The sequence below is a fragment of the Pinus tabuliformis genome, chromosome 5_1 (assembly GCF_031772625.1).
Source record: "Pinus tabuliformis cultivar Carrire ecotype Pingquan chromosome 5_1, CPIR1, whole genome shotgun sequence".
In the NCBI taxonomy this organism is placed as follows: domain Eukaryota; kingdom Viridiplantae; phylum Streptophyta; class Pinopsida; order Pinales; family Pinaceae; genus Pinus; species Pinus tabuliformis.
Genome location: NC_142305.1, coordinates 365,758,933 through 365,831,021, shown reverse-complemented (window position 1 = coordinate 365,831,021; position 72,089 = coordinate 365,758,933).

Sequence of the window (72,089 nt, the reverse complement as noted above, 5' to 3'; positions counted from 1 at the left end):
TTTCTATGAGGCATGTGAACCTCCCTGCCTCCATCTATATTGCTATTTTTCCATTCCATTCCTGTACACCCACATTTCCACTCGTTTTTTTGTGTCCCTGCACAACCACATACATAAATTCTATTTCTTTCATTCTAAAAACCCAAAAAAAATTAATGAAAAATAAAAGCAGTAGAATTTTTACTCATTCCTACCTAATACCTTCTAGCTGTTATTTCTTTTTAGTCGAGACCTTCTTCAGCAGTTTTAGCCCTACTCAAATATTAGCTTGAATTTCAGAAGGAGAAGCAGCTACAGGAAATCCTACAGGATTCTTGTAGCAGCTGATCCCTTTGAAAAACATACTCCAAAGACAGGGTCACCATAGTAGGACATATGAAGCATACAAGAAGTAGAGTTTGAATGAGAGATCATCAGCATAAGCCAAGGCCGAGCATGCAGAGCACCAGCAGCAACAACAACGGGGAAATGAAGCACCAAAAGTCCGAAGCATGCATAACATAACAGTGACTGAGTAGGTAAGTTCCTAAACCTATTCCTCGATTGCATGAATATTATTTCAAAACTGCATGAACTGTGGAAATGGTCATGATTAAATGGAATCGGTGGCCAGCTAACTAGCCACCCTCGTTCAATTACACATCCTCATGGAATTCAAATGAGCCTCGTCAAATTCAAACTGCAATTCAAATATGCAGCTAGCACGTGTGGTGTGTCAACTTAGGAAGAAAATATTCAGGACTGGTAGTGGTGGAGGTGTATAACAGGAGTAAGGGAGGTGATGGTAGTCAGACGACATGCAGAACCATTATGACCATGACGTAGGACCAACAGTCTGGATGGGGATAACGTACCCATCCGACCACCTCACCTCCTCACCACGGATTACGCCAACAGTGAAAGGACAATGCGGTCTAAGCGTCTGCCACCCTTTGTTTCATTCTTCATTCACGACGTTCCCGACTACAGTACTCACCTACCACCTTTACAACAGCAAACCAGTTGTCTTCCGCTAGTTTTTCAAAACCCCCCCACCTATTGGGCTCTACAGGAGCACTGCTGCATTCTACAGGAGCCAGAAGATTTCTATAGGAAGGGAAGAGAGTAGCTCTGCAAAAGGAAAACCCGATATTTTTGTCAAAATTCAAGCTTGAAACGAGGTAGGATCGGGAAGCCTCTCTGCATATGACCTATTTGTATAAGGTGGTGGATTAAAAACATAGCATTGGGTTGAAAGAAAGGAAAGTGAAGCTTAAAAGTATGTCTGCATATTTTCTCTGAGTTCTACACAATTCTCTATTTTCTTCTTTGCATTCAAATTCTGTCTTCTTCTTTCTCACATTCTACTATAAAAGAAAACACAAGCAATCGTAGAGACCAGCCTGTGAAGAAAAAACCGAATTTGCAAGTCTGTGTACTCTCTAAAAAAACCCCTATGTTATTTATCCTCTATTCTCTAAAAAAAAAATTCTTTCCAAAACTCGAGAATAAAATTCAAGACAAAAGTAGTTTGAAATAGGGGAAATATTGCACTTTGATGTTGTAAGGAGAAAGCACACGGGAAATTCCCTATCTGGTTTCAGAAAAAGACAAAATTTAGCTATCCCTCTGTTTTCAATTTTTCCTTCTTTCTCACCTGAGCAATTTTAGAAATCACTCAACACCATGCCAAGAGGTTTCATGAGAAAAAAACATTTTAACTCCAGCAAATTGTATGAGCACCTTGAGGTGGTGTCCCTCTTCACCAGGGCAAGCTGGATGTCCTTCTTTGAAAGAATTCATGGATATGATGAGCAGGTGAGTAAAGAATTTTTGATGTCCCTAAGACCCCATTCAAAAACACATGCTACAATCAGTTTTAGGTGTTTGACCCTAGAGCTTACACCTAATTTTATCAGCAGAATCATAGGTCTTCCACTTAGGCTCCCTTGGAGCAAGGAGGAAAAAACATTGGGACAGGTTGCTAAGAAGACATTTTTTCATCCTGAGGAACATCCTGTAGAGGATAAAAATGGGGTCAAAAGGACAAGCTTACCTCCTCCATGGAGTGAAGTCAGCTATCAGATAATGAAATATATCACTTATGAAGGGAGGTTCAGCAAAATTTATGGTTATCACTTCAGGTTGTTGCATGAATTGAGATATGGGATGGACCTACCTCTAGCTAGGAAACTTAGTCTCCCATATTTCCTCCTCCAGTCTTTGATAGAATGTGGCACCAAGATAAATGTGGGGGTCCTAGACCAGCTGGCCCACCATGGGCTCATCAAACTGTTGGTATAAGATGCCTTACACACATATACCATTCCCATAGCTTGGGAAATTTTTAGGAATATATCCAGAGAATATGACATCAAAACTTTGACTGAGGACATTAGCCCATCTAGTAGTGAAGAGGAGGAGCAAACCAAGGAACTTGAGAAGAACAATAATGAGGAAGCAAAAGACATTCAAAAAGAAGGAAAAACAAAAATAAGAGGAGAAATTTGACAAAACTACTATGGAGCCTAAGGCAGAAAAGAAGACAACCTCAAAAACAGAGAAGAGAAAAAGGACAAATGCTGAGAAGAAAAATCCCAAGAAAGCCAAAAATAATACTGCCATAGGCAAGACAAGGACCCAGCAAGAAAAAGAGAAGACACCACCACAGATAGCAGAGACACAAGAAAAAATAGTAGACATAGGAAAGACTGTAGGAGATGAAGGAAAAGAACAACAGGAAGAAACATCCCCTGAAGCATTGGCAAGGGAAGTAGCAGCTTTGCTTGCTGCATTAACACTCCAGCAAAACAAAAGGGAAAAAGAAAAGGAAAACCTCTATGTATTTTAAAGCCAGAAGGAGCACCAGGATTAAGGTGGGCAAGCCCTAGCCACCATCAAAGGAACCAATTGTCATTGAGGATACACCTGCTGAAAAGAAGGCAGAATCTCCCTCCAAGATCTCTATCACCTATGAGAGAGGAAGTCCCAAAACATCCACCTGGAAGGAATGAATCAAGTTGATGGACTCCAAAGCAGTCCTACAAGAAGCTGAAACATCTCTACAGGAAACACTAGCCAAGCTGAAAGAAACTGAAAAATTAGAAGAGAAGGCAGTAGAACAGTCACAAGGGGAAGGCAAGGCCAAGGAAATACCTTAACCAAGCCCTTAGCCTAATTTAGGCTCCTATTACAATCTGCTAGAAGGTGGGAAGATCATCCCATAAAAATCCGTTGTTCCTCTTTTCTTTGAATTAGAAAAAGAAAGGGTTAGAACCCACACATGGATGAAAATTGCTAAATCTAAAGGAGTTGAAGATATAGGGCACATGGAGGACAAGTTGAAAGAATTGAGAGGGGAGTTGGCCATGGTAAGGCACATAGAGAGCAGTAAAAGAGCCCAACTACAGGAAGAAAATGAACTGATGAAAAAGCAGTTACAGCAACGGGAAAATCAAAAGGGAGACATGTTTCCAATCTTGGGAGGGAAACAATAGCAAGAAGGTCCCCTAATAGACAATGAAGCAACAGAGAAACAACAGCGAGAGGGAGAGCCACAGACTGATGTTGAAATGCTAATGAAATAGCTATAAGAAAAAGAGTCTCAGGCAGCAGCTGAAGTGCAATTTTTGAAACAACAGTTGCAGGAAAAAGAAGCCCAAATGGCCTGCATGGCTAGCTGGGCAATGGAAGCCTTGAAATGAAAACAACCAGCTAGATCCTATGCATTGTATCTTAAAGACCAATGGATCCAATTTCAAATTAAAACAATGGCCCAGAGGGGCACAATCCCATTCCAAAATTACAACTAGTTTATGCATTTATGTGATAGTAGCTCAGCTGAAGATAAAGCCAAGTTAACAGAATTATATTTACACAACTTGGGACTTCCTAACATGAATCTATGGGATTCAAGTGCTGCATTAGGATACCTACAACTCATGGCTATGGCTTCTTGGTTGAGCCATGAGGAAAAGAGAGTAGTAGAAATTCAGAAGATTATGACCAAGGAGCTAAGTGTGCCCCTCATGATAAGGGTAGAACAAGAAGATCCCTCAACTCTCATATATGCCTACCAGCACCTTGCAAACAATCCTCAGGTTTCCCATGACTATGTTGAAAGGAAAGCACAGGCTATTGCTCACTTTGAAGATATGGAGAGACTGTTTGGTTATAAGTGCCTTCATGCTTGCACAAGAAGATGTAATACATTGTCCCATAGCCTAAAGATAAGAGAGTATCACTCCCCAACTAGAATGAGGGAAGCTATGAGGAGAGTACCCCTATACAAACAATCAATGCAAAACTTGAAAGCCAACTAGATTGGTCTTAAGTTCAGTCCTCCACTACTGCTAGGACTGTTGGAAGGGGTTAAGGAGCAGGAAGAATAGAAAAAATGGGAGGAAGTGGACAGGAAAGTAGGTTTTCATGACAGAGAAGAGGACATCACCTCAAAGGCCTAGGATGTTAGGGAAGCTGTTAAGGCTATCAAAGATGAATAACTGGATTAGTTGCTCAGAGGATGAGCAACACATTCAGCAGGGGGTGATGATGAGCCCTAGAAATGGGTAACTATATGGGTTCATTCTGCCTATTATTTTCATTTAATCCACCATTCTCCATAGTTTTGTGCATGTTTTTGAATATATTTATGTCAATAGAGTGAATGGGGATAGTCACATTGCCACATACTCTATTGAGTATTTATTACAGATTTTTGGGCTTTTTGGACAAGGACCAGGGATTTATGAGCAGATTGGCAGTCAAACTTGAAGAAACAAGGCTGAGGACTTATAGTAGGGGTGTCTCCGTCATTAATTACCCCTTCCTCGAGTTCTCCATCAATACCTCGGAGTACAACAACCGACAAATGATGATTCCAAGGGGCAGCCGAGCAGGTCTAGTGAAGTTGTTGTTATCTGCAGTTTTAGGCAACCGAGTTCCTAAAGTTTAGGAGGGTTGTTAGGAGTCCTCACTTGCATAAATAAGAAGGCTTCAAGCCTTAGTAGCTTAGCCATTTGATAGTCTATTTTTGTACTTTAGTGCAGCCTTGTTCTCAACTCATTTTCAAGCTCTTTTTGCAGACAGTTTTGTGATGTAACTATTTTTTTTTTTTTTTATCAATGAAGATGAATCCAGCTTTGAACCAACATTGATCTTTCCTAGGGGGTTGTAGCTATTGGGGTTGGGCCCAACCCAAGTGCCCAGCACCTCCTTTGTGTATTTATATGTTTTTTTCTTGCATTCATGAAATAATTTATGTTGTTTAGGTTAAGACCTGCTTTGTTACTTAGGTTACTTTTGATGATTAGAATAGTTGTTCTTGCTTCAGGATTGATTAGAAAGTTTACTACAATAACATAAAAGGATCCGAAAAAGGCTACCAAGCAGGCCTTGATCTCCTCTCTCCCTCCTTGGGACCATGATCTGAGATCAAGGCACTCTTGCTGCCACCAAAACATTGTTTTTGCTTTCCAATGCAATTGCTAGTGTGAGATTTCGAGTTGCAAGAGTTCATATCAGTTGTATTTACATGATTAGATCTATTCTTGCTCATATGCCATGGCTTTCTTGCATAAATTACTGTCCATAAAGTTCTGTTCAACACTTTTCTAGTTTTTGGGTCAGAATTAGGTTAAAATAGGTAAAACTCTGTTTTTTAGCTCTTGCTTGGGTCATTTTTGAAAAGTAAGTGTGCAGCTCACTTGTAGAACACTCCAGCTTATCATTCTTCGATCACACAACCTGCTCCAGTTCATCTCCCAAGATTCCCCCACTCATTTGCCATACCTTCCCAAACTGCCCTAATTTCTACATTTTTGTGCAAAATTTCTTTCTCGGCCTTTCAACAAATCCAACCATCTCCTTCACTCTTGATCTTCATTTACAAGGTTCTAGACCCCTTAACATCTCCATCCACCCTTAATTTTACTTCTCCCACCATTTTTACACTTCCAAACCTGCAAAACCCACTTTCGGCCTCCTCCTGTAGAACCTCCTGTAGATCCCCTGCAGCCTCCTATAGAAGTTCATGCGAGTGATTTTTTGAAGTCTGATCACAATGGAAGTGTCCAAAAGGGTACTAGGGACTTCTTAGGACCTCTCCACACCTTCCACACCTCTTGTAAATGCCAACTCCATCTCCCTTCACCACCAAACCTCTGCATAGTCACAAATAGTTAAAACACAAGAATAATAATTTTGCATAAAATTGCTCAAAAGTACAAGAATATGATTTCTTCTCATTGCATCCATTTCAGTAGTTTCCATCTATTTTCTTGTAAAAGTAGGGTCAGTGGGTAAAACTGGGTTTGTGTTTCCTTTCAATTTTCATTATCTTTCTGCAAATAGAATAGCCTCTTTTGAGTTAGCTTTCTTCCATCATAGTTAAAAGCTTCTTCTGAGAACTCATAGAAGTTGGCTTAAGCTCCTAGCGAACTTGTGCCAGCTAATCAAGTGACAACCTGTAGTAAGAGCAAGTACTTGTGCATATAGCACCGTTGCTTCCAAGTTTGTTACGAACTACCGGGTTGATAAGAGTAATGTAGGGAGCCCGAGGAGTTGCAACATCATTGCTGCAATACTGGAGCTCACCAGTGCACCACTGCCCAATGGACCATTCTATCGGTGCTCCATTTTGGGGAGCAATGAAATCAAGAGGTAGATTCAGGAGCTGCTGCAGAAAGGTCACATTTTTCCAAGTTCATCGCCCTGTGGGAGCCCGATTGTGTTGGTATAGAAGAAGGACGAGACTTGGAGACTCTCTATTGACTATTAGGTGATGAAAAAGATCACTGTTCATAATAGGTACCCAATCCCATGGATTGATGACCTCCTGGAACAACTGAAGGGGGAAAAATATTTCAGAAAGATTGATTTGAAGTCAAAACATCACCAAGTACCAATCAAACCCTCCGATGTGTGGAAGAAAACCTTCAAAGCTGAGGAGGGACTTTTTGAATGGTTGGTTATGCATTTCGGATTGACGAATGCTCCTGCAACCTTCATGAGGCTAATGGATGACATCTTGTGGCCATTCACCAACTCATTTGTAGTGGTATACTAGGATGACATCCTGATCTTCATATAGAGTTGGGAAGAGTACCTCCACCACCTCCGATACGTTCTCCAAACACTGCGGCAACACAAGTTATGTGCCAATTTGGAGAAATGCACTTTTGGCATGACCCAGGTTCAGTATTTGGGATACATTATTTATGAACAGGGGGTGCATGTGGATCCAGCCAAGATCCAAGTCATTCGGGATTGGTCATCTCCAACCACTCTGACAGAGATTCATAGATTTCTAGGTTTTTCCAACTTCTACCTCAGGTTCGTGTTGGGATTTTGTCATATCACTTGGCCCTTGACTCAATTCACCAAGGGAGGAGTGAAAGAAATATTCTTTTGGTCTCAATCTTAATAGAATGCATTCACAGAGTTGAAAGATCGCCTTTGCTTGGCACCAGTGCTCGCATTGCCAGACTTGCAACAACTATTATAGGTCGAGATAGATGCCTCTAACTATGCTATTGGGGGAGTCCTTACTCAACACAGGCATCCAGTGGCATATCATAGTGAGACACTTTCAGACACGGTCCAGAAGTATCCCACTTATGACAAAGAGATGCATTCCATTATGCAGGCCTACCGACAATGGAAGCATTACATTTCGAGGAAGGAAATGGTCATCCACATAGATCACCGAGCCTTGCAGTTCATAGAGACCTAAGGGAAACTATAGAATGATCACCATCAGAAGTGGTCCACATACCTGAAATAGTTCCATTTGAATATCAAGTATAAGAAGGGCAACACCAATAATGGTGCAGATTTCCTCACTTGACCAACGATCATGGCACTAACCACTGTGCTCAAATCTTGTGGGCACGAGACTTCTGGTTGGCCACTTCTCTACAAAAACGATCTAGAATTTGGCCACACATACCATACACTCTATGAGGGTCAACATGTTCCAGATTTTCACCTCCAGGATGCCTTGTTATGCCACCTCGGTCACCTTTGTGTTCCTTCAAGCGAGTGTGCCAAGATGATTTGGAAAGTACACTATAGTCAGGTTGCTGGGCATTTCAGGGTTGAGAAAATGGTGGCAGTACTACAGAAGTATTTCTATTGGCCGAATCTTCGACAGGATCATGGGAAGTACATCAGATCATGCACTGCCTGCACCATTACCAAACCAACCATCAAGAAGCAAAGCCTCTATACCCTGCTACCTACCCCTAGTCGATCTTGGGAATCCATCTCCATGGATTACATGTCAGGCCTTCGTTCCATTAAGCATGGAAATGACTGTGTTTTTGTGGTCATCGACAGGTTCTCAAAGATGGCCATTATGGTGGCCGGTAAGAAGAATATCAGACTAGAAGCCACTACTAAAATCTTCTTTGAGTAAGTGTGGGAACACCTTGGGATCCCACCGACTATCATCTCAGATCGAGACCATAGGTTCCTCAGTACATTTTGGTCTAGTCTCTGGTCGATGTTGGACACCAAACTCACTAAGTCCACAGCCTTCCATAATCAAACTGATGGTCAGACAGAGGTTGTCAATAGGATGATCATACACATTCTGCGTATGTACAACTCAAAGCATCCATGCACATGGGATGAACGCCTCCCCTATGTTTAGCACAGCTACAACAGGGCTCTCAATAGCTCGACTGGCCACAAACGTTTTCAAGTGGGCTTGGGATTCCAGCCGCTATGTCCCATTGATGTGGCCATGCAATTTTCAGCTACTCACGCAAATTCGGCTCATGTATAGTCCGAAATAGATAAGGAAAATAGCTTCATTAAGCACATCCAACATATTCACTAGCAAGTACATGACATTTTGGAGAAATTGAATGCCAAGTACAAGTATCGACATGATCAACATGGGGTGCCACAAAAGTTTCAAGCGGGCGACGAAGTCTGGTTGCATTTGTAAAAGGAACGCCTTAACGAAGCCTATTGGAAACTCAAACCACTCTGATATGGTCCTTACACCATTACCAAGGTTGTGGGAGACTATGAATTTGAGCTCAGCATTTCCCCATTCCTTGGCCTACACCTAGTGTTCAATGTGGACCACCTTCGGCCATACTTTCCACCATTACTAGACACATCCGACATTGCAGAATGGCTCGCACCCACAGAGTTAAATCCAAATTTCATGGAAAAAGCTACAACTGATCGAATCATAGACACACAGATCAAGTACACTCGTTAGCAGAATATCCAACTGGATCGAGTTTTCAAAGTAGGCCAACTCCTTCACTAAGGCAAGTGGCTCACCAGGGACCAAATTCAGCAGAAGTTTCCTCATCTCATGTAGGAACTCAACGCAATGGGGACCATTGCTTCCTAAGGGGGGAGAAATGGTTCAAGTCAATATTAGTCACCACCCGCCAATTCCACTTGGACCCCCACTATTTCTTCTTTCAATTTTTTAGTTTCCTTAATTGTAGCATAGCTTACTATTTTTAGCAATTTTTCGAGTCCTAAACTTTCGGTGTCGATTTGAGTCCCTAAACGACGTTTTTTTGGAAATCTATTGCCAACAATTTTTTGACTAAAATTGTATTTATCATCATAGTCCTTAGAGATATCTTTCCAACAGGTTATCTGTTGGAAATAATACTGAGAGGGGGGGTGAATCAGTATTATCTAGCAATTTAATAAATCTTCCTTATTTGATCTTTGAATTATTTTTGCATGTCAGTACCATAAAATAATGAGCATGAACAAAGAAAACAGATAGTCACACTAAAGAACACAAGATGTAAGGTGGAAACCCAATGTGGGTGAAAACCACCTGCTGCAATATGTCTCTATCTTCTTTCAAATTAGAAACTCCTTTTACAATGATTTTGTACTGGTGCAGTCCTTTACCAGTACGCAGGCTGCAACCTGCAGAGAGCTACAACTCTCTCTCTCGTTTTCCAGTCTTCTCGTGGAAGGGAGCTACAACCCCCTACTTCTTTTCATAAAGCATAAAATGATCATCAAGTACATAACAGTTACAGTCCACTACAGTTATCAGATCAGTAATAACAGAACTAACCCAGAACACCTTATCAACAGAGAAATTCAATCAACAGAACATCTTAAGACAGAGACGCAGTTTTCCCTTCTGTGGCCTGCGACCAGACGCAGCTAACCTTCTTCTCCCCTGCGTCCACACGCAGAGATCCTTCTGCTGCACTGCGTGCCCGTGCACTGTTCCTTCAACTGCACTGTGTCCTGTTGCTGCAGGGACGCACCCAGAAACACTGTCGCGCCGCGTTCTTTTGCTGCAGGGATGCACCCAGAAATACTATCGCGCCGCGTCTTTTTGCTCAGAGACGCATCTGATCCTTATTATGCTTCGCGTCCCCATGCAGTGCGCCTGTTACTGTACTGCGTCCCGAATGCACCTAAATCTTGCTCTGCCCTGCGTCCCCACGCAGGTCTCTTCTTACTGCACTGCGTCCCGGCGCACTTGCCTTTCACTAAACCTGCGTACCTTCGGGTATGAATGATTTCAAGACTTTAAGAGTAACCCAAACAGTCAGATCTACAGATCTGATCATGCGCCAAAGAGATCTCAGTCTTTCAGAAGATTCGCCTTTTTAGATCTAGACCAGATCTAACCTCATAAGATCGCCTTTTTAGATCTAGACCAGATCTAACCTCATAAGATATTCAACCAAAGACATCCCAAACCAAATGATCTCCTTTGCTTTATATAGGCAAGCTCCTCCTCAAATCATGGAACAATACCACGAGCCGACACCATAATAACACAATATCGTCAGCTAGATACCAAGAGTAAAACACAAGAAACCCCCACGTGACCTTGAAAAGTGTGCACTGGGTGGACGCACCTCCTGAATGGCTGGCCTGCGTCTCTGGACGCGGCTACTGCATGGTGTACCTGCGGGTACGCACCTTCTGAACTGATTTCCTGCGTCCTTCTTAATTTTTCAATAAATTGAGAGCCTTGTCATGGGAGTTGCCATCAAGTACAACATCTGTAACATATAGCCATACCAGAGAACATAATGCCAACAATCTCCCCCTTTGGACTTGATGGCAACCTTACAATCTTCAGCTTCATTCTCCCCCTTTGACATCAAGGGCAAAGGGGTATGCTCCCCCTAAGATCATGCTCTCCCTGAAAAAGAACCAGATCTGTAACAAAGAACCATAATCCACCATGAAAGAGATAGAGACATATTGTAGCTATTTCCAAGATCTCCTTCTGACCATCCTCCATAATGCCAACAATGCATTATATGCTCCCCTGAACCTGTACCATCAATCAGAAAAGATTCAACAATAAGATGATGCATCAACAACCCCCAGCTTTTGCCTGAGGTATTCAAAAGTGTCCCTGGGCAATGGTTTGGTGAGAATATCAGCAACTTGTTCCTTAGAAGGAACATACTCCAATTTGACCTTCTGTTCAAGCACTTGTTCCCGGAGAAAATGATACTTGATTGGTATGTGCTTGGTTTTTGAATGCATAACCGGATTCTTTGAGATGCTGATTGCACTTGTGTTATCACATAAGATGGGGATAGGTGGTGTACAAGTGATTTGAAAATCCTGCAAAGTCTGCATCATCCAAAGAAGTTGAGTGCAACAAGATGCAGCAGCAACATATTCCGCTTCAGCTGTAGACAAGGCAATCGAACTCTGTTTCTTGCTGAACCAAGATACCAGTCTGGAACCCATAAAGAACACACCACCACTTGTGCTTTTCCTGTCATCCACGCTTCCGGCCCAATCTGCATCTGTATAAGCATGAAGTGTAAGATCCGTATCTCTAGGATACCATAAGCCATAATTTTGAGTCCCTTGAAGATATTTGAAAATTCTCTTCACTGCCTGAAGATGAGTCTCCTTCGGATTTGCCTGAAATCTTCCAACTATTCCAACTGCATGCATGATGTCCGGTCGGGTACCTGTCAAATATAATAAACTTCCAATCATAGATCTGTAGGTTGGTTGATGTACTGCTGCAGATTCATCATTTGCACTGAGACTACATCCTGTGACCATGGGTGTACATACTGGTTTTGCATCTTCCATGCCATATTTCTTCAAAATCTGTTTGAGATACTTGGTTTGAGATAAGAAGATTCCTCCTTCTTTTTGTTGGATTTGCAAACCAAGGAAATATGTCAGTTCTCCTAGCAAGGACATTTCAAATTCTTTCTGCATGACCGAGGCAAAGCTTTGACTCATAGCTTCTTCATTGCTGCCAAAAATAATGTCATCTACATACACAACAAGTATTAGCAATTTGTCATTTTCAGCTTTTACATAAAGATTGCTATCTGCTGAACCTTTTGAAAAACCTTGTTGATGAAGATATTTGTCCAAACGGTAGTACCAAGCCCTTGGAGCTTGTTTGAGACCATAGAGAGCCTTTTTCAATCTGCATACAAGATTTGGATCATTTCCAGGAATGAACCCATCTGGCTGTTCAATGTACACTTCTTCTTCCAAGTCTCCATTCAGAAAGGCCGATTTCACGTCCATTTCAAATACTTTGAAGTTTTGAAAACTTGAGAGAGCAAGGAACATTCGGATGGCCTCAAGTCTTGCAACAGGAGCAAAGGTTTCTTCAAAGTCTATTCCTTCTTGCTGCGCATACCCTTTACAAACAAGTTTGGCTTTGTTTCTAATTACTTCTCCATTTTCATTCAATTTATTTTTGAAGACCCATTTTGTTCCGATAACATTCTTATCCTTTGGTCTAGGAACCAGCTCCCAAGTGTTGTTCTTTTCGATTTGCTCAAGTTCTTCATCCATTGCTTTCACCCAACATTCATCTTTGCATGCTTCTTTCACATTTTGTGGTTCAGTAGAGGAGAGTAATGCCAAATAGCTTGAGGCTTCTGCAACTGTTCTTCTTGTTTGTACACCTGCTTCTTTCTGCCCCACAATCTGAGATTCTGGATGATTCTTCTAAACATATCTAGATGGAGTCTTTTCTTCTATTCTTGTTTGCTCCTCTGGCTCTTCTTGAGGTTCTTCTTCTTCATCATTCTGTCTTTGAGGGTAGCCTTCATCTTCTTCGATGTCTTCATGATGGACTTGCCTAGGAATGTATCCCTTCTCATCAACCACTACATCAATGCTGTCAACAATTCTGCCAAGTCTTTTATTGTAGCACTTGTATGCTTTACTATATGGAGAGTAACCAAGAAGAATGCCTTCATCTACCCTAGGTTCAAGTTTGCCAAGCTACTCATCAGTATTCTTGATATAGCATTTGCTCCCAAAGATTTTGAAGTGCTTTACCGAAGGAGTCCTGCCACTCCAAAGCTCATGAGGAGTTTGAGTGCTGTTCACCCGGACATTTGTTTTGTTAAGAATAACAACCGCAACATGTACAACTTCACCCCAGAAAGTTGCAGGAGTTCCTGATTCATCAAGCATAGCACGAGCCATTTGTTGGATTGTTCTGTTCATTCTTTCAACAACTCCATTTTGCTGAGGAGTTCTAGCTGTAGAGAATTCTCTCCTTATCCCATGTTCATCACAGAAATCGAAAAATTCATTTGAAGTAAATTCCCCACCTCTGTCGGATCTGAGGCACTTAATTTTGTGACCTGATTCATTTTCAACCAAGGCTTTGAAGGATTTGAATTTTTCGAATGCTTCATCTTTGTGCTTCATAAGACCTAACCAAACAAACCTGGAGAAATCGTCAATAAATAATATCAAGTATTCCTCTCCTCTAGGTGTTCTTTTCCTGAATGGACCACATGTATCTGTATGTACTAGCTCAAGAGGCATGCTAGCTGATCCTTCTTTCTCTGGAAAGTTAGTTCTGGTTTGTTTTCCAAACTGACATGATTTGCATATGGTGTTGTCAGGAATTTTGATATCTGGAAGATCGCGAACTGCCTGATATTTGCATGCTTTCCTTATTTGTGAGAAGCTTAGATGTCCCAACCTTCGATGCCATAACTAGTGCTCTTCATCCTTGCTCAGATAGCATTGTTGTTGTCCTTCTTCAAATATGTACAGATTATTTGGAGTTCTTTTGCCTTTGAGCACTGTTTTACCTGTATCAAGATCACGAACAAGACATCCATTCGATTTGAATATAACCTCGGTTCTTTGATCACACATCTGGTTGACACTTAGAAGATTATGCTTCAATCCATCAACATACAAAACATTTCCAGCCTTGACCTTTTCTTTTAACTGAGCAATGCCTTTTCCTTTTATAGTTGTAGGAGTATCATTTCCAAAAGAGACTTTCTTTCCCTTTTCTAGAGCAGAATAAGATTCAAGTTTTTCTTTATCACCTGTCATATGCTTCGAACATCCACTGTCAATGTACCATAGATTTTCCTATCCCTCTGCATAAAATGCTATCCCACATCTTTCTGTTTGAGGTTCCTTTATTCTCCATGTTTTGGTGCTTGAGGCTTGTTCCTTTTTCTGCTGGAACCTGCTCCTGCATTCAGAGTCTTCATGACCAAAGTTATTGCAAATAGAACATTCAACTTCATTTTCAAGAACCGAAAAGTTGTTATAGGTCCTTTTTGTAATCCCTGTCATACTTCTTTGTTTTTGAGCTTCCCTAGTCATGATTGTTTTATATGCAACACATTGAGCTGCTTTGTGAGCAAAGTTATGGCAAGAAAAACATTGTCCATTGAAGAAACTTCTTCGGTTATTGAATCTACCATCCAACTGATTGTAATTTCTATTTTCATCTATTCTTGAACCAAATTGAGAAGATTTTACCTGTGGCTGGTTGTAGCTTTTATTCACCCTTAAGATGGATTGCCCTTGATAGTTTCTATTTGTAATTCATTCCTGCTTTACCTGTTGATCTTCATTGTTCTTTTGCTCATTTCTTCTTGCTGCATCAAGATAACTTTTTGAGGTGGATGCTTGAGAAGTTTCTCCATTATAGCCCAGACCTGTCTTGTTTAGAGAAGACCGTTGCACATTGATAATCTCATCCAAAGTTTCAGATCCTTTGACAAACTTGAGATTAATAGCTTTTGTTTTCTCAATCTCTTTTCTAAGACCAACAATTTCACCTTCTAATTTTTCAAGATGTTTTTCCTTTTCATCAATTTGAAATTGTAGAGTATCAATGATCATGTTCTTTTCTTCTATACATCTCTTGAGTCTAGTAATTTCATCATAAAGGTTATCCACATCTACAGCATCCATATAATCATCATCTTCAAATGCCATTAACAACTTATATTCATTACCTTGTTCATCTTCATCACTGTTTGATAGACCATCACTATCTTCATGAGTATAGTAGCTTTTCTTATTTGCGTTCTGTTTCTTGTTCCATCTAGTAGGTTCCTTTCCTTTATCCTTATAAGGACATTTTGCAGCATAATGACCTACTCTTCCACAAGCAAATCATTTAAAAGGTAACTTACCTCTGAACCTTCGAGAACCCCTTTGAAGATTTCTGACAAAATTTGATTCTTCTTCCTCTTCTTCTGGGACGTGGCTTGCTTCATAATAATCTCCTTTGCCTGATGCCTTGAAAGTAGCTTCTCTTCTGTCTGATGGACCTCCCTTTCTCATTTCATAAGCAGTTAGAATTCCATGTAGCTGAGACATAGTAAGAATTCGTAGATTTTCCTTTTCTTCTATTGCAGATACTTTAGATTCAAACTTGGGGGACAATGATCTTAGAACCTTTTCAACCACTATAGCCTCTCTTATTTCTTCACCCAAATTTTTCATACAATTAACAATCTCATCTACCCGAAGAAAATAGTTAGCCACACTTTCATCATTATACATCTTGAGAGTCTCATACTGAATCCTGAGAGTTTGAAGTTTAGCACGCTTTACCTATTCATCTCCTTCATAGCTTGTGACAATTTTGTCCCATATCTCTTTTGCGGATTTGTAGTGCATTACGTTCATGAATTCCGTTTGGGATATACATCCTAACAGAGTACTGACTGCTTTTTCATTTGTTTCATACTTCTTTTTCTCTGCTGGATCTGTAGGAGTAGCTGAAGGAAAAGCGTAGCCTGTTTCTACAATGTCCCAAACTTCTGTACCAAGAGATTGAAGATATGCAGTAACTCTTACCTTCCAATAATTGAAGTTTGTCCCATCAAAAACCGGTGGCCTGATTGATGCTTCTCTCTCGTAGTTGCCCATGATGAACGATCTACCTTCAAGCGATCAAGCTTCTCTGAAGGACCTGCTCTGATACCAATTGTTGGAAATAATACTGAGAGGGGGGGTGAATCAGTATTATCTAGCAATTTAATAAATCTTCCTTATTTGATCTTTGAATTATTTTTGCATGTCAGTACCATAAATTAATGAGCATGAACAAAGAAAACAGATAGTCACACCAAAGAACACAAGATGTAAGGTGGAAACCCAATGTGGGTGAAAACCACCTGCTGCAATATGTCTCTATCTTCTTTCAAATTAGAAACTCCTTTTACAATGATTTTGTACTGGTGCAGTCCTTTACCAGTACGCAGGCTGCAACCTGCAGAGAGCTACAACTCTCTCTCATTTTCCAGTCTTCTCCTGGAAGGGAGCTACAACCCCCTACTTCCTTTCATAAAGCATCAAATGATCATCAAGTACATAACAGTTACAGTCCACTCCAGTTATCAGATCAGTAATAACAGAACTAACCCAGAACACCTTATCAACAGAGAAATTCAATCAACAGAACATCTTAAGACAGAGACACAGTTTTCCCTTCTGCGGCCTGCGACCAGACGCAACTAACCTTCTTCTCCCCTGCGTCCACACGCAGAGATCCTTCTGCTGCACTGTGTGCCTGTGCACTGTTCCTTCAACTGCACTGTGTCCTGTTGCTGCAGGGACGCACCCAGAAACACTGTCGCGCCGCGTTCTTTTGTTGTAGGGACGCACCCAGAAATACTATCGCGTCGTGTCTTTTTGCTCAGAGACACATCTAATCCTTATTATGCTTCGCGTCCCCACGCAGTGCGCCTGTTACTGTACTGCGTCCCGAACGCACCTAAATCCTGCTCTACCCTGCGTCCCCACGCAGGTCTCTTCTTACTGCACTGCGTCCCGGCGCACTTGCCTTTCACTGAACCTGCGTACCTTCGGGTATGAATGATTTCAAGACTTTAAGAGTAACCCAAACAGTCAGATCTACAGATCTGATCATGCGCCAAAGAGATCTCAGTCTTTCAGAAGATTCGCCTTTTTAGATCTAGACCAGATCTAACCTCATAAGATCGACTTTTTAGATCTAGACCAGATCTAACCTCATAAGATATTCAACCAAAGACATCCCAAACCAAATGATCTCCTTTGCTTTATATAGGCAAGCTCCTCCTCAAATCATGGAACAATACCACGAGCCGACACCATAATAACACAATACCGTCGGCTAGATACCAAGAGTAAAACACAAGAAACCCCCACGTGACCTTGAAAAGTGTGCACTGGGTGGACGCACCTGCTGAACGGCTGGCCTGTGTCTCTGGATGCAGCTACTACATGGTGTACCTGCGGGTACGCACCTTCTGAACTGATTTCCTGCGTCCTTCTTAATTTTTCAATAAATTGAGAGCCTTGTCATGGGAGTTGCCATCAAGTACAACATCTGTAACATATAGCCATACCAGAGAACATAATGCCAACATTATCATGCACGTCAAATGGAGATAATATGACCAAGTCATGACCCTGGGAAGTTGGTTGTCCAACTCACCCGAACGAGGCCCATAAACTCTGGGTGTTACATCTCCCCGGGTTAGGGTTTTGGTTGTTTAGGGTTTTCTCTTATTGTTCAATAATAAAAAGGCCCTTGAGCCTCATTGTAAGGTAGTTTAGAGTCATGTAGCTGCGAGATCTCTTCTCAGAGATAAGTTACCATCGCCCTACCTAGTTTATGTCCATTTATCTTTGTAAGCATATTTCAGTCTTTTACATTAATGAAATGAAGTATTATTTCCACTGCATCTCTATTTTTATGGTTATCTCTATAATTTGTTGCATTCCTGTTTAAATTCGGATTAGTGGTATTAGAGCGGTCAGCGTTTTTCTCTATTTTTCTTTGCATGTCCCTAACGAGGTCAAGATATAAGGAGTTAGGGCTTGAACTGGTCGAACCTTTGCAAGACCAACCTCGCAAATCCCGACGACCTCCCATGGCAGATGAAAAGAAAGATGAGGGGGCAGGAGATCCTATCAAAATATTGCTCGAAGAAGCCCTCGAGCAACAAGGAATGCGATGATGGACAACTTTTCCCAAATCCTTCAGCGGCTACCCAGGGGCGATGCATCGAATTCCAACAGCTACTCTGGAAAAGCCACACCATTTAAGGTACAAGTTAATTTTGAAATCCCCATATTCAAGGATCAGATAGACACAGATGTTGTCGATAAATGGTTAAATCTGCCAGAGGGATATTTTTCTGTACATGATTTCTCCAGTTGGGAAAATATTATTTTCGCTCTTCTCAAAGTAGCCTCCCATGTCAAGGACTGGTGGGAAACCTTCTGTGAGTAGAAGGCTGAAAGTACAGGCTCACTATTTTCAGCGACACCCACTTGAAATTCATTCTAGGATGTCGTCAAGGAATAGTACTACCCTGTCAGAAGCTATGAGGATCAATACATAAAGTGGACCACACTACGATAGGGAAGGGACCAAGATGTGCCAAAGTTTACCAATATTTTCCATACCATTTGCATAAAGTTGGGTATTAAGGATTTATAGTAGCATTTGGTACTCAAATACTGTGGCTGCATGCACAAGTACATTCGGGAAGAAATAGAATTCCTGAACATCTCCTTGCTTGGCACGGCATACCGATATGTCGTCAAGGTTGAGAAAAAGTTTAAACCGAATAAGCTAGACTTTGGATCTGTGAATCTGAGAAAAGGGAAAGGTGCCCCCAAACTGTAGAACAAAGGACAAAGCCAAGGCAAGGTAGCCCATGACAACCCACCAAAGATGCAATCGAAGAACAGTGCCGTGAAGTGAAAAAGGACAGGGGAAAGTGGTGTGAGTTCCATAAGAGCTCCACTCACAACAGAAGTGACTATCGGCCAAGCAGTCACTAGTGGCTAAGCTAAAGGTTTCAGAATCATATGCATGTTCCGACTCTGAGTCAGAACCCAATAAAGGGAATGAAAAAGGGAAGCAGATTATCGATGTGAAGCCCAACACCACCATTGCCACCACGAAGATCAAGAAGGAGGAACTTGAAAATCCATAGGAGGAGTGTCTCTTCCACTCCTAAACGTGGGTAAAGGGCTCCCCACTACAGTTTATTGTCAACAATGGGAGCCAAACTAACCTCATTTCAGCAAAGGTTGTGAAGCGGCTGGGCTTACCGACCACAACACATCCACAACCGTACTCCATTGGGTGGCTTCACTAAGGATGGGACCTTCGTGTGAGCCAACAGTGTTGCCTTCCATACAACATCAAGCCATTCAGGGATGAGGTGTTGTGTGACATTGCTCCCCTTGAAGTTTGTGATGTACTATTAGGATAACCATACTTGTTGAAGCGACATGTTGTGTATTAATCAAGGCCCCGTGCTGTTATTGTTACTTTGGGAAATAAGTTTTACAAGATACCAGAGGTAGCACCGCCTACTGCCATCTCTTTGGTTATAGCAAAACAATGTAGTAAGCTCATTTCCAAAACCAGGAAATTTGTTTTCCTGGTGACACGCCCTCAAGGAAAGAAAAAGATGGTGGCCATGACCTCCAGATCGGTCCCCTCCGCACGACAACTGCAAATGCACAAAGTCATGGAGGAGTATGAGGACATCTTTACCTCCCCCACAGGGGTTCCTCTGCACTGTCAGTTCAAGCATTCCATCGATCTAACCCGAGGTGTGCTGCTTCCCAATGGAAAAATCTATTGGTGCTCCATTTAGGAGAATGATGAAATAAAGAGGCAGATTCAGGAGCTGCTGCAGAAAGGTCACTGTTGAGCCTCAAACCTGCACTCATTTACCTATCCTCCCAACAACTTTTCCCTATTCACTTCTCTCTTTTGTCATCATTTCCTCCATCAACTTGTTCAATTCATTGCATTATATGTCTTTTTAACATGATTTGTTGACTGTGCTAATGATTGACTGTTGGTTTAGAATTTTGGTACAAGTGCTGCAATTTCGCAGCTAATACAGCGTTTCCGCAGCCGATCACAGATTCCGCAGCCATTTTCTTGTTTGCTATGTTCCACGTGTCCTCCAAAGGAAAGGGCCACATGGGCAGGTTGGTATGACTGTGTACATGGTTCGTGTGCTATCAGCTAAGCCAACTCGCTCATATATACCCCCGGTCAACGCAGATGTAACCACGGTCAAACAGTAAGGTTCCAAGCGGTGGCACGGCTCTGCGTGAGAAAATGAGACACGGAACCACAGCTGGCACTTCCTCCACGCCACGAAGACAACAAGGGACAGGATCTAACCATAGATTTACTCCCCATGATGACCGTTTCCTCCAAACGTGCACGGAGTTGCCTGCGTGTTGCTGCATAGTTAATTAGTCAAGACTGTAGTTGCTTAGTTTACGCAGAGGACAGTTTGTCCCTATAAATAAAGCATTTGCCAACGCTTAGAGATTAGCTTTTTAATATTGTAATTGCTGTAATTATTTTGGTTACCAAACTCTGTTTTAAAGACTGTTTTTACAGCACTTTTTCACTGTATTTTGACATGCTGATTTAATATAAGAAGACTGTTCCTGTTCATCTCTACGTAGCTGATCTTTAGCTGGTTGAGTGGATGGAGGGCCCCCATCTGCCACAACCTATGTACAGTAGCATTTAACTTTATTTTCCTGCCTTTCTTTGTTTTCATTTTCACATGTACAATAATGTATAGTTTGATTTCTGCAGTTTTTCATTTCTTTGAACATGTATAATAATGTACAGTTCGATTTCATGCCTTTACATTTCCAGCACTTTTCAGAACTGATCAGTTTGTTTATGCAGGTGTGTTAGGAGCCCGGGATAGTGTGTTTTTATTTCTTTTATCACTGATGGTATTTGAAGTTGTCTTGTCTTAGCTACTGATTTTTACCTTGCTTACTTAGTTTTATTGCTAGTTTACTTTATCAAGTTTTTGACAAGTTGCTTACTAACCTTTTGATGGTCTTCTCATCATAATTGACTAACCTTTATTGGACCAAAATATCATTGAGTGGCAGCTTGGTTTGATTAGCTTTTGGACTCATATTACTGATTCCTTCTTAACTATTTTTCACATGAACAATTTCAGCTAGAGGCAGAATGTTAAGGAAGAATGAAGTGTTATGATTTGTCATTTAAGTTTTGCAGTTAAAGTAGTGTTTTTCACTTTCCATTGAGTTAACATAGATGCTATTTTTTTTCTTATCAGCAGCATAGATAGTGGACTAGTGCCATTAGTCACTTTGTTTAATGCTTTGCTTTCATTTGAAGTTTCAATTCCATTGCAAGTCACTTTTCAAGCTTTCTCTTTAAAAAGTTCAAGAAGCATTTAGAAACCACCATATGCACACACACTCACTCATTTGTTTATAACTTCATCACATCACATTAGGAAGATAAGTCAAACACAAACTAAAAACGACAAAAAGAACTAGGAAAGGCTGCTTAAGTATATATTGTACACTTCACTTCATCAGCTTACGAGCCCCGGGTTGACAATTCATGATAGCAATTTAGACAATACTAAATTGACCAAACATTTTGGCGCCATTGTCGGGAAAGTGAAATTAGGTAGCCAATTTCTAAAAAAAATTAAGAAAATTTCAAGAAAGGGAAAATGATAACCTCTCAAAGTATGCTCTCCTCTTGCACCTAGAGTGATCTGGAGGATCAGAAAAGAGAAAGTTATTGGTTTAATAGTTTCTTAAGTATGCTCTCTTCTTGCACCTAGAGTGACCTGGAAGATCAGAAAGAGAATTATTAGCCTGACTTGAAGAAAAATAAAAAAATGACATGCATAGAGCTAGAGATTCTAGGGGAAGGTTTTTAGCTAGAGCCAAGAGTTCGATTTTTACAAGTCCATCTACTTCAAGGAATAGACAAGAGACACCTCCCTCATCTCCAACTGACACTCCTAGCCCTAGGATTCCTGGAATTCAAGAGGCAAGAATTGACTCTCCCACACCTTCTATTGAATTTGAATCAGAAAGAGATCCTTTCCTTTCTTCTACAGAAAGACCAATTGTAATTGAAGAAGTAGAATCATCTGAAGAAGAGGGAGAAATTCCTTCTCATTCACCCTTTGTAGAAGAACCAGAAGATTCTGAAGTCTCTAGGGAAACCATTATGACAGAGGAAGGAGGTGGTAGAGGTAGAGGTAGAGGAGGAGGAGGAGGAAACAATGGAGGAGGTAGAGGTCACATTGGAGGAAATAGAGATGGGGATAACTCATTTGGGTTTCCTATCGTTGATGAGGATTGCCGAGCCACTATGAAAAACATATCACCATCTGTCCTCCCAAACTTCCATGGGTTAAGAACTGAGGACCCTGAAACATTTTTATTCGAGTTTGAAGTCGTATGTCGAACTTATGACTATCTGGATGACACTAAAAAACTCAAATTGTTCCCTTCCACATTGAAAGGACAAGCTTTGAAATGGTTCATGGGGTTACTCACTCAATCCATTAGGTCTTGGAATGATATGAAACAGACATTTTTGGATAGGTACCTGGACTATTGTATGCCTACCAATCACAAGGATGAGGTATTTAAAATGGTACAAAGAGAAGATGAGAACTTAGAGGATTTACTCGAAAGATTTCAATATAACCTGAAAAGAGCAAAAATGAGTAGCTTGGATGAGGAGACCTTGAAAGCCCTCCTACTAAAAGCCATTAGAGATGAATGGATAGACATTCTGAACATGATGGGGAAAGGAGATATATCTCAACTTTCACTCAATGATATAGCAGAGCTATGTATCCATCTCTCAAGGGGCAAATCAAAAACTCAAAAAGGGCCTAGAGATCCTTCTCTCCTCAGAGCAAATAAATCTGCAACTGGATCAATAAGTAGGGCTGAGATCGGCAATATGCTTGATGAATTCAAAACTGACATCTTAGGGAGTCTTAGTGAACAATTAGACACCCTTAAGATCCACAATAAACAGAAAACAGAAGCCGAGGCCTTGGCCATCTTTTGCCCGAAATGTAGGAAGAAACATGCTTTAAGGGAATGTCCCTTGGAAGCACAAGTTGTGGAAACATGTGTAATTTGCTCAGAAAACCATGAGACCAAGGAATGTCCTTCAATCCCTGGGCTCAAAGCAGTCTTTCAGGAAGATCCAAATACACTTGAATCTCTCTGTTTTGTTGCAAGGAGAACTTGGCAGGGGCAACAAAATCAAGGGTTTAACAACTCTATGAATTTTCAACCCCAACCAAATTGGAATCCTTGGCAACAACCTTGGCCTCAACCTCAAAATCCTTTTCAATCATGGATGCAAAGCATGCAAAATCCTTATGGGAGATTTGCTCAATTCTATCAATATCCTCCATCTTTTCAAAACCAGCAAGCTCCACAACTTCCAAATCAAAGTCAATAACTATCATTGCCATTCCCTCAACAACAACAACCTTCTCCACAAAATCAAAATTCTCAACTCTTGCTCCAATCCCAACAGAAGTCAAATCAACTTCCTTCTCAGCCATTGCCAAACCCCAATAATAGGAACCCTCAAAATGCTTACATGATGGAAGGTCAACCATTCCCTACCTATATGATTGTTCCTCTCAATGAAGTACAACTCAGATCAGGTAGAATCCTAGATCAACCTTCTATAAATGTTCAACAGCCAAGCATTTCTGAGGAAGAATCTCTTAAAGCTAATAAGGGTTCTGAAGCATCCCTTCAAAACCCAAACACTCAAAAAGAAAAAGAAAAAGAATCAACCCCCATAACTCCCATAGTTGAACAACCTACATCTTTGGCCACACCTCCTTTTCCTTAAAGGTTACAAATTGACAAAGGAGTGGAAAAGCAAATTTGGTTGCCTGACTATAATTTTCTAGATGAATTAAATAATGTCTGTATCAAGATTCCCTTGTTACAAGCCATTAAAGAGATTCCCATTCTAGCCAAAACAATAAAGGAGTTGAGCCTTAAAAGACCAGGAAGGAAACCAAGAGATACCAGAAGGATCCACCTGGTAGGAAAAATTGCAGATATCATGATGGGAAATATTACCATGCAGAAATATGTAGACCCCGGTAGTCTAATTGTCAAAACACATATCAATGGGGTAGAAATACCAAATACTTTGATTGATTTAGGGGCTGCTATCAACATTATGAGTAGACAGACCATGGACCAGTTAAAACTTCCTAACCTTCTCTTTACACCTACTTTACTGCAACTTGCAGATAGATCAATAATTAAACCTGATGGTGTATTGGAAGACATTCCAGTCTCCCCAGACTCTTGGGAATATCCAGTTGATTTTATGATTTTAACTCCAAAGAACAATCTAGGAGGACATCCTCTTATTTTAGGAAGACCTTGGCTAGCCACAGCTGATGCTTTCATAAGTTGTAGGTCTAGGGATATGTATATTTCTGATGGCAATTCAACAAAGAAGTTCAATCTGTATCCCCCAGCGAAAGCAATTATAGAAATAGGAGATAATGAGTGGGTTGATGATGAAGATACTATACAACCTGTCTTTACCATTTCTGAGATTAGTGAAGATAGTCAAATTCTGAATACATTAGAAAATTTTGAACCATCTTCAGAATATGACTCTACACAATTTCAGTTGGATTCTGACATAGAGTGTCTATCATCTAGACAAATGTCTCCTTTCTCTATGGAAGAATTTGGTAGTTCTGCCATTGATATCTTTCCAGGAAAAACATTAAACATTAACAAAAACTTGGAAAAATCCCAACAGGAAGAGCTAACCAAAGTCTTGCAAAGACATTCTACTGCTTTTGCATGGGAGTATACCGACATGAAAGGTATTGACCCTAAGACTTGCATTCATCACATCTACATTGAGGAAAACAGTAGACCAATCAGAAAACCTCAAAGAAGGATGAATCCAAACCTTAGGGAGATAGTGAAAGAAGAGCTCCAGAAGTTACTCAATGTAAACTTCATTTACCCTATTTCAGATAGCCGATGGGTTTCTCCCTTGGTTATAGTACCTAAAAAGAATGGTAAATGGAGGGTTTGCATTGATTACAGAGAATTGAACAAAGCAACCTTGAAGGATCACTTTCCTTTGCCCTTTATTGATCAAGTATTAGATACTTTAGCAGGTAAAAAGTTTTTCTCATTTTTGGATGGTTTTAGTGGTTACAATCAAATTCAGGTAGCACCTGAAGATCAGGACAAAACCACATTTACTTGTCCTTGGGGAACTTTTGCTTACCGAGTACTTCCTTTTGGACTATGCAATGCACCCGCTACATTTCAAAGGGCTGTACTAGGAATCTTTTCAGATCTAATTCATGATTGTGTAGAGGTCTACATGGATGATTTCACAGTTTATGGTAACACACTTGAAGAAGCATTAGAAAATTTGGAAAAAGTCCTAATTAAATGTAAAGAAACAAATCTTTCATTAAGTCATGAAAAGTGTTTTATGATGTTTACTGAAGGGATTGTTTTAGGACATCATATTTCAGGAGATGGAATTAAATTTGATAGATCCAAAGTTGAAGTTATCTCCAAGTTACCTGTTCCAAATTGCCAGAAAGATGTTAGAAGTTTTCTTGGGTTTACTGGGTATTATAGAAGATTTATTGAAAACTTCACTAAGATAGCATCTCCTCTTTTCAAATTACTTACCAAAGACTGTGAATTCAAATGGGATCCTGAATGTCAGTCTGCATTTGAAACTTTAAAGACTAGAATATCTGAAGCACCCATTTTGAGAGGGCCAAATTGGAAACTCCCTTTCCACATTTCTACTGATGCTTCAGATACAGCTCTAGGAGCTGTCTTGGGACAAAAGGATTTGGTCCCTTATGCCATTTATTACACCAGTAAAAATTTGACTCCCACTGAGTTAAATTACACTGTGACTGAAAAAGAATTCTTAGCCGTTGTTCATGCAATCAACAAGTTTAGACATTACATAACCGGCTATGAAACTTTTGTCCATACTGATCACTCTGCAATTAGATATCTCATGAACAAACCTGTTACTAATGGCAGAGTTACAAGATGGCTTTTACTTTTACAAGAATTCAACATTACTGTGTTAGATAGACCAGGGAAACAAAACACAGTAGCTGATTTCTTGTCTAGAATCCAAAACACTAACGAAGATTCTCCTGTAGAGGATAAGTTTCCAAATGAATACTTGTTTGCAGTAACTACCAAAACTCCTTGGTATGCAGATATTGCTAATTATCTAGTTACAGGGAAGCTACCTCCACACTTATTTCCTAATGAGAAAAGGAAAATCATTCAGGAGAGTTCACATTATTCTTGGATTTCTAATGAATTGTTCAAAACAGGGTCAGATTGTATGATCAGAAGATGTGTTCGGGAAGATGAAATGCCTGACATCCTTAAGGCATGTCATGATGAACCGTGCGGCGGACACTTTGCTGACAAGAGGACGGCCTATAAAATCCTTTCTTTAGGATATTATTGGCCTTCTCTCTTTAAAGATGCAAAGCAATATGTTAGAAGGTGTGACAGCTGCCAAAGAGTTGGGAGACCAACTCCTTCAAATGAAATGCCACTACAGCCACAGGTATGCATCGAACCCTTTGAGAAATGGGCTCTAAATTTCATTGGACCTATTAATCCACCATCTAAGCAAAAGAAGTATATATTGGTTTGCATTGATTATGTTACTAAGTGGGTAGAAGCCAAGGCATTGCCTTCTGCCACTGAAAATTCAGTTGTTCAATTTCTTTTTGAGGATATTTTTACTCGTTTTGGTGTCCCAAGAGAAATTGTGACAGATCAGGGAAGTCAATTTACATCTAAATTGATGGAGAAGCTGATGGAGGAATACAAAATCAAGCACAGAACATCTACTCCATACCATCCGCAAGCAAATGGTCAAGTGGAATCTACAAATAAATTTCTTGAAAGCATCATCACCAAGACTGTTCATCTTCATAGAAGAGATTGGGCAGAAAGGCTTCCTGAAGCCTTATGGGCCTATAGAACTACATGGAGGAACACAACAGGACATTCTCCCTATGAACTTGTTTATGGGAAAGAAGTCCTGCTCCCCATTGAGTTCCAAATCAAGACCTTCAAGATTGTAGTTCAATTGGGGATGAGCCTATCAAAAGCCCAAAAACACAGAATGGACCAGCTAAATGAGCTAGATGAAATAAGACAAGATGCAATTCTAAGGACCGATCTAGTTCAGCACCAAAGAACTAAGTGGCATGATCGACACATCAAAGAAAGAAAGTTTTAGAAGGGAGATTGGGCACTATTGTTTGATTCCAAGTTTAAGGACTTCAAAGGAAAATTTCAAACTCATTGGCTTGGGCCATATGAGATTGATGAAGTCTTTAACAATGGAGCAGTTCGAGTGAAGACCATTGACGAGCTTCAGACTCCTCTCATTATGAATGGCCACCGATTGAAAGTCTACCACAAGCCACTCTCAAGGGAGGAATTTGTTAAAATGTTCCAAGAAGATTCTGCAATGAGGCTAGTGGAGAAGAATTCTTCTCCTCCATCAGCCTAACCTTTGTTTCTTTCAGTTGAAAAAAAAAAAAAAAAAAAAAAAAAGAAGAAAAAAAAAAGAAAGAAAAAAAAGGAAAAAATAAAAATCTCTTGTATAAGCCTGAAAACCAATCTTGGATTGGCGGTCTTATGCAGAAAATATGAAGTGAAAATCAGGGTCACCTAACACTTTATATTTTCCAAAAAAAATCTCTCTCTTTCTCTGTCCATCTCATCCATCTCATCCATCTCATCATTTTCATTCCACTTCATTTTCTTCCAGTCCATTCATTCCATCTCATTTTCACCAAATAAAGTCCCTCTTAGGACTATTCCATTCAGTCAAGTTGTTTTAATCCTCTTTGTGCAGGCAGAAAAGTGTTGCTGCAATTTCCACAGCTAGGAGCCAATTCCGCAGCTGATATCAAGATTCCGCAGCTAATACACTCTATTCCTGCAACAAAAACAAACTCTGTTTCAAAAAGAAAAAAATCTGCAGTCAAAAGCACCAGCATCATTAAAGAGCAAGGACACATAGCATATACAAAGGCAGCAATAAATCAAAGGTTAGCATCATAATTAGCAAAGGGATCGAAATGCAAATACATGAAGGTATGTTCTAAATTTCTAACTAACAGTTATATCATTTATGTATGGTTTTCGGATTATGGTATGAGGCACTTAATGTAATGATTGACAAGATCCTCGTCCACTCCTAATCCATTATTATGCGTAATCCACCTCACCACCTTCCTAACGGTTCCCTAATTGCTGTTGATTCAAACTTAATACGAGCTGCTCTTCCATTAACTACTCGTACCTCAGTGACATGTACTGGTGTACTACGGCTCTCCAAATGATCATTTCCACAGCCAAGTGTACGCAGCCACCCAACGTTCAGGGATTTGGCCGTTGTATCCTCTACTCATAACTCCCCTTCTACGCATGCATAACCCCATTTCTATTGCTGTTCACTCCCTCATTCCACCGTTTCTCACTCTCGGTTTCATTCACTACTCTGTTTCACCATAAACATTCTCTGTTCTATTTTCCTCACCTCTCCACTCAAAACCTTGACCACCAGTCTTGTAATTGCATCACGGCCATTCTGTTGTAGCCGTAATACCCACTGCTGAGCACTGTTTTCCCGTATAGCTCTCTCCTCCAATATTCAAACAGCATTGTCAGAGCAGCAAGAGAGCTGGTAACCGAAATGGGCAAGTTATTAAGAGCAGAGCTGGAAGGTTCTAAGTTTCTAGACAGTTACCCACAAACAAAGGATGCCCTGCAGAAGGCCAAGTGGTTAAAATTTATTCAGAAATTCAAAGGATATCACAAAGAAGTTACCAAAGCGTTTGCCCGATCATTTAATGGAAAAACAAATACTGTGGAGCTAGGAGACCTGCAGTTCACTGTCACAGAGAGCAGCTTGGCTCAAGCAACTTCTTTGCCTCGTACTGGGGAACGTTGGTTCAAAAATCGAACTGTTGAGGACCAAGAGTGGAAGAACATGTTGAAAAATCCAGGTATGGATACCACTATCTTCACCAAAGGAATACCTGTAAGTGTCATTAAAGAGGAATGGACTGCCTTACTTTTGCTATTTCAGAAATTTTTAACATGTGAAGGCAGATTTGGTATAATGTATGTTTATCATGCAAAGATAATGATGCATTTTATGGGTGAACATACCATCAATATCCCTTATTTCTTGCCAGCTAGTCTAAGAAAAATGCGTGCCACTGTTCAGAAACACGTGGGAAACATTGAACCCCACTTATATCACCATGGACTCATTAAAATCTTGATTGAGGAGCAGTTAAAAATTAAAAAGGATACATGGGAGAAGTTCCTTGTTAGAAACCATTTTCAAGAGGCAGTTGAAGCCTCTAGTAGCTCTCCTAGGGTACCAAAGAGAAGTAAAAGAAAAGGGAAAGAAATGGTTACCCAAGAAATTGCTATAGAAGAAACTGCTGCCCAAGACACTGCTGTAGAAGTTGAAGAAACTGCCCAAGAAATTGTTGCAGAAACTCTTCAAGAAATTTCCCAAGAAACTGTCCAAGAAACTATTCAAAAGGAAAAGAAAAAGGGGAGTAGAACAAAAAGACAAAAGAGGGATAAGGGGAAAGCCATTTTGCAAGAGTCATACCCTTCACCTGAGCCCTCAATTGAAGAAGATACCCAAACATTAGCTCATAGGCTTGCTCAGCTCCATGAAACTGCCATCTCCAAAAAGAAACAAAAGCAAAAACAGCAAAAGCCAAAGAGTACTAGCCTACAAGTGAGAAGAAGCAGTAGACTTATAGAGAAGAAGAGTGTGACTAAAGAGAAACAATCCCATTTCATTGATTTGGGCACACCTGAGAAGACTCCAATTCAGCTAGATATTGAGATAAGTCCTCCAAGCGAGGAAAGTCCTTTCCAGCAAGAGAGAGAAAGCAGTTTTCAAGGATTTGAATTTAGGCCAAGACAAATACCTGACATTGACCCTGTCCAGCAGGAGGCATATGATTATTTGGAAACATTAGAGCAATCTGTTGCTGGTCCTAGTACTGTCTTGCCCCTTGAACAGCAGGTTCAATCTCTGAAGCAAGAAATATTTGAGCTAGAAGTCCTCAATCGCCATATCAAACAGGAAAACGAAGCATTGAGACAATAGAGCAAAGTGGACAAAATGGTCCATGACAACACAATGCTTCATTTGGGTCTTTGGCAAAGAAAGAACAAGAAATTGAAGAGGAAATGCAAGAAATTAAGCAGGGCCTTGGTTGACTTGAAATTCAGGTGCTTGGTTAGGAAGCCAAGAGCAAATTTGACAACAAGGAGGAAAAGGAGAAGGTTGGATGTCTTGGCAGAGGCATCTGAACATGTGGACTGAAAGATTATGACAAAGTTTTGGTTGCATGAGGACATGCAACACCCTCACAGTGGGGGTATGTTGAGCCTCAAACCTGCACTCATTTACCTATCCTCCCAACGGCTTTTCCCTATTCACTTCTCTCTTTTGTCATCATTTCCTCCATCAACTTGTTCAATTCATTGCATTATATGTCTTTTTAACATGATTTGTTGACTGTGCTAATGATTGACTGTTGGTTTAGAATTTTGGTACAAGTGCTGCAATTCCGCAGCTAATACAACGTTTCCGCAGCCGATCAGAGATTCCGCAGCCATTTTCTTGTTTGCTATGTTCCACGTGTCCTCCAAAGGAAAGGGCCACATGGGCAGGTTGGTATGACTGTGTACATGGTTCGTGTGCTATCAGTTAAGCCAACTCGCTCATATATACCCCCGGTCAACGCAGATGTAACCACGGTCAAACAGCAAGGTTCCAAGCGGTGGCACGGCTCTGCGTGAGCAAATGAGACATGGAACCACAGCTGGCACTTCCTCCATGCCACGAAGACAGCAAGGGACAGGATCTAACCATAGATTTACTCCCCATGATGACCGTTTCCTCCAAACGTGCACGGAGTTGCCTGCGTGTTGCTGCATAGTTAATTAGTCAAGACTGTAGTTGCTTAGTTTACGCAGAGGACAGTTTGTCCCTGTGCCTATAAATAAAGCGTTTGCCAACGCTTAGAGATTAGCTTTTTAATATTGTAATTGCTGTAATTATTTTGGTTACCAAACTCTGTTTTAAAGACTGTTTTTACAGCACTTTTTCACTGTATTTTGACATGCTGATTTAATATAAGAAGACTGTTCCTGTTCATCTCTACGTAGCTGATCTTTAGCTGGTTGAGTGGATGGAGGGCCCCCATCTGCCACAACTTATGTACAGTAGCATTCAACTTTATTTTCCTGCCTTTCTTTGTTTTCATTTTCACATGTACAATAATGTATAGTTTGATTTCTGCAGTTTTTCATTTCTTTGAACATGTATAATAATGTACAGTTTGATTTCATGCCTTTACATTTCCAGCACTTTTCAGAACTGATCAGTTTGTTTATGCAGGTGTGTTAGGAGCCCGGGATAGTGTGTTTTTATTTCTTTTTATCACTGATGGTATTTGAAGTTGTCTTGTCTTAGCTGCTGATTTTTACCTTGCTTACTTAGTTTTATTGCTAGTTTACTTTATCAAGTTTTTGACAAGTTGCTTACTAACCTTTTGATGGTCTTCTCATCATAATTGACTAACCTTTATTGGACCAAAATATCATTGAGTGGCAGCTTGGTTTGATTAGCTTTTGGACTCATATTACTGATTCCTTCTTAACTATTTTTCACATGAACAATTTCAGCTAGAGGCAGAATGTTAAGGAAGAATGAAGTGTTATGATTTGTCATTTAAGTTTTGCAGTTAAAGTAGTGTTTTTCACTTTCCATTGAGTTGACATAGATGCTATTTTTGTTCTTATCAGCAGCATAGATAGTGGACTAGTGCCATTAGTCACTTTGTTTAATGCTTTGCTTTCATTTGAAGTTTCAATTCCATTGCAAGTCACTTTTCAAGCTTTCTCTTTAAAAAGTTCAAGAAGCATTTAGAAACCACCATATGCACACACATTCACTCACTTGTTTATAACTTCATCACATCACATTAGGAAGATAAGTCGAACACAAACTAAAAATGACAAAAAGAACTAGGAAAGGCTGCTTAAGTATATATTGTACACTTCACTTCATCATCTTACGAGCCCCTGGTTGACAATTCATGATAGCAATTTAGACAACACTAAATTGACGAAACAGTCACATCCGTCAGAGTTCATTGCCTTGTGGGAGCTTGATTGTGTTGGTACAGAAGAAGGATGGGACTTGGAGACTCTGTATTGACTATTCGGCATTGAACAAGATCATTGTTTGTAATAGGTACCTGATCCCACAGATTGATTACCTCCTCGACCAACTGAAGGGGGCAAAATATTTCAGCAAGATTGATTTGAAGTCAGGATATCACCAGGTACCAATCGAACCCTCCGATGTGTGGAAGATTATTTTCAAAGCCAAGGAGGACCTTTTCGAATGGTTGGTTATACCTTTTGGATTGACGAATGCTCTTGCAACCTTCATGAGGCTAATGGATGACATCTTGCAGCCATTCACCAACTCATTTGTAGTGGTATACTTGGATGACATCCTAATCTTCATCCAGAGTTGGGAAGAGCACCTCCACCACATTCGATAGGTTCTCCAATCACTGTGGGAACAGAAGTTATGTGCCAATTTGAAGAAATTCACTTTCGGAATGACCCAGGTTCAGTATTTGGGATACATTATTGATGAATAGGGGGTGTGTGTGGATCTAGCCAAGATCCAAGTCATTCGGGATTGGACATCTCCAACCAATCTGATAGAGCTTTGTAGCTTTCTAGGTCATGCCAACTTCTATCACGGGTTTGTGTTGGGATTTTCTCATATCACTTGGCCCTTGAGTCAAGTCACCAAGGGAGGAGCGAAGAAAAATTCTTTTCATCTCAATCTCAACAGAAGGCATTCACAGAGTTGAAAGATCGCCTCTGCTCGGCATAAGTGCTCGCATTAGTAGACATGCAACAACCATTTGAGGTCGAGACAGATGCCTTTGACTATGCTATTGGGGTAGTCCTTACTCAACACATGCATCTAGTGGCATATCACAGTGAGACACTTTCAAACACAGTCCGGAAGTATCCCACTTATGACAAAGAGATGTATTCCATTATGCAGGCCTGCCAACAATGGAAGCATTACATTTTGGGGAAGAAAACGATCATCCACACAGATCGCAGACCCATGCAGTTCATACAGACCCAAGGTAAATTATAGAATGATCTCCATTAGAAGTGGTCCACATACCTGCAACAATTCCATTTGATTATCAAGTATAAGAAGGGCATCACCAATAATGTTGCAGATTACCTCAATCGACCACCAATAATGGCATTAACCATCGTGCTCAAATCTTGTGGGCACGAGACTTCTGATTGACCACTTCTCTACAAAAGCGAACCAGAATTTGGCCACACATACCAGACACTCTTGGAGGTTCAACATGTTCCATATTTTCACCTCGAGGATGCCCTGTTGTGCCACCTAGGTCACCTTTGTGTTCCTTCAAGTGAGCATGCCAAGATGATTTGGGAATCACACTACAGTTGGGCTGTTGGGAATTTTTGGGTCGAGAAGTGTTTCTATTGGCCCAATCTTCGACAGGATGTTGGGAAGTACATTAGATCATGCATTGCCTACGCCATTTGCAAACTGACCATCAAGAAGCAAGGCCTCTATACCCTGTTGCCTACCCCTAGTCGACCTTGGGAATCCATCTCCATGGATTACATGTCAGGCCCTCCTTTCACTAAGCATGGAAACGACTGTGTTTTTGTGGTCTTCGACAAGTTCTCGAAGATGGCCATTATGGTGACCTGCAAGAAGAATATCACAACAGAAGCCACTGCTAAACTCTTCTTTGAATGAGTGTGGGTACACTTTAGGATCACACAGTCTATCATCTCATATTGGGACATCAAGTTCCTTAGTACATTTTCGTCGAGTCACTGGTCGATGCTGCACACCAAACTCCCTAAGTCCACAACCTTCCATCCTCAAACTGATGGCCAGATAGAGGTTGTCAATAGGATGATTGTACACATTCTACGCATGTACGACTCAAGGCATCCATGCACATGGGACGAGAGTCTCCCCTATGGTTAGCACAGCTACAACCGAGCTCTCCATAGCTCGACTAGCCATAGCCCCTTTCAGGTGAGATTGGGGTTCCAGCCACTATGTCCCATTGAAGTGGCCATGCCATTTGCAGCTACTCAGTAGATTCGCCTCATGTCCAGTCCAAAACAGATAAGGAAAACAACTTCATTGAGCACATCCAACATATTCGTTGCAGGTCCATGACATTCTGGCAAATCAAATGCCAAGTGAAAGCAGCGAAATGATCAACATCAGGTGACACACAAGTTTTAGGTGTGCAACAAAGTCAGGTTGTATTTTCAAAAGGAATGCCTTACCAGAGCCTATAGAAAACTCAAACCACTTCGATATGGTCCTTACACCATTACCAAGGCTGTGGGAGACAATGCATTTGAGCTCAGCATTCGCCCATTCCTTGGCTTGCACCTAGGGTTTAATGTGGACTGCCTTCGACCATACTTTCCACCATTACTAGACACATCCAACATTGCAGAACATCTCACACCCATAGAGTTAAATCCAGATTGCATGGAACAAGCTGCAATTGATCGGATCATGGACACATAGATCAAGCACACTTTCCAGAAGAATATCCAACTGTATCGAGTTGTCAAAGCAGGCCAACTCCTTCACCAGGGCAAGTGGCTCACCAGGGACCAAGTTCAACAGAATTTTCCTCATCTCATGGAGGAACTCAATGCAATGGGGACCATTGCTTCCTAAGGGGACAAGGAATGGTCCAGGTGGATATTGGTGGCCACCTGCCAATTCCACTTGGACCCGCCCCCCCATTGCTTCTTTCAGTTTTTCAGTTTCCCTAACTATAACACAATTTACTATTTTTAGCAGTTTTTCGGGTCCTAAACTTTCGGAGCTGCTTTAAGGCCCTAAACAACTCTTTTTTGGAAATCTATTGCCAGTGATTTTGAAACTAAAATTATCTTTTTTGTCATAATCCTTGGAGAGATCTTTCCAATGGGTTATCATGTCCGTCAAGCGAAGATAATATGACCAAGTCACGGCCCTGGGAAGTTGGTTGTCTAACTCACCCCAACGAGGCCCATAAATTGTTGGTGTTACATCACCTCGGGTTAGGGTTTTGGTTGTTTAGGGTTTGCTCTTATTGTTCAATAACAAAAGGGCCCTTGAGCCTCATTGTAAGGTAGTTCAGAGGCATGTAGCCACCACATCTCTTCTTAGAGATAAGCTACCATTGCCCTAGCTAGTTTATGTCCATTTCTATTTGTAAGCATATTTCAGTCTTTTACATTAATGAAATGAAGTATTATTTCCACTGCATCTCTGTGTTTATGGTTATCTCTATAATTTGTTACATTCCTGTTTAAATTCGGATCATGAGTAATCTTAACTTGGACACCCAAGTATCTCTAACTTTACACATTCCTTTGAAAGGAGAAGACTCTTCTATTTATACAATAACAGAAGAAGCTACCTCATTAATGGAGGTCCATTATTCTCTCCCTAGATCCCTAGAAAATATTATAGAGTTACAACTCAAATAGGTAATGATGAGACACACATTCTCTTTGACCTTTATCCAAATCTTCTTCCATATCTTGAAGGGAATTCGAATTTGAGAATTTGAGGCCACATAAGGGTGCCTTGGAAGCTTCCAAATGACCTACACATGTCATGAAACTCAAGCCACTTTTAAGTATTAGCAAGTATATGTCATTTTTCTAAGTTTTAACCATAAATTCACTTAAAATACTAGAAATCATTAGCTTTTGGAAAACACAAAGGTAACCCCATGTAATCATGAAAATGGAGGCTAATGAAAGATTATATGGCAATGGAGTTGTGACATGTGAGTGAAATGGTGGCGATAAAGGCAAAAGTGGATGATATTTTGAAGACATTTGGAGACTCTACATACCCCCCAACTGATGTTATTTCATGTCCTCATACAATCCATTGCATTGCTTAATCATGATTTTCTTTTGAATGAGCTTGGCTTATATCAATTGTCCTTAAGTTTTGCATTTGACAATTTCATTTCTTTTTGCAAAGTATTCCTTGCCATACATTGAATTGAAACATGTTTGGTTGGTTCTTGTGTGACAACCAAATCTTAATTGGTTCTTGTGTATCAATACCTTGTTTCTTTTTGTTATTGCAAGATTCATTAAACATATTTAAGAATGCATCCTTAAATCAACCATATAATATGCTCATCATTTAGGCATTTATTTGCAAATCACGTAACTTTTGAACCTTTGAACCATAATGAAATCATAATTGATTAGGACAAGTATGTTAGGATGAAATGAAGTGAAATGGAATGAAGTGATATGGATGTGATAATAAATGGATGTCCCATTCCCCCCAAACTAAAGGTGTTTACGGATTTTTATATTTTATTTCTAAATGAGAAAGGAAATATGGTGAAATATTTTCCAAAAATTATAATTTCAGTATTTAAGGAATTCTATAATTAAAAGCTAGAAAAGAACATACCTTTACTTACGTAGGAAGTGGACAAACTGTGCATATGTAGAGAAGTTGTAGCTGTTGTTGGATCATGGAATAGAATGTAGAATTTCATCTACTTCTTTGTTGCATAAATGGTGGATGAGGTGGTGAAAGTGGATTCTTTATTTCTACTGCTAAATCTACTATATCTACTGCAAAATGTTGAAATGATATAGTCTTCACCTGCTACAAAACTCGATGGTACAATTATAGTCACACGAATAAATGTGTTATTGTCGAGCATGAAGAGAAGTCATTGGATTATTGGCCATTGATGAATTTTGTTAACCAATGTGAGGCAAACTCACCATTAATGTCAACAAGTGCCAAGGTACCTAATTACATCTTGCAAAGTGCAAATAGATGAGCTGATGTCGAGCTACTTGCAAGGTCTAATGATCAAGGGAAATTGATGTATTCCCATGATTGTTGGTGAGAGAACTTGTCATTGATGCATAAAAGCCTCAAGGTACTAATAAGGACTCTAGCCCTGAAACTAGATAATGTGCTGATGCCGATAAGCCAAGACTTGTTAGAATGGAGGCATTATGAATCCCCCATCATCTAATGCAAGTATGAAATGATGATTTTGGAAGGACTATAGATGAAAATTTGCATGAAGCAGGATTTATTTAACGGAAAGGAAAATGATAAGGCAGTAAACAAGTGAAAATAAAGAAAAAGGAAAAATCAGCATGTAACTAAGTTGAATGTCTCTATTAATGGGTTAATGAATGGAAATTATGGAAAATGTGAATGGAAAATGTAAGTGGAAAACATGCGACAATTGAAAGGAAAATGATGATGATGATGCTTAGCGAAAATGCTTGAATAGCTTATGAGTTTGGAGAGGAAAAATAATTGCATTTATGGATGATATAAATGGATTCAATTGGTTCATGTTTCTTGAAATTGGTCCTAGAAAGCTAGTTGTGCACAAATTGGCCTCCTTCAATTCTTCAATTTTCCTAGAACCTGAAAACAAACATGGCACTAATATGGCAATAAAAAGTAAATGTGCTCAAAGAGAAGTGATCAATTCCTCTACATACATACGAAAAAATTGCTTATTTATTACGTTCATGACATTTCTTTGTTTCAAATGGTTAGTCCAGTTTCACAATTGAAATAATAAATCCAATTTCTAAAAACATGACGATATGCATTGGTAAATAATTTCCTCCATTTATGTTTGAATCATAGCATTTCATAAAGATAAAGAAGATATTATTTGTGAATACTTAATGATTCTTGCAAAACAATCTTCAATCAAGAATTCATCAATCGATCCTATAGATAAAGCGCCTTTATAGTTCTACTTCTTTCTTGCATCATGCTTGAAAACACAATCATTAGACAAATCCAATGATAAATTTTGATCATGATTTTGACAATGTAAAAATCCATCCTTAACAAAATTTGTTTTGCGATTAAGTTTAGTTAAGGTGAGCTATTGCACTTTTATTCGATTCATTTTGTCTTGTGTTTTCCGATTCTTTTTTTTTTTGTTTCTTGCTTCGATGGGTATGTTTAAGTGAATCACCACAACAACCTTCTCTCAATTTGCTCTAGTCATGCAATGAATTTTGCATCAAATTTTTTTGACAATTTTTCTCATGGCAATTTTCTTGAAAAACAATAAAATATACAATCTAAAAAAAAAGTAAAGAAATATTTACAAAATGAAATATATACAAAAAAAATTATATGTACAATCAATATACAAAAGAACTTTTTCATAAATATAAAAGAAAAGAAAAATAACATAAAACATAACATATATAAATATATAAAACACAAATATAAACGTTACAAAAACATTCTAAAAAAAACATGTAATAAAACATAACAAAATACTCTAAAAAACACAATGTAACATAAAAAAAAAAAAATAACAAAAACAAAAAAAATGAAATTTGTCATGGTTGAAAATTCAAAAGTGTTGAAGCGTGATTTCCTCAAGATCGAATCTGGGAGAAAAGGTTGACCATAATCAATGACTGATCGCTTGTGATTGTGCATTATTAGATGTCAGGTCAATGGTTATATTGGGTATCAAGCATTGGCAAGATGTTTTTTTTTTTTTTTTTTCTCCCTCATGGATTGCATCAACACATTATATCCAGAATCCAAAAACTAATTTGTAAAATGATGGAGGAACTATCTGAGAATATTGTTTTTGGATGACACTGGACTACTAGTATCACGTGCAATCCACTTTATAGGAACTTGCTTGATCTAACATGTTTTAAGTATACTCTAAGCATGAGTGATAAATGGGTTCCTCTTAACAATCCTCTTTGAACCATCTGAAGCAATCCTAACAAATGTTCCACAAAATTGTGTATGATGGGGAAAATCTCTTAGGCGCAAAAGTCTTCTATTTTCTTCTTCCTCTTCCATCATTGATCATAGGGTTCCTAATAATCGATGTGATATAGTATCAATATTAAGAACTTTGTGTTGTACAGTAGCTACTAGCTCAGGGCACTAACATGGAAAAAAATATTATGGAAAATCTCAAGTAAAAGTAAGTTATCTTTCTTAAGGAAACCATGGGAGCAAGAGAAATGTTGAGCCAGTGCTAAAAGAAGGTCCATCACATTTTCATGAAACAAATGCTCCAAGAAACCATCCCTTAAAAATTGAAATTGACAATTATATATGCATGTAATCTGTTGTGGTTAAGGATCTCAAATAGCTAATAGGTTACAAAATAGGGTGAGCACTAATTGGAACACATCGATCTCCCACGAAGTCAGCAATGAAATGTCACAACAGGAGAAATCCAACTTATGAGGAGCTGGAGTAGATAAGAAAGAGATCTGTCGTATCACATGAATATTTGAAAACAAGATCTCTTCCTTAAATTTTGCATAATGGATTTCAATGAGCCCGAATTTCCTGGAGGATTTTAAGGATTTTGTTCTAGCTAATCATAGTAAATGCGTTAAGAATTTCAGGAAGATGTAATAATCACACAGGGATTCACAACACCCAGATTGCACACATGAAAGTTTTTTTGTAGCTGGGATTTTTTCCCATCTTTGCCAGGATTCAACTTTGTGGCCAATAAAATTAGTTTTCAAGCCTCTAAATGTTATCTTGGTGGGTTCACCTCCTGTAGATAAAGAAAAATCAAATCATTTGCGTGGCTGCAACTGAAGCCTGTACATTTAATTGAAAACTATTTTTCTCATGCAATCTAGTAAATAAAGCTCCAGACAACCCCGAAAATATCCTAATTGGTTACGAATTTCGAGGAAAACACCCATGATAAACATAACTCACCCCGTTATGATAAAAACCCATGTTTTACGTTTCTGATATTCGTTTTCATTTGGTCACAAAATGTGTTTTAAAAATGACATTTTAAAGCTCTTACATATTCTGGAAAATGCTCAGGTAACAAAATCACTTTGCTAGATCTTTCATGTCCACCACCAAGCATGCATAAGGAGTGAATTAACTTAGAATCTATATGAGGACTAAAGGAAGTTGATTCATTGATAGAATTGACATTAAATTTTTAATTGGGCACTTATAATCCCAAAATATTTGAATACAAAAATTTGAAGCAAGTAACAAAATTGCATGTGAAATTTTAACTAAAAAGACCTGCTTGACCTTAAGGAATAAATAGAGCTTATAACGGTACACCATTGCTTCTCATTCAAATGTTGAATAAAAGCTCTATTTATTATGCTCTTGGTAAATCTCCAACTAAAGGCTTCAAAAACAATTTTCGATCTTTCTGAACCAAGGTCCAGACCAAATGGCATTCAAGAACCTAATTGTTCCTTAATATTGACTTTTTTTTCATGCTTGCCATGTATGTAAGATACACGGTCCAGATGAATGCAAATGAATTTATTACAAGGGGATGAAGATGCACGACACATATCTATATGTAATTAAATCACACAAAGGCCAGAACATCAGACCACTTCTAATTGTAGGAATCATATCTCATTTTAGCTAGATCTGGAGATTTAGATTTTTATTTTTAAGCTAATGCTTTTGATGTTATTTACAAGTCGTACAAGAACCTTCTTCAGTTTGTCAATTCTTTTGGGAATGAAAAACAGAGGAGAGAATTGATTTCAGAATTTTCATTTTCCTTATTCGAACACATGAATTTTTGTTTTTTATTGAAAATCTTTTTGTGAGTTTAGTGAAAATGTAAGAAAAATAAATAAAATCTAAAAATTTTAAAGTCCAAATATGCAATCAATCTTGATTTTATTTTTCCTAATTTATCTACTTGAAATAATTTATGTTTTTAAATTTTTAAGAATATGAATGTTTCCAATGGAGCCATTTACGGATTAGACTTTCTAAAATGTTCATATCCAAATTTGCAAAATGTACCTGATTGTGTGTGAGGACATTAGAAATCATTTTAAGCTTTTTATTTATCGCAAATATTTCTTTGAGGATGGATGAATGTCGAGGGGTAATTGGAATTCTGATACCATTCCTCAATGTAGCCCTTATGCTCCAAAGAATGTTTAATACGCATTCTAGATATTTCATCCATATATGGTTAGTATCGATTTTTTTTTAGATGTAGCTAAATGATTTATGCATCTACATGCTTTAATCATGCATCTAGGAAAAAACTGAAAAATGAACTCTATACTAAAAGCTAGTTCCAATGCACACTTCCCCAACAACGTCGCCAAAATGTTGAGGAAAATTAATTACCTATCATTTAATTGTAAACCCAGGGGTTTTGTAAAACTTTCAAAGCATGCATGCACTATATATGCTAGAAATTAGCTTTCAATTTAGATCAATCTAACTGCGAAACCAAATAATGACAAACCAAATTCACCTATTATAATTCAACAACCAATTCAAAAGAAATTATAGTACAATTATAGTGCATTGCGTGGAATTGAAATCTTAATCGATCACACTTGCAGGAATTGAAATGTTAATCTACCACACTTGTAGGAATGAAATCTTAATCTACCACACTTGTGGGAATTGAAATATTAATCTACCACACCTGCAGGAATTGAAATTGTATGAAATGAAATCTACTCTAAGGGATCATGTGTGCATTATTAAATTAGGATCCTATGAAATGAGTAATCAAATCCACATTACATGAAATGAAAGAAAAAACAATCATTCTTAACCTCTCACACAAGAAAAGATATGAAATAAAATAAAAACAATCACTCTTAACCTCTCACACAGGAAAAGATATGAAAGCAAGAAATCTTAATCTATGAAAGCAATAAATATTAATCTATGAAAAATAATAAATGTCACACATTGTAGGTGGCCAATCCAAAAGCATGAGAGATGGCAAGTTGAGAGCCTCCCAATGAAAGCATTACGAGAAAGAGGTGAACATCACTCATAAGCATGGTGCTAAATCTATATTCCATTCATGAGTAATCTTAACTTGGACACCTAAGTATCTCCAACTTTACACGTGCCTTTGAAAGGAGAAGGATCTCTTATTTATACAAGAACATAAGATGCTACCTCATTAATGGAGCTCCATTATTCTCTCCCTAGATCCCTAGAAAATCTCATAGAGTTACAACTCAAATAGGTAATGATGAGACATATATCCTCTTTGACCTCTATCCAAATCTTCTTCCATATCTTCAAGGGAATTCGAATTTGAGCATCGGAGGCCACATAAGGGTTCCTTGGAAGCTTCCAAATGGCCTTCACATGTCATGAAATTCAAACCACTTTTAAGTATTAGCAAGTATATGTCATTTTTCTAAGTTTTAACCATAAATCCACTTAAAATACTAGGAATCATTAGCTTTTGGAAAACAAAAAGGTAATCACATTTAATCATGAAAATCATGAAAATGGAGGCGAATGAAATATTATATGGCTATGGAGTTGCAACATGTGAATGGAATGGTGGCGATAAAGGTGAAAGTGGACGATATTTCGAAGACATTTTGAAGACTCTACAACCCTTTTTTGGACTTTGGGTACATAATTCAACATACAGTTGGATCAATGGTTCTATTCATTGTGTCTGGAAGGTCTTTTCATTTAAAGAATTATTTCATAGGAAATCCTTTTACAAATACCTTTAGAAATATTGGGAGTCTAAGTGTTGGACAACGGGGATTCTTCTCCTCGTTGAAGAAATTTATTTTGCGTAAATATCATTGGGTTGTGCTAGAACATGTGTACAGAAACATGGAATCACATTTTTTTATTTGCATGAGTGTAGAAATGGTTTCGAGAAGGATGAAACCCCATTTTTGTGGTGTAACACCCCCAAAGGAGGTTATATTTCACAAAGGGAATTTGTTCTAGTTACATTTAGACAAACATTATGATGATTACCCTTTCTATGGATACACTATATACTAGCTGGATGTTATAAGAAACTAGTGGGTTTTTCATTTGTTCCTTTCCCTGACATCCAGTCTATGGAATTTGGATTGCACGCGAACCAACTGGTTTGTCTTGTAAACAATGGTTCAATGTCTCCTTGGTCGCTTGAAGAGATAATAAAATTTGAGTTTGGGGAAGTTGTGCTTAGATGAAGCTTGGAATATTTGGAAGATGAGTAGGGGTTGAGTTGGAGATTGCTTGATATTATGTCAATGGATATAAATGGAAAATTCCCAAGATACATACCTTTTTTTGTTGTTGATGGAAAAGTACTTAATTTGGGTTTATGGAAGTGCAACTAAAGTTATATGATATGGTGATTGGAATTTCCACATTGACAATTGCGGATGGTCTCTCCCTATCAAAAAGATTCAAGTTCCATGTTGATTCAATTGAAGGTTTCAATGATGTTATTAAAAATGGAAATGTTTTCTCACTTTCTCCAAATACATATTCTATTGGCGATATACCATTGCTGCTTGTGGATAACTTGATTTAGCATTTGAGGGTTCAAGAATTTTTTTGATGGACATTGTTGCAGATCTCATGTTTGTTTAATTATGGAGAGATATTTTGGAGGTCACTAACATATGAATTAGGAGTCCTTACTGAAAAGATGGCCATGTGAAATTTCCATAATTTTTGTTGGAGATTACTTCTATTGATTTGTTATTTTGCAAGTCGCAGAATGTAGTTAAATGTCAATTTTTTTCCATGCATCTGTGGGTTTTCTGGAGTCTTTTGTTAAACAAAATGTATTTTTATTATATATTTTCAGTATTGTTTTTGGGGAGTATATATATTATTTAGAATTCACAAGTGAAATTTATAATTTGAACATATGTTTATAGAATTCTTAAACAATTTGACCAATAAAATATGCCCCAAAAACTAGAAAATGCAAGGAAATAAGTGATTTGGCGGTGTATATGGAAAATCATGTAATGCATAAATAGTATAATTAAGGACTATACGATAATAAAGGAAAAGCGGTAACTCTTAGCTCAATGCCATATATTTTTAAAGCTTAACTTTAATGAAAAACAACACATAACTAAATAGAGAGAAGTAACATGTCAAGTTATGGGACATAGTGAAGGCCACAAAACTGTGGATGAAATGTTAAAAGAAAACAGAGGTCCGAGAGACCCTTTTATTAATGTAAAAGGTAACATGTAGACCACCTATGTGGGAGGGGTTAGGGTGTTCTTATTGACTCATCATGTCTCGCTTCTAACCTATGTTCATGTAGAGATAAAGCAACATCAGTGTTGATGAAGTTATTTCTTCTCTTGGTTGTGATGGTGCCTCAAAGAACTTGAAGGAAGGCTTCGCTAGCCCTGCATTTTAAGAAAAATGGGTATCTACTGCTAGCATCCTTTCCATGGTAGTTTGTGAGAAAAAGGTTCTCGTAGTGCCATGGAGCTGCTTTTAGGCTCTATAAGGGTCCTCGCAGAAACAAACTATGTGAGGATAAGGGTAACTAGTTTAGGAGTCTAAACCAAACTCATGGGGAATAATGGCCACTAGAGCATCGAAGCCACCATGCATGGAAGTCCGCATCTAAGTTCGTGGAAAGTAGGAGGGGCCAAAATACATTGACAAATGTAGGGATGAATCCTAGGAGGGGCAGAACTAGAGAATGCTTCAAATACTGAAAGTTGTTGAGAGGAAACAATAGTATCGATATGGGTGTTTCTGGAACCTCTAATGTAAATCTGTGGTCGAGGAAAGAAAATCGACATGATGAATGAATATTTGGGACCTATTTCAACACAATCCATGAAGGGCTTCCTCAGATGGATTCAACATGGGGAGGAAGGTATCCCTTAGTCGATTCACGGTGAAGCTAGAGAGCCAGTTCGATGTGGCTAACAGAGGAGTGTTGTTGCTCTATATCATGGATTTTCTCGAGCTTGCAGCACCCCCAAGAGTAAATGCTATGCTTGGTGATTTCTGGCTGGTTTGTGTGTTGCCCAAGGGTAGTGGTTAGTTAGCAAAGGATCGCATGTGTGGTGACCCCTAGCTGGTTTTTGGGGTGGAACAACCCAATGGTTTGTAAGAACTGGACCGCTTGTGAAGTCAGGCTATCAAGCTAAGGTTGGAGGTTGGAAGTCCAGGTGGGTGAGGAAGAATAACATCACGGGAGAAGAGATCTGACCCCGACTATGACAACAAGCGGAGAGGAAGATTGTGGCAGGTTAGTTGCTCAAAAAGGCCTAAGTTCAGAAGTTGGGCTATAATTAGGGAGATTTATGGGGAATATTGTAGCAACAACTATGGTGAGGTCGAAGATTGGGGAACGGACCGAGAAAGGTGAGGAGGTGAAGGGGAAGTTAGAGTAGGCCGAGTTGGTCCACAGACTCGACTGACGCATAGCCCTATGGCATAGTACCATGTGGGAAAGTGAAAGAGGATAAAAATTAGTTTGTTCCATGGTATGAAAGATCTCCCAATGCAAAGGCCCTATGGAGGCATGATTTGGAATCACTAAGTTGGTCTCGTGGGGAAAGATGTCATGGCACAGGACAATCTAAGTGTAAGGAAAGTTGTGCAAAACAAAAAGTAAAAAATTAGAGGTCCCGTTTTGATAACTACATGTTGAGAGTGACAGTTCGACAATGGAAACCCCCCCTGGTGTGTGTAAGTGGGCCTGGGAACATCACATTTCGACTGTTAACTGATGAGACATGAATGTAATTTTTTCATTTAATTTTTTGGATGTTATTTGCATTGATCTTCTATTTTGCAGATCAATCAATGCGCTTCAATGTCATTATGTTTTATCTATGTGTGGATTGTGTTGAGTGTTTTTCTATTGCATATATGAGGCTGCAAAAATGTTGGTCTTCTGTGTATTGTAGTAATTGAGATGTTGTTTATGTCTATGTATGTCTTTGTGATAAGGAAGTTTGATTGTAAGTATTTTAATTTTTTTTAGTATTGAAGTTAACTTCATGTGTAAGGTCTTTGAGCATGAACACTTCAACTTGTTTAGCAAGTGGGATGGGAAACAAGATTGAAGAGCCAAATTAAAAAATGAATTGAAATTTGGTGTAGATATGTTAAGTGAAGGAATAAGCAAGCATGGTTCTAAAAGACGTCGGTCACCTAGTTCATGTGAGAGATTGAATGAATATCACCAAAAATGGTATCAGCAGAGCAAGGATGCAATAAATGTGTGCAAAAGAGCCATATACTAGGAAAAGAACAGAGCTTCAACAAATCATCAACAAGATCAAATGGACAATGGTAAGTATGGGAATATCAATAGTATGATGGGAAAAATATTTGCATGAAATTGTTTGTTTACGCAGATTTTGAATTTGTTGCAATTTGTTTGTGGAAGTAAAAATTTCTCACGATTTTGTTCCTTGTGAAAATTGTGCTTGCAAAAGAAGTGTTCTTGCAGGTGACAATGATGGCTCCTCTGCAAAAAATAGAAGAAATGGGTTATTGGAACATGGGCACATTCATGACAATAAGCGATTTGACACATTGAGTTTAATTCGTGGTAGCAATAGGCTTGGTGACACGGCAAGGGATTTCTATCACTCTTGTAGCAATGTGGGGTCGAGAATTCCTTCAAGCAACTATAAAGTGAACATTGTGACTGCACCATATTCTTTTCATGCTCAATCTGTTGGAAGAGAATAGGTGGCTGAAGCATTTTTTCTTTTAATATAATTTTTATATGTGAATGGATTATATTTATTTTTCTATATTTTTTCTTCTTTCATTTCTTTGTGTAGAACAATGTTGGAAGGAATACTGGTGGAGAGACATGGGTGGAAGGAACAAATACTTTGTGCACTCATCGAGTTTTATTTAACGCGTCTGATTTTTTTCTAAGAATAGTATGCTTGCTGAGATGGTTGAAAATTTGCAGAAGCCAGTTGTGAATGTCAGAACAAGTGTTTCTGGAAGCAACTGTGTAGAAAATATGTTATTAGAAGAGAATATATGGAAAGTCCCTCTCGTCACATATGACATGTCAAGCAAGTGGATTTATTTTGTGCGTATTTTTGCATTTGAATATGTATTTGGAAATTTCTACATGTATATTTTTATCCATTTTTTTTTTGCAGAGCAAGTCAAGAAGTAAATTTAGAAACAAGGAAATCTTTTTCGACTGGTCAATTTTAGTTCCATCGATGCGTTCTGTAATAAAATGTATGTGTTTTTTCTGTTTTCATTTTGGAATTATGATTTTTATTTTATGAAATCAGAACAAGCCCAATTGAAACCAATATATAACGCTAGATTTCCATGAATTTATGGAAAGAAATTTTCAATCCAATGCTCAAACCTGAGAGGTTTTGTTATACCATCCTCAATCTGGATTGTTGTTTTACAGAGAAAATGGAAGTTTTCGCCATCATTTTAGCAAAGGGATGATTGAGGTGCATAAAAAGTTCCATTGTAGGATTAATAACTTCTCTATTGTGGAAATGTGTTAAGTTTGTAATGAATGTTATCCTGGTATACAATATTGGAGATGGAATGAAGGGCCCATTTATAAAAGATGGAAGAGTGAGAGATGTGCTCAGTATTTCTCTTTCCTTAATAACATAGATCCTAGTGAGCAACCTGGGGGGCCTAGGATTTTTGACACAGTTTGAAGAAATGATAATAGCACAAGTGAATCCAATATTGGCAGTGACACATTCTCATGGTGGTCAGTATAAATATATTGGGCTTATGATTAGTTTTCCATAAGACATATCTTTGATTGAAAGAAGCTTCCACAACATGTAGAGAAATTTGATTTTCTTATTATTAGGAGGTGTGGTACTCTGTCGAAGTATTATGAATTCTATGTTAAGAGATAAAGTGTGTTGGATGCATTTGTATACACAATTTAGATGGATAGATACTACAGGGATGTCGAAATTGATATGGATTTTTTGGATTCTCTACGAGAATGACTGACTGATGTGTCTTTCAAGCTACAATTTGTTGATACTGATCTGGGTGAAATAGTGAGAGGAAATGAGGAGATTAAAATGTTGGGGATTGGTGGTTTATGTTGCCATACATCGTCATTTATTTCTTCCATGCCTAATGAATGTAGGAAAGTGGAACAAATAAGAAGATCCATTGAAAGTGAAAATTCTAGAAGTGATGAATCAATGGAATGGTGTGATATCAACACATCCCCTGTCAATGAATATAACAATGAAGGATGTCTATACATGACCTTCATAACCTTGTTTCCAACTAGTGATGTTGATTGGTTGCATCAACATATTTGCAATGTTGAAATGCATGAATATGGTTTGCATCTACTTACGTATTGTGATCCAAGATTTGAAATTCATCCTCGGTTTCGGTATTTCCTATTGAAACAAATCTCTAAAGAATCCAAAACAGCAATCAAAAACACCCTGAACGAGTGGCAATGGTAGCCAGCATGGAGCGACGAGGACCTTGGTCAAAGCGCGCTGACCAAGTTCCATGGAGACTGCGCAGGAGGTCAAAGTAGCCCCTGGGAGCCCCGAATTGGGAAAAGGAATAATCACATCGCAAAAGGTTGAAAGAGCGGACTCAAGGCTAGGGTGGAAGGACTCGGATCAACGATCTCTGACTCATCGCATCAGAGGCAAGCATGTATGCGATATTGGGACCCCAGACTTGGCGATTGAGATAATGCGATTATGCGATTGGGATAATTGGCAATTGGAGTGATCGGAAAATCGACAGATCGACAGATCGGCGTCAACTAGATGAGATCACATCACAATGTTCCATGGTATATGGAATGAACCCCCGGGCCATTGTGATTGCACTATGCGACGTGCGATTGGGGCGATAGCAATGCACCAATATAAGGGCCAATGCACATAAAAAATGCGATTGCGATCAGCAATCAAGGCACAAACCCGATAGAGTAAGGGATGCGATTGCATAAATTTTGAAATCTGGATTTCACGCCCCATAGAGTATTTTCGATAAAACGCTGTGTATTTGAATTTTGTTCCATTTTCGGGTTTTTCCTGAAGGAAGGCCCCGATTCCTTTTCAACTACCCCTAATCATTGTGCCACGCTATAAGCGGGCATTTCATAGACAATGATGCATTTGTAATGCAAAGAGAGCCATAGAGCCAGATGGTCAATCGAAGAGACAAGGAGTAGAAGAAATGCAGCTGCAGAAGGTGAATCGATAGAGGCCGAAGAGGAACTGAGCAGGCATGGGTTCGAATGATAAAAAGCCATGAATAGAGACAGAATACATAGTCAAGTCGGAGGAAGTCCGGGAGACGAGGGAGAAAGGACCAGAATCTCGAGAGGAGGATGGAATACAGAGAAAAGGCAGTGAAGCAAGAGAAGAGCAGAAAGAGATAGAGGGCCAAGCTGACCAGTGACAGCATCGAGCACCAAAGCTTGAAGATTCAAGCCATGCCATAGGGGAATCTGTCCGGACTGAGTATCAAATTTGGCTCTGTCCATTGTAGACCCGAAGGTCACAGGGCTGGTAGGAAGAAGAAGAGTTTGTGCACTCCAGTGGCTTGGGAAATCCAAGAACCATCCTGCCAAGCAAAACCTGCTTCAGGAGAACTCACATTGAGTCCCTGCATTGTAATTCTTTGTTAAAGGCACAATAAAACAAGGCCACCATTGAAAGCTGGACTGGAGATGTAACCCTGGAGAATAGGGCAAACTCCTTATTAAAAATTCTTGTGTCTTTGTGTTTTCTTACTATTTTTCTCTGTTGTCTTTCCATTTAAATATTTGTGTATTGGAAATCTGACCAATCCGTTGCTTAAATAACATAGAACACACACTAGCACATGAGTTTGTAATACCTTTTGTTTAATAAATCTTCAACTGAGGTCACTCATAGGGTGATTATCAGATCAATATGATTATGAATCATCGTAGCTAGGGAAAAAATTCTTTCTTCTTGAAAAATAATATCCATGAGACTACACCTACAACTGTTCAAGAGTTGTGTCAATAGTTGGGGGGTCTTCCTGACAATAAATTGGGTTAGAAATTAATGTTTTTTGGTTATTGTATTAGGGGTACAAGAGCATATTGGAAAAAGTGTTGTTCTGAACTGAACAACATGATCACATAATTGGGTTGGATAACTCTATTTTTTATGTTGATTGTAGCTAACACTAAGTGGCCTGACTTGCATTGTCTTATGCCTTCAACGATGCATTGTCATCCACAAAATGAACATGCAAGAAAAACTAAGAATTTTATTCAGTTACGGCATATAGTTGTTATGTGCATGCATCAAATGTTTAATATATTTCGTGAATTGGTTCTTGAGAAATATTTTGGAGCTAAAGACATGTCGTATAGGTTCGTGGTTGTTTCTTTTGATGTAGTTTGTATGGGTTTGGCATGATGCATTTGTTATTTTGGCTAGTTTTTATATGCTAACTAGAAGTTGTTTTGGTAGGTATGAGTGGCAAGACAGGGTCTCAATGCACATCCATGGTGTCTTATGGCTTCCAGGATATTCGAATATGGAAACAGTAGATTGGACCAACTGTTTGGATGTTGATGAAGCCAAGTTGTACTTTGAAAAATATGTAACAACGTAGAATCCACGTGACATACACTATAGTAATGTCATGATTCCTAGAAGTGTTAATGATGACCCATGCCTTTTGAAAACCCCAAATATTTTTTCATGCAATCCTAATGAAGATTATCAACATTTGGTCAATAGAGTGCAAAGACACACAAAATGCAGTTTTGGTTCCTATTTAAGGAAAAATGGATCTATCATTCCATTCTGTTACAATGCTCCATGGGAGGTGTGTGCTGAGTCTTCAATGTACATAGATGATAAAGGGAGAAATAAATATGAATCAACATGGGGAGATGAGAGTTTGAATGTCCATAATGCAGACCTTCTACCTATGTGGTGATACAATGTCAATTTTCAAGCAATTATTTCTCTACATGTAGTATTGAAATATATTGCAAAATATGCTTCAAAGGAAAAAAGAAGATCTGAAATTTATCATAAGATGTTGATAGGGGTTGCAAGTGTAGGTCAATATAATCCTCCTACGTTTTCTACATATAGAAGGTTTGTTGTTGAAACGTGTGTTGAGCATGGCATTGGTGTGTAAGAAACATGTCATATGTTGCTAAAGCTACCTCTTGTGGTGTGCAGTCATAGATTTATTGCATTTAACATTGGTAAGAAAGTTTTATTAAGAATTCCAATGTAATCTAATGAAGTTTCATGACATAACAAATCTTTCAAGCTATATCAAAACCACCGCCATTTTCTCAAGCAATTTTGTATGATAGAAACAACTATATCATGGAGCTATGATGGAAAGAGGAGGGAGAAGCCATAAATACCATGTAATGTGCATGTTATTGTTCATTTGTGGTTGTAGTTCTATGCTATTCACAATGAAGCATCAGAAGAGTTTGAAACATTTTGTTGGAATGGATTGCTTTTGTACAAGTCGTTACATGACATTGGTTCAGATATAGGAAATTCAAGAGAAATTGTCATTGGGAATTGGAGGAGTCTAAGATATTGTGTGTGGCATGTTGATTGACGAAATTTTCGAAATGAGAGTAATGAAGAGGATGTAGAGCCCCTTGTTCATGAAGATAATGTTAATAGATATTATGAAGAGTGGCATGTTCTTTCCTGGATTATTCCTCCAAACAATTCAACAATTTATGATCTATACAATCTTGGCGAGTACAATATTGACTATAATTGGCAAGAAAGAATGTGTAATACCCTGCTCCCATATCTACCCAAGTAACCAACCAACCAGGATAAACATGTGATGAGAGGCTACTATGATTGGATTCAACCTCCTAAGTGACCTTAAGGAAATGGAATCGATGGAAACACATAAAACTAACCTTCCACATCAACTATAGGACCCCTAAGAACCATTCCAACAACTCCGATAACCAACCCCTGGGTCCCATTGAGGTTCTAGGCCACTTGACCTCTAGATGTTCCCATGCTATGGGTCTGACAATGTTTAAGAGGCTCTGGAAACTCTCATGAAAAGGAATGCCAGTGTCCACAGAATATTTTACTCAGTATTGTTCTAGCATCAATCGGATTTGAGCCAATTTTTTAGGCCCAAATCCCAATTCACTACCCATAATTGAATGAAAGCTTAAAAACAAAATATAGCAATGAAACAATGATGCAAATACAAATAATTGAAGAAACCCTTGACTACACCCCTCCTAACCATGACATGCATTTCGTCAAACGTATCACAAATATGTAATCTACAGGTGTAAACAACAGATATAAGCATAGGGGTCTCATACTCATATGATAATTGCTAAGAAGCATTGATTCCTCAATACATTAGCATCCGTTTCATCCATTAGGTCATAGATAAATTGTTCAATCATTTACAAGTAAAAACATGATGAGAGCCATACAAAACTACTGTCATACAACATATACACAACCAACATAATAACAATAGAAATAACAAGGAAATCATATCCGTATGATACTCATAGAAATACAAGGAGAAATAACCTCATATTGATGTTGCAAAATCAAAACCTAGGATGGGGCCTCCACTTTCCACTCGACCATAGAATGGTTGAGCCAAATCTCTCTTCATCCATTCACCCTCATGCCATATTCCAAGCACGAATGTGCGATCTCATAACACATCAATCCAAAACCATCTATGGCTTCCATAGGCCAACCACCTAAACCCATCATACAATGATTCCACCTCATGTTTGGAAATCACAAAACCATCATTAGATGTGTTTCTATCCAATCCTTCCAAGTCTCCAAAGCGTTTATTCAAACCAAGGCTCCAGGACTAATAACTCAACCCATAGCTTATACCAGGATCTAGAGAATTTGTCCAACCAAGGCTTCAGGACTAGTAACTCAACCTACATAGGGCTCCAGATAATTTTTCCAACCAAGGCTCCAAGAATAGTAACTCAACCGAAGTTGTTACAGGGCTACAGAGCATTTCTCCAACTAAGCCTCCAAGAACTAGTAACTCAAACCAAGCTAAGGAAACATGAGAACCAACCAAAACAAAATAAGGAAATAAATCCACAATCACCATGGTTATCCAAGAAATGGAAAGGCTAGGAAAATCCACTACCAATCTAGGCAATCCTCCATGCCAGTGACTGATCATGACTAATATACCACGTGCATATGGCATGCATGCCAAAACTAGTGAGGAAAACATACATGCAACCCAATACCTACAAGCCAAACCTGTTGTAGTTGTTGATCCTGATGTCCTCTTGTACTTTCCTTCTCTTCATTTTCCTTCTTTCTCTAAGACTCCTTGTATGTGACAGCCTCCAAGAGTGCTCCAAGAAAACTCTAAGTGTCCAAGCATGAGAGAGAATATTTAAAGAGCTCCAAAAAATGAACTGACAAAAGGTTATACACTGATCCTCACAAGTCTTTTTATTAATGAGGCCTCTATTTTCTTCACTTTCCATTATTTTCCTTCTATTTCCTACTCACATGCAACATGTGACCTTTCACCTCCATTTTCTCCTCATTTCCATTATTTTCATAAATAAATGTACCAAAAATTCCATTTTCCCTTTGCCATTGCCTTTGATAATTTCCTTAGCCGTTAATAAATTGATGAAGACACACACTCGGATGTCTTGCACAACATTCAACTTGGAATAAGTTTCCCATCAACCGTGGTTATTATTTTTCCTTTTATTAACTTTTATTACATAGAATTTTCACTAGGGATGTTATAAAACCCTCCCCCTCGGGGGAACACCATCCTCTATGTTCAAAAACACCTATAACCATGAGACTAATGTAATAAAAACATACTGCTGATGGAGATTTATAACTTAGCTCGTTGTAGTATTTACAATGATCAACTTGCTGAGAAGAAAACCAGGATGAAGCCATAACCAACATAACATCCATACCATTTATTGGAGCTTTATAACATAGATAATGTTGGTATTTACATCCATATGCATATGTACATATACCAAAGATCACCAAAACATGTACCAAAACACCATACTAAAACTTCTTTACCTCGACCGACAAACAATGAAGGATACATAGCATGCATATGATCTGCCATCTCCCATGTAGCTTCATCAGACCCAAAGAGCTTCCATTTCACCTTAAGATGCTAGATTTCTTAGTTTTTGAGCATAAGCACCTTTTTCTACAATATACATTGAGGCTCCAGCTAGAATTCTCCATCTGGTTCCACCTATAATATAGACCAATCAATCACATGATCAACATCTTTAACATACTTCGTAAGCAATGACACATGGAAAACATCATGGAAATTCACTGTCTGAGGCAGTGTAAGTCAATAGGCTACCAACCCAATCCTCTAAATAGTATAGAAGGGTCCACAAAACCATGGTTCCATCTTAGCACATGATCCAATCAGCATAGAGCTCTTCTTTGGTTTGATGTGCAAGTACACCTGTTCCCCAACCTAGAACTCCTTGAACAACCAGTTCCAATCTGCATATCTCTTCTGCCTATTCTATTATTCCTTCAAATTCTTCTTTAGAACCTGCATCTCTTGTTCCATGTCCGCTAACATGTTTGGTCCAATCAACACCCTGTTCACTGGATCACTCTAATTGATGGGAGTATTGCAAATCTTCCCATACAATGCCTCAAACTGACTCATCTTTAAATATTCCTGATACCCATTGTTGTAACCAAACTCTACCAATGGAAGATACTCTTCCCACTTTCATTATTGATGAATCACATACATCCTCAACATGTCCTCCAATACCCTGTTGACCTTCTCTATCTATCTATGTGTTTGTGGATGATAAGTTGTACTGAAGGCCAAATATGTTCCCAAACCTACAAAAAATTCCTTCCAAAACTTAGAAGTCAAATTTGCATCCCTATTTGACACAATATTCTTTGAAATACCATACAATATAACCACATCTCCGATGAATACTTGTGCCACATCACTAGCTGAGAATGTAGACTTCATTGGAATGAAGTGTGCAACCTTTGTCAATTTGTCCACAATAACCATGATGGAATCATGTGGTCTCACTATCCTCATCAAACCTATGATAAAGTGCATGGAAATTACCTCCAATTTCCATTTTGGAATCACAGTTGGTTGTAGCAGTCTAATTGGATGCTTACACTCTGCCTTCACGCGCTAGAAATCGAAACACCTCCCACAAACTCTGCTACAACCTTCTTAAGATTCAGCGAATAATAAAAAGAAATCACCACAAACAATGTCTTCTAATATCCTAGGGGTCTTGAATATCATTTCGCATGAAACTCCCTCAAGATCAGCTGCTTGATCTCAATACTGTCTAGAACATATATCATGTCTCTAAATTAACCAATCCATATGTTGTAAGGAAATAGTCTAAATCTTGTGCACTTGCACCTCTACCTGCACCTGTACGAACACATGTACTTATACCTGTACTACTACATGTACCTATATCACCACCTATACCTGTACTTGTACATGTAATCTGCTGAAACCTGTGCACAATCTCCATATATCGGACATCCTGTTGACCTTCTTACAAGATCCTATCCTATAAGTCTATCATATAGGAGCTCATAGTTGCTATGTAATTTACTTGTATCTGCCTACTAAGAGCATCTGCCGCCATGTTCTCTTTACCTTTGATATACCTGGTCTCAATCGAACTCAATGATCATGGCCAACCACTGAGCCTGCCTACCATTCAAGTTATTTTGGTCAAATAGATACTGCAACCCACTGTGATTACTCATCAACAAAAACCTCTTGCCCGGAACACAGTTCCTCCTCATCTTCAATGCATGTATGATCGGTGCCAACTCAATATCATGTGTGGAGTAGTTCTGCTTGTGCTCATTCAGTTTTCGTGACTCATAATGTAACAACTATCCATCCTACATAAGGACTCTACCAAGTCATTTCTTGCAAGCATCTAAGCATACTACAAACTATTTGTCCAGATCTTCAACCCTTAACACTAGTGCATGTCTCAAAAACTACTTGAGCTACTCAAAACTGGCCTCATACTTCTCTTTCCATTCAAAATTCTTACCTTTTCTTTGCAATAATGTGATATGATAAGAAATCTATGAAAACTTCTTGATGAACCTCCTGTAACATCCTGCCAACTCCATGAAAGATCTGACCTCATCTTCAATTCTAGAAGCTACCCACTTCAGCATGACCCTTATCTCTTCTAGATCCACTGCAATATCCTCCTTGGAGACAACATGTACCAAGTAATGTACCTCAATCTAGAAGAAAATGCACTTGTTGATCTTAACATACAATTGATGCTCTCTCAATAACCTCAACACTGTTGATAAATGCCCAACATGCTCTTCCCCATTTTTAGAATATACCAATAAGTTATCAATGAACATAATAACAAACTTATCCAAATACAGATGCAACACACTATTCATAAAGCACATAAATTTATATGGAGAATTAGTCAAACCGAATCAAACTACAACAAATTCATAATTCCCATACGTTATCCGGAAAGTTATCTTGTAAATGTCCTCCTCTTTGATGTGTACCTGACAATACCTCGATCTTAGGTCAATCTTCAAGAACACTATTTCTCCCTTCAACTGATCGAACAAGTCATCAATCCTTGGTAATGGATACCTGTTCTTGATGGTAACTTTGTTCAACTGCCTATAGTCAATGTATAATATGAGAGTGTTATCTTTCTTCTTCACAAAAAATTATGGTGCACCCCATGGTGATGCGCTTGGCCTAATGTATCCCTTATCCAATATTTCCTTCAACTACAGCTTAAACTCTACCAACTCAGGTGTACTCATCTTGTAGGGTGCCTTTGATGCCGAAGCTGCCTTTGGAAAAAACTAAATAAAACATTCAACATCCCTATGAGGTGGCAACTTTGAAATGTCCCGAGGAAATACATTCTATAATTATTGTAAAATTAAGTACATGCTCAAAACATATGCATCCTCATCCTCCTTACATTTGTCACTAGAAATGTGCACTATGAATAACACAAATTCTTTCCTACGACTACGGTCTTCCTACATAGACTTGACCATTCTAACTGATGTTGCTTTCTTCTTACCTCACAAAACTCATTATTCCCCATTGTCATTGAGGCACTCAATGCATTTGTCATAACAATCCAGCTTGGTTATATGAAGGTACAACCAATCCATGCCCAAAAACATACTGTATGATCCCAACAGTAATACATTCAAATGCGATGTGGTAGGCATACCATTCAAATCAAATGCCCAAGATCTTACCGAATGATGAACTCGCTTCTTTTTACCTCTAGCCAACTTCACTAACTAAGATTATGCATGCAATTCCTTACTCAAACCACACTTATCCACCAAGTCACGACTTACATATTTATAATTAAATCCATGGTCAATAAAAATAAAAATAACTTTATCAAAAAGCTTACCATCCATCCCAATGATAAATGCCTGATGGTATGCCTGTTTTATTATCCATTATGCATAAATATAAGGAATGCTATGACCAACATTCCCAACAGTATGTGCCTCCTGCACACTATATATCTAAGCCCTACCGCCCTGATACTATGGACAATATCTCCTGCGATGATCCCCTCAACAAGTCCAACATCAGAGGAGCTCCTTATTCTGTTCCTTTGTTCCAAGTCCTTTTCTCCTATCAGATGCATTGAACTTCTTAGGTGGTCCAACATTCTCTTTATTACCTGAATCTTGAGGTCTTACTCACTTCTTGTCCCAATTTCCCTTGTTATTTGCATTACCTTTCCAGTATGCCTTCGTCTTAGACTTGCACTTTGATTTTTCATAGAAATTCATTAGCTTTCGGATAGCCTCCTCCAATGATCTAGGTTCATGAAACTTAATCTTGTATTTGAATGCCATCGGTAACTCACTAGTAAATCTATGAATCTTGGCCTTCTCCTACTTGAGGTAAGTTACACACCTCAGTAGCTCCAAGAACTTACTAGTGTACTCCTCATTTGTCATAGATCCCATCTTTAGCTCATAGAATTCCTTTTCCCTTTCATCAAAGTATCTCTCTAATAGGTACTTCTTTTTGAATAGCCACTCAAACTCATTCCAAGTCAAGTCCTGCTCATCTATGCCTCTTACATTAGTCATGTCTTCCCACCAAATTTTTGCTTTACCTCTGAGACTAAATGTAGCTACTTTGGCTTTCATGTTGTCTGAGTCATCATGCAACCTGAAGAACTTCCTTATGCCATGCAACCATGCCTCTACATCCTGTGATTTCTTCATATGTCCATCAAATGTAGGTGGCTTTTCTTTCTTAAAATCATCCAGAATGTACCCACTATGGCTCCTCCTATAATGATGATAATGATGTCGATCATCATGCCTGTCATAACTAGAACTAGAATAGTACCTGTGTCTATCACCTCTCCTATCTGGAGTATCCAACAATCTTCCACCACTAACCATGTCATTTATGTTTAAGTTGTGACCACCATGTGACCTACTGCCATATTCCCCATTAATTTTTTCCTCATGCTCATGGTTGATATTAAGTGGTCTGTGTCGTTGCAACTATGACAAAATCTGAAGTTTCGTTGCATTTACCTTTGCAAGTTTCTCCATTGCTTATATGATTCAATCATTTTTAGCCTTACAGCTCCTTATTTATTCCTTTAAGTTTCTCAGTGCATCTGCCAAATCAGAAGAATTCCCAACACCATGCTGCTCATCTAATCCATAGGTAGAGTGTTTGTAGTCTACCATCTTTCTAGCCATTTTGATATTCTTCCTGCAAGGTATATCGTGTCAACTAAATCAGATCACAATAAACCAACATACTTTAGTATAGTTTGGGGAGGATACCTCATCGGAGAGATCAATAAGTCAGTGTGATACATATATACCATAATCATGATAGCATATAAAAACATAACAGATAATCATATAACAATGTACCCATCATTCTAGCTAGAGTCCAGTCATTAATGCATGACCATATCAACTACACATACCATGACATAATGCATGACAAAAACCACCACATCACTGTGCACTTAACCACATGTGAAAATTAGCATGCATAAGCAATGCATAATCAACCATACATTCATGATGACACACTCCACACCAACACCATCAAATTCCCATTGCGACACCACTACAACCATGACCCATACCATACAAATGCAACATGCACATGGTCCTACAATAGAATAAACACATTTGAAATTGACATGAATGCATGACCAACACACAACTCATCTAGTCCGAGGGGTGAACCTTATTTTGATACCACTCTGTAACACCCTCCTCCCACATTTACCCAAGTAAATGGCCAATCAAGGTAAACATGTGATGAGAGGCTGCTATGATTGGATTCAACCTCCTAGGTGGCATTAAGGAAATCGAATTGATGGAAACACATCAAACAAACCTTCCAAATTAGTTGCAAGACCCCTAAGAACCATTACAACACCTCCAGTAACTCACCTCTGGGTCCCACTGATGTTTTAGGCAACTTGACCTCTAGATGCTCCCATGCTATGGGCCTGATAGCGTCCAGGAGGCTATAGATGCTCTCATGACAAGGAATGCCAACGTCTAGGAACTATTTTTCTTAGTGTTGTGCCAATGTCCCCAGGATTTGAGCTACTTTTTCAGATCCCATCGCCCAAGTCACTGCCAAGAATTGAATGACACCTTCATAACAGAAAGACAACAATGAAAAAATGATGCAAATGCAAATACTTGGATAAGCCCTTGACTGGACCCCTACTAGCCATGACATGAATTTCATCTAACATATCAAAAAATTATCTAATATGTAGGTGTAAACAACAGATGTAAGCATAGGGGTCTCATACTCATCCGAGAACCGCTAAGAAGCATTGATGCCTTAACACATTAGCTACAGTTTCATTCATTAGGAAATATATACATTCTTCATTCATTTACAAGTAAAAAAATGATGAGATCCATACGAATCTATTGTCATAAAATATATACATAACTATCATAATAACCACATAAATACCAAGGAAATCACAACCATATGATCCACATATAAAACAATATAATAGTTATAGAAATAAAAGGAGAAATAACCTCATATTGATGATGAAAAATCCAAACCTCAGATGGGACTTTCGAGTTCCACCCGACTATAGAATCGTTGAGCCCAATCTCTCTTCATCCATTCACCCCCATGCCATATTCCAAGCATGAATGTGGTATATCATAAAACACATCAATCCAAAACCATCTAGGGCTTCCAAAGGCCAACCACCTAAACCCATCAAACAATGATTCCACCTCACATTTGGAAATCATAAGACCATCATCATATGTGTCTCTATCTAAGCCTTCTAACTCAACCCACAACTTATACCAGGGTCTAGAGCATTTTTCCAACCAAGGCTTTAGGACTAGTAACTCGACATACCTAGGGCTCCATATAATTTGTCCAACCAAGGCTCCAAGACTAGTAACTCAACCCAAGTTTTTACACCGTTGCAGAGCATTTGTCCAAGCAAGGCTCCAAGAACTAGTAACTCAACCCAAGCTAAGGAAACATGAGAACCAACCAAAAGAAAACAAGGAAATAAATCCACAATCACCATGGCTATCTAGGAAATGGCAAGGCTAGGAAAATCCACTGCCAATCCAGGCAATCCTCCATGCTAGTGACAGATCATGACCAATAAACCACATGCATATACCATGCATGCCAAAACTAGTGAGGAAAACATACATGAAACTCAGTACCGGCAAGTCAAATCCGATGTAGTTTTTGATCCTGAAGTCCTCTTGCACTTTCATGCTCTTCCTTTTCCTTCTTGCTCCTAAACTCCAAGTATGTTGTTATAGTGTTTTGTTCTCAAAGATGTACGAAAAGAACCCACTTAATATTGTGGATGACAAACAATCTCAATAATATAAATGGGTGCTAAACATTTTATATCTATAACAACTGATAGAAACAAAACTTGCCAAAGTTCAGATCTATTCTATAATCAATCATCTAATGGAAACCAGATATACAAAGAATATTTTTTATTATAACACGTGTGAAGGGAAGAAATAGATGTTACCAGTCCCCCTCTATGGGATGGGTTCTCGGCTATCCTCAAACGTCTTCAGCTTGTGTAGAGTCTCTCTTCTCTATAATATGTAAACCCAACAAAAATATGGTGTGCGAAAATGAAAATAATCAGAGTTACAATAGTGGGTGCAACAATGAAAATAATCAAATGTGAATAATGAATGGAAAACCCTTCTATTTATAACAAAATATTGAGTTATTATTGAATAATGAGAAATAATAAAATATTATTGATCCCATTCTTGGAATAACCACTCGGAATATTTTATTATATTTGTTTAGGAGGGACAAACTATTAAAACTTTTATTTAGAAATAATAAATAAATAAATAATTTATTGATCATCCCAAGGATTTAGTTAAGGAATAATAAATAAAAAAGGATTTATTTAATTAATCCTAAGGGATTTAGTCAAATTTAACAAAGAATAATAATTAATTAGTGATTAATTAATTATTTTTAGAGAAAAATATGATAAATAATGATTTATCTATTTATTTTTCGTGATTGGGTCAAATTTGACAAGGAATAATAATAAAACAATGGTTTAATTAATTATTCCTAGAAGAAAATCAAATAAATAGTGATTTATTTAATTATTCTTCATGGGTTTAACTATAAATTACTTAACAAAGGTGGTTTATTAGGTAATTTCTCACAATGAAAGCAATATTACTATGGTAAATTTGGTTTTACATGGTGTACTTCAATCCATCTAGTAAATTATGCCACACCCTCCAAGAGTTATCCAAGAAAAGCTCTAAGTGTCCAAGAGAGAGAGAATAATGAGAGAGCTCCAAAAAATCAACTGACAAAAGGTTACCGAGTGATCCTCATAAGCCTTTTTATCAATGAGGCCTCTGTTTTCTTCATTTTCCATTATTTTCCTTCAATTTCCTCCTCACATTCAACAGGTGACCTTTCACCTCTCTTTTCTCCTAATTTCCATTATTTTCATAAATAAATGAGCCACAAATACCATCTTCCTTTGCCATTGCCTTTTCCAATCTCCTTAGCCATTAATAAACTGATGAACACCAACACTAGGATGTCTTGCCCAACATTCATCTTTGAATAAGTGTCCCGTCAACTGTGGTTATTATTTTCCATTTTATTAAGTTTTATTAAATAGAAGCTTTCACCAGGGCTGTTACAGAATGGTGCCATATGAAATTGTGGATTAGGCTATACATTTTATAAAATATTCTCAGTCAGTGGGTGTTGTTAATGGTGACTCAATTAGGGAGAGAACAGTGCCACCGAGCTCTTTAACTAAGAAACAATGAGTTGTGTTTGAGATTGTTTTTCACCACGCTAATGATGTTGAAAGGAATGATGCTTTGAAAATGATTATTCAAGAAACAATTGGATTTGGGAAGCCTTCTCTTATTGATTCTATTATTCATGCTCTTTCTTCTTCTGCAATAGGTGGTAGAAGTCCAACATTGTTGCTCGCTCCTACTGGCATTGTTGTTTTCAATATACATAAAAAAAAATTACAGCCAGGTTTAAAAATTCCTATAAAATATATGAAACCACTGAGTGGCCAAGAACTAACAACATTTTCAAGAAATGAGGCACATTTACCATGTTCTGATTGATGAGATGAGCTTTATAGGTTTGAGGTTGTTTATACAGATAGATGCATGTTTGCGAGAAGCCTTTCTTGAAAACAAGGACTCTCCTTTTGGTGGGAGGTCGATGATTCTTGTGGGTCATCTTGGGAAGTTTCCTCCTGTCAAGGATAAACCTTTGTAGGAAGGGAGAAAAATAGGGAAAGTGGTGTGGGAAACCTTCAATATTGTTGTCACCTTGGACAAAATATTCACGCAACAGGGGGATGATCCTAGAGAAGTGTCTTTTCACAATATTTTAACCAATATAAAAAATACAGAGCCTACTCTGCATGATTGGAGTCTTCTGATGTCATGTTTTGACAGTTTCCTACATCTAAGGAAAAAATTTTATTTGATTCTTTGGTTCACTTATTTGCATCAAATAATTTGGTGAACCTACATAATCATAGGATGTTCAAATCATTGAATTTGCCAATTATGAGGTCTGTCACAGATCGGACCATAAGAACAAAAATAGTTAACAGTGATGTTATCACCAAAAAAAGATCACCTAGCCATTTCTAAGTAATTGGATCGAAATACACCATGTAGAAATAATTTTACCACACTACAATTACCTTCACTGTGGGAAATAATTTAGTAAACCATTTTTATTAAATTATTTTCTGATTAAAATAAAAAAAACCCTATGAGAATAATTAAATAATTAACTATTTATTTATTATTCCTTATTTCCATTATTGGAATAATTGTTAAATCATTATTTAGTAGTTATTGGAATTTCACACCATTCTTAATCCTCGTAAAATAATTAATAAATCATTTTATTTGTTAATTATTTTTAAATAAATATATTTGACCATTTTAAATATCTTTTCCCTCTCCAAAAAATATAATAAAGTATTTTTAATGGTTAGATCTTGATTTGGTCAATATTATTTTATTATTCTCCATTTTCGAGATTGTTATAAATCAGAGGGTTTTCCATTCATTCTTCACCATGATCATTATCATCGTCACCATTATCGTCTCTTTTCTTTTGAGCTCCCATTTGAATTCTTCATATTGTTTTGGTATTTTGACACATTGAGAGAGAGAGAGAGAGTCGATCACCGAAGTATCAAGGACATCAAAAGACACATCCCATGGAGGGGGGTTTGCACACCCTTTTGTAGATCTCCTTCACCAGGTGTTATCCGTAAGAGATTTATTTATTCCAAAGTCTTTCCTTTTGGGTTATTGCATTGGATATCTATATCATTATTTGTTTCTTTGGATTGTATATGTTATTTTTGTTGCAGGTTTTTCCATGTTTTATTACAAATCTAAAGCATAAGAAGCCCCAAATTGTTGTTAGGGTCACATGTCACCTAGTGACTTAAGTGAAGTGTTTTTGGTACACCTTCCAAGAAATTTCACTGTAACAAATGGCAACTCCACTAGTGTAATAACAACATTCTTGGGTGACTAAAGTTCCACTAAATTTCAGGGTTTTCTACAACTATTTTTAGCCTCGAAATTTCTACTTATAGTATTATTTCCCTTTTTGCAAAATTTTTAGATTCTAGTGGTTTTCTGTTTCTTTCCCCGGGTCTTAGGTACTAGCCAAGTAGGAGATGACAACATTTGTGTGAGATCTACTAACCAAGAGTCATGGGAGACAAAAATCACTTTTCAACCCCAAATATACGTTCGAGAGCACACTTTTTGGCCCAAACCCTGTTTTCCACTATTTCAAGTCAATACCTACCTTATGGTATTTTTCTAGAAAATTTTCATAATTTTTTCAAATTTACCAAGAGTGTTCTGTGTAGATTGGTAAGGGTACTTCATCTCTATTTCTAGTCTCCCCTATGCCTGTCTTCTCTTATTTCTTCTGTTTGAGGAAGGAAAAATACCTCTAGGGTTTAGAGTACACCTCCACATTGTTAGGAAGAGATTAGCTTCGTGAGGAGCCTAGGTTTTCAGCATTTTCAGCCATTAATTCTTAACACTTTTGGATAGGTTTATTTTACCTTTTATCCCTTTAAAGTTTGGGTTTTTCCTTCCCCCTTAGGGTCCTCTTGAGTATCCTAGGTTTTGGCGCTTCATTTCTATCCTTTGCAACATTTTTCACCTCATATTTTTATTGTTTGTCTGCACCATTTAGAACAGATTAGTGCCTCTAGATATCAGTCCCTTTGGCATGAGGTCTTTTAGGAATTTTATGTATCTTTGAGTAGTTTTTTTCCCTCTCTTTCGTAGCTACTTCATAACATTTTTGGATGGGTTTTTGTGTGCTTGAATGGTTGTTTATTTTTCTGTCATTTTCAATGTTATTACAATATTTCAACAATTTATTTTCAGCACCACATGGCATCACAAAACATGCTCAATTAACTCATACACTTGACACATTATTTTCACACACTCACACCCTAACCGAATGTGAGCTTGGTTAACACTCCCAAGAAAAGACTTGAAACATTACACCTTAATAATACAACCTCCATAGATTAAGCCCACTTGGGTATGAGGGCCAAAGAATCTTTGTAGTTTAGGTGTAGGATCAGTGGGATATGCTCCAATAACACCCAAAATCATTTTCATTGACACATAGAAGTTTACATATTAGGAAGCTTAAAATCCTTCACCATCCCACAGTCCAATGTCAGAGTGCATCAAAAACCCGATTTAGATGGGGTTAGGCTAGGCCATCGTGCGAGTGGTTCTCCTCATGGCTACCCAACCCATGATATGGAATCCCGTGCGTTGGCTGACTACAAAGATGCTCAAGACTTGACCACCCCCATGGGACGAACTTAACTGTAGTGACCAATCTTAGGAAACCATCTTGTAGGACTAGATGTGGGAAGAAGTTGGTTCCCTACCCTACCTTTCCTTGGACAAATCTACTTGTGGGGATGAGATTCCAACAAGTAAGAAGTTCTTTGCAAGGCCATCTAAGATAATATACTTAGGATTGTTTAAGGATTTATACCACCTATAGGCTAAAGGTATTTTTCTGTGATATGACGTGCTTGTTTGTATTAGAGTAACATCATTAATATAGTTAGTTTACAGTTGGCACCATAGCTCTAGGTGTTTCCTTACTGTTCTTTTCTCTTTTATTCCTATCATTACCCTTTAGTCCTTAGAGTCATTATTGTCTTGACATCATTGTGACCCCTATGCATTTATCAAGGAGACTTAGAGGTCTTCGCCCTTAGTTTTGTTAGGACATATTACTCCTCCCAATCTAGTTATAGAATATCCTTCCAATCCTCCATCAAGTAATGATTATGATTGTGATTCTACCGATTCATCAAGTTCTTCCTTTGGTTTCACGTCATCTCAACCCTGTATCGCCACTTTGTCACGCACCATCATGGGTTCAAGAAACAAGGAGGAGTGAGGGAAGATCTTACAAGAGATGCTTTGAGGGCTGAAAAAATTATAGAGAAGATTATAAAGATCCATTTTCTGGTACAAGAAACACTACAAAAGTCAGAGGAGAAGTATAAGGTCAGGCATGATCAACATAGAATAGAGAAGTCATTCAAGATGGGAGACAGAGTATGGTTATAGTTGAATAAGGAGAGGTTGCAGGGGCTTCATAATAAAACCAAGGCTTTGAGGGATGGTCCCTTTAAGAAATAGGAAAAGGTGTGTGGTAATTCCTAGCGAATTAGTTTACTAGCATATATTCACATTTACTCAGTTTTGAGTGTAGAGAATTTGAAACTTTATGAGCCTTGCATGCTTGATCAAGAAGAGGAACAATTCCTACCTTCTATGGTGGATTTGCCACCAGATGCTCAGGTAGAGTTGACAGAAGATACAATATTGCAGAAGAGGTCCAGAACTACAAGACAGGGGCATAATGACTTTTGGTAGATTGGGTTGAAGGGACATATTCCAGGCAAATCTAAATGGTACACCATAGACAAGGTGGAGGGAAAATTTCCTCACCTCATTCAATAGAAGCTTTTGGGGACCAAAAGCCTCCCAAAATGGGGATATGTGATCAAGATTCAAACATTATATTATTTTTCATCCATCGCGATGCATTTTGAGTGGAAAAAGTGGAGGAATCAGCTCACGAGATCGTTTTTACCGGTGGAACCCAGTTTGGCAAAATGTGGTCTAAAAACTTATGGGAGCCTTTTGAGGCATCAAACGACATTTTTTTCGGGGTAAAACTTTACCGCTTTAGTGTCACACCATTTCATGTTATTCTACACACATAGAGATTTCAAATGCTGCAAGGAGCATGTCAATCAGAGTACATATGCAAAAGTTATGCCAATCAAAAGTTGACCTTCATCTTTTCACACCTATAATTCGGGAGGATGCCATGTCAACCCCCATTACTCATGGAAAAGGGGCTAGCCATGTGATTATGGTGTAAAAGACTCTAGACGAGTCTATATTGTAACTCTAGCTAAGAGTTAATGTAGTTAAAAGTAACCACTAGTAGGCTATTGGGATGTGTTATAACCGGGCCACTAGGTGGAAGAGACATTCCATTCTTTCGAGAGAATTTTGTTCCATAGATAAGAAAATATAGCCATGAGAGATAGGAGGTAGAGCACACAGAGAGGATATGTGCACTATATCATCCCACAGGCAATATGCATTACATCTTTGTACCTATAGCCTTATTTGCAGATAGAGAAGGAGAGTGAAGCAATCTCACCTTCTAGCTAGGTTTTCTCCCGAAAAGGCTTCCCAGAGAATATATCTTGTGTATTATGTGTGTGTGCGATCTTATTTTGTTGTTCTCTACTTTTCTGCATAATTTCCATTTTCATGCATGCACTAATTAAAGTGAATTAAAGTTAAATCTATGTATCTTAAAGTTTAATAATCATAATAGTGTATAATCTCATATTTTTAATATAATATTATCAAATCTATTATGACAAACTCTCGAGTGGAATGTCCATGATAGTTTACGGATCATAACCGCATGTAGACAGGATTAACCCATGGTTGCGGTTGGATCCTCATAACCGCATGGACAATGTGCTCGAGGGTGCGGTTGGGGAGTAGAATCTAGTGAAAAAAAGTTCCAACTCAAGGATTTACCACCTAGTGTGGTTGGCAGGCTCTTGACTAATATGTAGACTCTGTGGGATATCAATTTACTTCTAGTTCGTAGGTCCCACTTGCATAATTGGAACTTTGAGGTTGGGTCATATCATAGTGACACTTAGCTCATGTTTACCCTTGAGAGATTGTAAAAGCAGGCAAATGTGGAAGGGGGCCATTACGACTAGCTTTCTAATGAAACTAATCAAGTGGAGAAGATTTCTAAGAGCTTTATATTAAGAGAGCTCTTTGAAAAATATGTTGAACAACCTTCAAATTAAGGATTAGTTATTATTTCTCATTGTTTTTTCATATTATGCTCATATGAATTAGAACAAATAGGAAAAATATAATAATTGTTCATACAATTTATCTTTGTGTATGATAAAGTTAGAGATAAGATCTACTTATATATAGATGAATTTCTCTATAGTAATGAGTTTATCTAGAACAAGTGTGGCACAATGGGGATAGTGAACCTATAAAACTATTGCCTATTAATTAGACATTAGCACATGATTACACCTTTATCATCAAACATTACACCAAAATAAAATTGCTTATCATCAACCATCAAGGGTTACATTTATTAAATCTTATATGTGTGCTTTGGAAAGTAAATCTCTAATAAAAAATCATCATTGAAGATGATTTTAATTAAGAACATAAAGAAATCAAAGTTTATCCCAAGCATAGCTAACACATTATAAACTTAATAATAACTAATAAAAGGGAGGGCACCACCTGTTATTAACCATCAACAACTAGTCACCAAAGAAAATTCAACCATTTTCCATGAAAACCAAAACTTGTAACAAATGACTAGCAAAAGCCACTAGAAATCAACCACCTAATACCTATAAGCATTATGAAATGTTATAAAAATCAATTTAATCCAATATATTCATATATATGTATATATATTGGGTGTAGTCTAATAGACAAAATGACTTTTTAAACTAGAATTTGATGAGAAAATTTTAAGCAAGATTCTGATTTAAACTTTTAAAGTACATTTTTTAATGTATACATGGATTCAACACCTTCAAAAACCTTATGACACTTTAATTCTACAGATTAAACAACTTAAAAATAAATTTTAAAAATATGTACTCGATTTTCCTTAAAATTAAATAAAAAAATACCCTAAAAAAATTATATATTATAAAACTTTGAAAAAAATGTAATTTAATATAACATACATAAATAAATAAAAATACTTTTGAAAAATATAATAGTAAAAAATATATTTTATAAAAAATTAATAAATAACAACAAATAAAAAATTTTGGTATTTAAATTTTGTAATTAAAAATTAAAACTCGCACCCTTATCTGAATCTTTGAAATCTTCTCAACATAAAAGTTATGTAAACGAAGCACATAAACGAATTTCGAAAAGTCAAAACAACTTTGCAAATTTAAAGCAGTTCTGAACCTTTGGAAAAGGTATCCATAATTTAATATAATATTTCAAAATTAAAATATAAAATTAATTTTAAAATATATAATAATAAAGCATATAAATATTTTATTTCCATAAATATTTAATAATAAATCAAAATAAATAAATAAATTAGATATATGATAATTAATATTGAAAAATTTTACTAAAAAATTAAGATGCGTCTCATTCATTCATGCCGTAGATTTTAAATCTAGACCGTTCAGATCCTTGTACTTCGTGAACTATTTTGATCTGGTTATTGATATTTCCTATTTTCTCTAGCACTTGGGAATGTCCGCAGGGGAGACTCCAATCTTGGCAAAGGACGGTGACCGTAAGCTGTATTCCATTTTTAGAGAGTTGGAATTTGGATTTTTTTTTTTTTATTAGATAAAGAAATTTAGAAATTTTGATGTTTCAGATTAAGGTTTTTTTTGGCTTAAATAATTTTTTGAGAATAAATAATTTTTTTACTAATAAAATTTTAAATAAAAATTTACATTTCAATAATACAATTATATTTAAAAATTTCATATTGTATACAAATGACTTATTGAACTCTAAATCTTATTATTTCTTTATAATTAATAATGATAATATATGTTATCTTCTAAAACATATATTTTATATCAAAATTTCAGAATAACCAAATTTACAATCAAATTAAGATTAAAATTAATTCTTAAATATTAAAAGTACATGATTGTAAGTGTTTCCAAAAAATTATGTACAGTTTTTAGTAGTAAAGACCATTCAATAGCGCCCACTTTGGCAATCTTGATATATTTTAAACTTGAAACAAATTAGAAAAGTGACTGATTGATTTTGGAAAATTTGACACTAAAACATGTCAGAAAACAAAGTAAAAGAAATTTTTAAATTATATGAGTTGTTGTAAAATGATAGTGACCCCTAGAAAATAACTCACAAACCGGTGAAAAATAACTACGCACTACCCAAAAAAAAAGAAAAGAAGTGAGGACCAAACTTTACTCTTGAAAAACCATGAGCCTCTAGCCATTTTGTAAAGATGGCAAAGTGGGCCAACATTATGGAATGTGACAGGGTTTCTTTATTTAAATTTTGTTTTGAAATTTTAATGGATAGTAATTTTCAAAATAAAAAATGTTAAATGGATTAAAACCCATGTACTTTAACACTCTACATAATTTTAACAGACAAAAAATAATATAGGCAAAGAAAACTAAGCACATTTTTGAATGGTTTAACAGCCTCCATCCACCCAGAAAGGTATTAAGGCCATGTGGACATGGAGGACACTGTAAGTCAAACAAGTAAGCGGACATGGAGTGCAATGATTTTAGGTTAGCACAAATAGATGGAAGAGACCTTAATTTTACAAGGCACTAAAAGTTTGGTATACATGTAATTCTTCAATTGCATGTCTCATCCATGATTCGATACTTTCCATGTGGAGTCACTATAAATTGTCCTTACCCATTTTTTTAAGAATATTAAAGAATTGGGCACATTCAAGCATGATTTGGAAATAAATAACTAAATTTCATTTACAATACTCCATTGATACATTAGTTGAATATCATAAATTCTCGAACTTAATGTGCCAAATCAATTTCCATAAGTATTTTAGTCGACAAGAGAGGTGCAAGGACATGCAACATTGATATTTACCTATTTACAATTGTCAAACCAATTTCCATGAGATGAGAGTGTAAGATTTACTTTGTGGGTTTTCCTAATTACTTTAAACCCCTTAACCAAGATCTACTCCTTTGTAAGAAATCAAAATCAATGCACAGCGGAACTTACTTTCCATCTTCAAAAGGCTCCTGGGCTTTACTTGAGTTGTTGGCTCTTAAATCCTTCCAAGAACTTGCAATCCTTTTCTCTGGCTATCCTAAATGACAGAGTATCTAGTCTTCAAAGGAGCAGACAATTTTTCTGAGTGATTGCAAGCCTTGGAGACTCAGCCCTTTTATAGTAGTGCAAAACCCCAATCCTAGGGCAGCCTAAAATTTAGCTGAAACAAGTCTGTCAAGAAATCTGAAATTTCAGATTTTGAAATCAATCAATCAATCAATCAATCAATCAATCAGAATAGATTCTGATTTCCTTATTCAGCTCAAATTTATTACTGCTATTATTTTTAATCAATTATAATCGGTCCATTAACAATTGTAATTGATTAACATTATTCTATATGTATTTGTATCCAAATCCTTATTTAAATACGTATAATGCCATGGTTTAATTAATCGCATTATTTGGCATGTTTTAATCATTACATAAATGTAATCTCGCTGACAGTATTTGACATTATAATCACAATGCACGTATGTCCAACTTAATATTTGTAATTAGACGTCTCTAAATCCAACAATCTCCCACATGGACAAGTGCAACCTTTTGATTATATATCCTTAGCTTTATTGCATGCAACTTTTCTGTCTTTACTTATCGTATTTCTTAAACAATTCTGTCCATCAATTATGCTAACAAAGGACTTAAGCGGCATTTGTCACATTTATTCGCAACTAAACTGACATAAATCACGCTGCCAACATAACTGAATGACATGAATCTGATTTGGACATATAGTTTAGAAATTTCACGCAAGTGTGATTAGACGTGCCTATTTCTAATTGAGTCGCCTTTACTTTACTTTATGAGGCCAAAAAATTTAAACTTTAAAGAAAGAAATAATGAAACTGAAACTGAATGCAACTTGTATATATGATCAAAATTGTTTACAATTGCGTTACATAGAACATCAAAAACAGAACTTAAAACAT